The sequence below is a fragment of the Coregonus clupeaformis genome, unplaced genomic scaffold (assembly GCF_020615455.1).
Source record: "Coregonus clupeaformis isolate EN_2021a unplaced genomic scaffold, ASM2061545v1 scaf0027, whole genome shotgun sequence".
Classification (NCBI taxonomy): domain Eukaryota; kingdom Metazoa; phylum Chordata; class Actinopteri; order Salmoniformes; family Salmonidae; genus Coregonus; species Coregonus clupeaformis.
Genome location: NW_025533482.1, coordinates 544,404 through 616,492, shown reverse-complemented (window position 1 = coordinate 616,492; position 72,089 = coordinate 544,404). Strand labels below are relative to the sequence as shown.

At 43.0% G+C, this 72,089-nt stretch overlaps 4 protein-coding genes and 1 long non-coding RNA gene across 5 annotated transcripts; all 5 read left to right on the top strand.

Moving 5' to 3' along the window:
• The first annotated feature begins 20,811 nt into the window (after positions 1 to 20,811).
• LOC121570559 (deleted in malignant brain tumors 1 protein-like) lies at positions 20,812 to 31,517 on the top strand. Its single transcript, XM_041882034.1, has 8 exons — positions 20,812 to 20,910; positions 25,337 to 25,366; positions 27,062 to 27,382; positions 27,524 to 27,838; positions 29,655 to 29,951; positions 30,332 to 30,652; positions 30,854 to 30,991; positions 31,164 to 31,517. The coding sequence occupies exons 1-8, from the start codon at positions 20,877 to 20,879 to the stop codon at positions 31,460 to 31,462; spliced, it is 1,755 nt and encodes a 584-aa protein (XP_041737968.1). The 5' UTR covers positions 20,812 to 20,876; the 3' UTR covers positions 31,463 to 31,517.
• A 722-nt stretch (positions 31,518 to 32,239) lies between these two features.
• On the top strand, positions 32,240 to 38,440 carry LOC121569689. Its single transcript, XR_006001372.1, has 3 exons — positions 32,240 to 32,342; positions 38,164 to 38,190; positions 38,377 to 38,440. It is a non-coding gene; the product is annotated as an uncharacterized LOC121569689 (long non-coding RNA).
• Positions 38,441 to 38,838: 398 nt separating this feature from the next.
• Positions 38,839 to 42,324, top strand: LOC123483103. Its single transcript, XM_045212590.1, has 4 exons — positions 38,839 to 39,178; positions 39,451 to 39,756; positions 41,439 to 41,732; positions 41,930 to 42,324. Exons 1-4 carry the CDS (start codon positions 38,839 to 38,841, stop codon positions 42,322 to 42,324), a joined length of 1,335 nt encoding a protein of 444 aa, XP_045068525.1.
• A 161-nt stretch (positions 42,325 to 42,485) lies between these two features.
• Positions 42,486 to 47,970, top strand: LOC121570239. The gene is made up of 9 exons (XM_045212593.1): positions 42,486 to 42,604; positions 42,875 to 43,013; positions 43,150 to 43,208; positions 44,314 to 44,452; positions 44,584 to 44,642; positions 45,748 to 45,886; positions 46,018 to 46,076; positions 47,183 to 47,321; positions 47,453 to 47,970. The coding sequence occupies exons 1-9, from the start codon at positions 42,586 to 42,588 to the stop codon at positions 47,595 to 47,597; spliced, it is 897 nt and encodes a 298-aa protein (XP_045068528.1). The 5' UTR covers positions 42,486 to 42,585; the 3' UTR covers positions 47,598 to 47,970.
• A 13,702-nt stretch (positions 47,971 to 61,672) lies between these two features.
• LOC121570558 (leucine-rich repeat-containing protein 3B-like) lies at positions 61,673 to 68,074 on the top strand. The gene is made up of 2 exons (XM_041882033.2): positions 61,673 to 62,178; positions 66,316 to 68,074. The coding sequence occupies exon 2, from the start codon at positions 66,363 to 66,365 to the stop codon at positions 67,215 to 67,217; it is 855 nt and encodes a 284-aa protein (XP_041737967.1). The 5' UTR covers positions 61,673 to 62,178; positions 66,316 to 66,362; the 3' UTR covers positions 67,218 to 68,074.
• The last annotated feature ends 4,015 nt before the right edge of the window (positions 68,075 to 72,089 follow it).

Sequence of the window (72,089 nt, the reverse complement as noted above, 5' to 3'; positions counted from 1 at the left end):
AAGACGGAAGGGACATAGCCAGCGGTCAAGGATGAGTTGATCAGCGAGGTGAGGTAGGGGAGAAGGTCACCGGAGATGGTCTGGAGAAGAGAGGAGGGGATGGGGTCAAGCGGGCAGGTTGTTGGGCGGCCTGCAGTCACAAGTCGCAAGATTTTATCTGGAGAGAGAGGGGAGAAAGAAGTCAAAGCATAGGGTAGGGCAGTGTGAGCAGGACCAGCAGTGTCATTAGACTTAACAAACGAGGATCGGATGTCGTCCAATGAGGTGTGTGGCCAGCTGGGCTGTGGGAGGGCTGTGAGTGCCCAAGGTACTGCCCACGTAGGTCAGGGTAGTGGTGGCAGACCTACTTGGCTGGATGATGTTGGGTGTGACGGCAGTGAGAGCTCCCTGACAGAATGCTCACATGGAGGATTGAAACACCATGACTGTTTACAAGTTCAAGATGCCAGTGTTGTCTGCTCAGGTAAGAAAAGTCCCTCTGTGTTGCTATTGTGGTTGATAGAAATCGAAATACCTTGATTATACTTGTGTCAACTTGGCATTGATTTTGTTGAATATGATACTGAAAGGCTTCTATTTCCTCAATTTTCTTCTTTTATTCCTAGTCAAACCTAACATCAGACTGGTCAATGGGAGTGACCTCTGCTCTGGGAGGGTGGAGGTCTATCAAATTGGTCAGTGGCTAACCGTGTGTGATGACGTGTGGGACTTGAATGACGCTGCTGTGGTGTGTAGACAACTGGGCTGTGGGAGAGCTGATAGTGCCCCAGAGAAGGCCTACTTTGGTCAGGGCAGTGGGCCCATCTGGCAGGATGATGTTGGCTGCTCTGGCAGTGAGTGCTCCATCACACAGTGCCCACACACAGGAGGAGGAACACATGAATGTAATCATGGTAATGACACAGGTGTTATTTGTTCAGGTAAGGGAGTCTCTTTGCCTTGTCTAGACTAGAGTTTTATCAGGGTTTGGTTTGAATTGTGCAAAAAGGTCTCGTCATAGCCAGACAGTCTGCACTTTAACCTCATATTCATTGTATCATCTGAAATCCAAAGTGCTGGAGTACAGAGCCAAAACAACAACACAATTGTCACTGTCCCAATACTTTTGGAGCTCACTGTATTTTATGATTCAGAGCCTTGATAGAGATGGGAGGCTGACTACCTTGTCCATTGCACACACATTTCTCAGTTACAAGGTGTAAATATGGAATGACATTACTGTCAAATTGCTGTTTACTTTCTTTCCAGTGGTCCTGCTACAGCCCAACATCTCTCTCAGTCCTCCAAATGAAGGGATGTTTTGGGAACCTCAGGGGCCAGAGGTGATCAGGGGCCACAGCTTCTCCATCACCTGCTCCATTCAGCCACAGTATCCTAGAGGCCTCTTCTATCTGGACTTCTCTGGGTCCAACAGAACTGAGACTACGCCTGCAGTCAACCACTCTGCCTCTTTCCACTTCCCTGTTGCAGAGTATAAAGACCAGGGGAAATACAGCTGCAGCTATGGAGTCAACGTCTCCACCCGGTCATTCAGGTCGGCTAATAATGAACTAGCTGTCACCATTAGAAGTAAAATAACACATGCTTTAAAAAACAAACATATTTAGTATTGTAAAATGATTTATGTCACCGTTTTTTTTGTTTTTTGTATATCTTATGAATTTGCCATCTACAAGTCTTGATCTGTAGGTCTAAACCTTGAAATACCTACCTTTTCCTCAACGTCCATGTTCCCCATCATTGTTTCTGGAGGGACTGGTGGGGTAGCACTGCTGTTTCTGCTTCTGCTTGTCATCTGTCTAGTCAGCTGGAGGACAAGGAGGAACAGAAAGCCATCTACAGAGACTGACCAGAGAGAATGTAAGTGATATCACTATACTGTAAACTCAAAGGCTGAATCTGAACTTGATTTACACCTTGAGTTTGAAAAGTTAAGCTAAGCAGCATCTCAAATTCGGGCCAAAGACTTTTGTTGATATCATTTTGTTTGTAAGGCTTTTTTATTCCCAAGAGTTTGTTGCGAATATTCAAGAGCAAACTGTTATGCAATAGGTATTGACAACAGACACAACAGAGGGGAGGAAAACGAAGAGGAAGAGGAAGAGGAAGAAGAAGAGGACTATGTAAATGTTGAAAATGTATTTTATGAGAGAGGTCTAGAGAGAGTGACGGGTGAAAAGAAGAATGGGAAGGGAAAAGGGCACAGCTATGGGAAATCAGAGGATGTCTATGACAACGAGGAGGGAAACATTCAAAGAAAGGGTGTTTGTGGGGGGTCTCATGAGAAAATGAACAGTGAAGACGATGAAGAAGATTACGTTAATATCTCCGCTCAGGACAATGCTGTAACACAGGCAGGGGCGTCAGTTGGGTATAGCTCAAGACCAAAAATGTAAAAGGAGGCTACAAAAAAAGTAGACTAAAATCATGCCAATCCCGATTAAAATGTAACGTCTATTTAGCGTATTGATTTGCTGGCTTTAGGACCATGCAGAAATTCGGTCGTAGAGAAGCTGCCAGCCTGTGTGCCTTTCTCTCAGCATTGAGCAGAGACAGTGCCAGACAGTTTGCTTGAGGTCAGCTATTTAGTCAGTGCGCCGATTGCTTTGAATTTGATGTGGCATTTGAACTTGGTCTTGTAAGCCTCGCAGCCAGCTGTTTTATGTACCGGCAACTTATACATTGATGTCAGCATAGGCGGCGCGTCCAATAGGCTGGGGGAAGATAAGCTTCCCCTAAAGTCAATTGAATGAAATTAGCCAAAATTAGCTATATAATTACTTCTGCCTTATACAGAAATATATAACATCATTACAAATACTACACTACATAGTATGATTTGACCACAGAAGATCATTAGGTTATTTTAAAAAATTAGCTGTTGATTGTTTTAAGTGCGCAATTTTGGCAGTGCGCAATTTGGGCAGCGCGCGGCAAATAGCCTACCAAATAGATGATTGTTGCGTTGCAGCAGTCAGTGGAAAGCAGTTTAATAGGCCTATATCAATATTTCAAAATACAATCATAGAAAATACATAGTTTAGAAAGCAAATGGCTATTGCTGAACGAGAAGACAAAGAAAAGACTAATCTGTCTCTAGTTATCAAAATTCTCAACTCCCAATTGAGCAAACAGTAGCCTATCTTATTGGCACCAGCGGAGAACATCTGCCATATCACCAGTGAGTACACCATCTTCACTGTCTTTATCATTGGATCCCCCAAAATTTGGGGAGACAATAATTCCCTCCTCCAGGCTAGATGGACGTCATATTGTAGAATGTGTGTCTCCTTTTTTTGTAGGCCTAGAATAGATAGTTACATTCAAGACAAGGTCGTTTTTACTGATCTGTTTGTGAGTGTCAGCAGAGTAGGCTACTAATTTGTGTCGTATTAAAAAATATGTTGCTTATGCCTCCAGTAGTAGAATTGCATGAAATGTGTTCATAAAAAGCCATCATTTTTGCTGTGCAAAGAAAGGAGAAGAAACGTCTCTGATTAGGCCTACTCTGTCATTACTCGCTCAGAAATGCATTGTTCAGAACTGTCTGTTTTGCTTACAGTGATTGAGTTATGTGATTAGCATAAATTATGAATTTTATGTCACATTAGGAATAGTAGCCTATATTGCATTAGTCCGCAAATGCGATAATAGATTCATGAAATCCTTTATTACACTGAACAAAAATATAAACGCAACATTCATTTTTTATTTATTTTTTACAGTTACAGTTCATATTTAATTTTTTATTTAACCTTTGTTTAACTAGGCAAGTCAGTTAAGAACAAATTCTTATTTACATTGACGGCCTACACCGGCCAAACCCGGACGACGCTGGGCCAATTGTGCGCCGCCCTATGGGAGGGCCGGTTGTGATACAGCCTGGAATCGAACCAGGAGGTCTGTAGTGACGCCTCAAGCACTGAGATGCAGTGCCTTAGACTGATGTATATAAGGAAATCAGTCAATTGAAATAAATGAATTAGGCCCTAATCTATGTATTTCACATCACTGGGAATACAGATATGCATCTGTTGGTCACAGATACCTTTAAAAAAGTAGGGGCGTGGATCAGAAAACCATGGTGTGACCACCATTTGCCTCATGCAGCGCGGCACATATCATTCGCATAGAGTTGATCATGCTGTCGATTTTAGCCTGTGGAATATTGTCCCACTCCTCAACAATGGCTGAGCAAAGATGCTGGTACATGTCATACACGTCAATTCTGAGCATCCCAAACATGTTCAATGGGTCTCATGTCTGGTGAGTAGGCAGGCCATGGAAGAACTGGGACGTTTTCAGCTTCCAGGAATTGTGCGCAGATCCTTGCGACATGGGACCGTGCATTATCATGCTGAAACCCTGCTGTAGCACATAAAACTATTAGGAAAGAATATAGGGGACTGTATGCTACTTCTCTCTTTCATTGTTTAACAGAAAACCTTTATTGACCTTAAATGTGTATTTAATGCTGGTAAAACTCAGTATGTGTTGTTTTTTAGAGCATACAAAAATGAGTCGAATGATGGTGCCCCAATTGCTCGAGTCCCTGCATACAAATATATGGGCATCTTGATAGACGATAAGCTAGCTTTTGAAAAACATATTGATGAGTTAGTTAAGAAGCTGAGAATAAAAATGGGCTTCTTCTAAAGAAAGAGGTCCTGCCTCTCCCTTAATAGAAGAAAGCAGATAATTCAGTCGACATTCCTACCAGTCCTAGACTATGGCGACATCATCTATATGAATCCAGCTGCCACTTTATTAAAGTAATTAGTTGAAGTTTACCATAGCACACTTCGTTTTATTACGGGTGACAGGTTCAGTATACATCACTGCATTATTTTCCAGAAGGTAGGCTGGCCATCTTTTGAAGTCATGTAGGTCGAATCATTGCTCTCTTTTTATTTATAAATCTTGTTTTTACTAAAACTCCCGCCGTACCGAACGTCATTAATAACCTTTAGACATACAAGTTACCATACCCGGTCTCAGGGATGGCTAATTGGATGGAAATCCCTTCGGTCTCCTCAGTTAGCTAAATCAGCTTTTAGTTTCTTTGCACCACATGTATGGAACAATCTACAGAGTTCCCTAGAACTGGATGTACTGGTGCCTCTCCCACAGTTCAAAATGTTCATTAGAGCCCTCTTTGCTGAGGAATGTGATTGTTTTTCTTGAGTGTGTTTGTAATTTTCCATATTTGTATTCCATTGTATTTTGTCAATTGTGTGTTTGCAGGGCTCCCTTCCGAAATAGACTTTGGTCTCAATGGGATTCCCTGTTAAAATAAATGTAAGTTGATTTGGTCCTTTGTGACATGTAGAAATCAGTAAGTGAAGATGCACTAGTGACAACCACTGTTGCTATAGTTTTTGCATTTTGAAACACCCGAAATAGCTTTTTCCTGACATCTAGAGCCATTATCATTATTCTTAATTCTATGTCAGAAAATATGTATATTTTTCTGCATATCTAAGCATACATCTTGAGCTGTCTGTATCCTCCTGACTGGTGGTACATTTTGTTTCTCAGCAAAAATCAGGGTAAACGATTGAAAGGAATATGAATCTGATTCAGTAAATTTTTTCATGCCAACTAAGATAGTAAGACAAGCTAGCTACTCTAACTTGATTGATAGCCTGAAATGACTTATTGTTAGCTAGTTATGAGGTTGGCAGATTGGGAACCTATCTGGGCTAGCTAAAGCCAACTTCATAAAATTACTAGGTAGCTAGCAGTATTACAGAGAAACAACAACAACAATAAAAAATAAATAATTAATAATAATAATAATCTGAGGGGGCACGTGCCCCTTTGTCAGTTATGGGCATGACGCCTCTGGATTCACCAAATATGTAGAAGCTCAAATAACCAATCACACAGTCTGTCTCATCTTCTGTGTTGGGTGACTTTACCGAAAGGAACATTTAGGTTCAGGTAAGAATGAGCTTTTCCGCTTTTTCTTCCCGTTGTCTCCTGTGGTAGTGTCACACGGCTAGCTACTGAGGCTTGGCTAGCTTAGCTAACCTGGCTATCTCGCCGCAAGGCTAGCTATCCTACCGACTAGCTTTTCTACCTGGAAGGGTAGAATTACTAGCTTGCTCTCTCGTTAAGCTCAACCCACTACCGTGCTGCCTTGACGAGACCGACCGCCCTAACTTCACTGATTATCAGTCGAGAGCCATGCTTTTGTTGGTTGCAAGACAAACATAGCGCTAGCTTCCTTTGGCTAACATTGTGCTAACTAGCTAGGCTACTATCCCATGAGACGAATGCTAGCTATGTTCACATTATTGAAGGATTAGCTTCTCCGGCTAGCATGTGCTAACTAGCTAGGCTATTAGCCCAAGTGGCGAATGCTACCTATGTTTCACTTTGTTCTCGGATTAGCTGTTTTGTGGAGTCATGGAAATTTTATCCAAGATGGCGAAGTAGTGCAGTTCTGTTTTTGTCGTGTGTCTGTAAATAGCTTGTAAATACCCTTTTTCTTTTTTTTTTTTCGTACATATTTCCCTATCAGACTTTTCATCCTTCTACAAAATATACTTTCCTGCAACCCGCCTCACTCAATGTGGAACGGATTCTATTATTGACTTACCTTTTATCTAGAATCTCCAGTTGAAACTAGCTAGCCAGCTAACTAGCTACTTGCTATTAGCCACAGTTAGCGGTATTTCACCCAGAACATTGGATTTTTTTTCTGCGGGATTAATTCAATCACTGGATATTAATCACCGGATATTCGGCCAGTCTGCACAGCGCGTTATCAACCCAGAACATATCAGTTTTTCTGCCGGAATCACTGAATCACTGGACCTTTAACTCCGGATTCATCGCTACCAGCTAGCTTCAACTAAATGGACGCTGTGGTCTGGCTAATCATCCTGAGCTAGGCCCATCTCCCGGCTATCTACCTCTCTGTCAACCGGACGGGACCACCTAGTGTTGACACGGAGCCCCGCCGATCCTACACGACTGGTCTGCCGACGAAATCGTCTGATGTGGTTGCGGCGACGTCGACCACGAAGATTCCATCTGCTAGCTCCGGCCCGCTAGCACACGCTAGCCGTGGCCTCTTACCTGCTAGTGCTTAAGCAGCCTCCGAACTATCCTATTGCTGTTCACCGGACCTTATGATAACTCAGCTATACAGCTGATGTCTGCTGGACTGTTCCTTTTTACGGTACTACATCCTGTTTATGTTTAACCTCAGCCCAAACATGGTTAGCTTATTGTTGTTTCGGTTATTTCTAATTGTACTATTTCACTGTAGATCCCCCAGCCCAGCTAAACCTGCCTTAGATAGCTCATTTGTCCCACCCCCCATACACGCAGAGACCGACTCAATTGATGCCTCTAGTGATACTATCTCTTTCATTGTTACCCAACGCTTAGGTTTACCCCCACTTTACTCATATCCTTCCATATCCTTGTCTGTACATAATGCCCTGAATCTTTTCTACAACACCCGGTAAATCTTCCCCCTTTATTCTATGTACCCGACGCACTAGAAGACCAGTTCTTAAAGCCTTTAGCCGTATCCTTATTCTAGTCCTCCTCTGTTCCTCTGGTGATGTAGAGGCTAACCCAGGCCCTGCAGCCCTCAGTATCACTCCTACTCCCCAGGCGCTATCATTTGCTGACTTCTGTAATCGCAAAAGTCTTGGTTTCTTGCACGTAAACATCAGAAGTCTACTTCCTAAGTTTGAGTTATTCACTGCGTTAGCACACTCCGCCAACCCTGATGTTCTAGCAGTGTCTGAATCCTGGCTCAGGAAGGCCACCAAAAATTCTGAAATTTCCATCCCAACTATAACATTTTCTGTCTAGATAGAACTGCCAAAGGGGGTGGAGTTGCAATCTACTGTAGATATAGCCTGCAGAGCTCTATCATACTATCCAGGTCTGTGCCCAAACAGTTTGAGCTTCTACTTCTAAAAATCCACCTTTCCAGAAATAAGTCTCTCACTGTTGCCGCTTGCTACAGACCCCCTCAGCCCCCCAGATGTGCCCTGGACACCATATGTGAATTAATTGCCCCCATTTATCCTCAGAGTTCGTACTGCTTGGTGACCTAAATTGGGATATGCTTAATACCCCGGCCATCCTACAATCCAAACTAGATGCCCTCAACCTCACGCAAATTATCAACGAACCTACCAGGTACAACCCTAAATCCGTAAACATGGGTACCCTCATAGATATCATCCTGACTAACATACCCTCTAAATACACCTCAGCTGTCTTCAACCAGGATCTCAGCGATCACTGCCTTATTGCCTGCGTCCGTAACGGGTCCGCGGTCAAACGACCACCCCTCATCACTGTCAAACGCTCCCTAAAACACTTTAGCGAGCAGGCCTTCCTAATTGACCTGGCCCAGGTATCCTGGATGGATATAGATCTCATTCCGTCAGTAGAGGATGCCTGGTTGTTCCTTAAAAGTAATTTCCTCTCAATCTTAAATAAACATGCCCCATTCAAAAAATACAGAACTAAGAACCGATATAGCCCCTGGTTCTCCTCAGACTTGACTGCCCTTGACCAGCACAAAAACATCCTGTGGCGTACTGCATTAGCATCAAATAGCCCCCGCGATATGCAACTTTTCAGGGAAGTTAGGAACCAATATACACAAGCAGTCAGGAAAGCAAAGGCAAACTTTTTCAAACAGAAATTTGCATCCTGTAGCACTAACTCCAAAAAGTTTTGGGACACTGTAAAGTCCATGGAGAATAAGAGCACTTCCTCCCAGTTGCCCACTGCACTGAGGCTAGGAAACACTATCACCACCGATAAATCTACAATAATCGAGAATTTCAACAAGCATTTTGCTACAGCTGGCCATGCTTTCCATCTGGCTACCACTACCCCGGCCACCAACTCTGCACCCTCCGCTGAAACTTGCCCATGCCCCCCCGCTTCTTCACACAAATTCAGACAGCAGACGTTTTGAAAGAGCTGCAAAATCTGGACCCCTACAAATCAGCTGGGCTAGACAATCTGGACCCTTTCTTTCAAAAACTAGCCGCCGAAATTGTCGCAACCCCTATTACTAGTCTGTTCAACCTCTCTTTCATAACGTCTGAGATCCCCAGAGATTGGAAAGCTGCCGCGGTCATCCCCCTCTTCAAAGGGGGTGACACTCTAGATCCAAACTGCTACAGACCTATATCCATCCTGCCCTGCCTTTCGAAAGTATTTGAAAGCCAAGTTAACAAACAGATCACCGACCATTTCGAATACCACCGTACCTTCTCCGCTATGCAATCCGGTTTCCGAGCTGGTCATGGGTGCACTTCAGCCACGCTCAAGGTCCTAAACGATATTATAACCGCGATTGATAATAGACAGTACTGTGCAGTCGTCTTCATCGACCTGGCCAAGGCTTTCGACTCTGTCAACCACCGCATTCTGATTGGCAGACTAAATAGCCTTGGTTTCTCAAATGACTGCCTCGCCTGGTTCACCAACTACTTCTCAGATAGAGTTCAGTGTGTCAAATCGGAGGGCCTGTTGTCTGGACCTATGGCAGTCTCTATGGGGGTGCCACAGGGTTCAATTCTTGGGCCGACACTTTTCTCTGTGTATATCAATGATGTCGCTCTTGCTGCTGGTGACTCTCAGATCCACCTCTACGCAGACGACACCATTTTGTATACATCTGGCCCTTCATTGGACACTGTGTTAACAAACCTCCAAACGAGCTTCAATGCCATACAACACTCCTTCAGTAGCCTCCAACTGCTCTTAAACACTAGTAAAACTAAATGCATGCTTTTCAATCGAACGCTGCTGGCACCCGCCCACCCGACTAGAATCACCACTCTTGACGGGTCTGACCTAGAGTATGTGGACAACTACAAATACCTAGGTGTCTGGTTAGACTGTAAACTCTCCTTCCAGACTCACATAAAGAATCTCCAATCCAAAGTTAAATCTAGAATCGGCTTCCTATTTCGCAACAAAGCCTCCTTCACTCATGCTGCCAAACATGCCCTCGTAAAACTGACTATCCTACCGATCCTTGACTTCGCGATGTCATTTACAAAATAGCCTCCAACACTCTACTCAGCAAATTGGATGTAGTCTATCACAGTGCCATCCGTTTTGTCTCCAAAGCCCCATACGCTACACACCACTGTGACCTGTACGCTCTTGTTGGCTGGTCCTCACTACATGTTCGTCGTCAAACCCACTGGCTCCAGGCCATCTATAAATCACTGCTAGGCAAATCCCTGCCTTATCTTAGCTCATTGGTCACCATAGCAGCACCCACCCGTAGTCTGCGCTCCAGCAGGTATATCTCACTGGTCATTCCCAAAGCCAACACCTCCTTTGGCCGCCATTCCTTCCAGTTCTCTGCTGCCAATGACTGGAACGAATTGCAAAAATCTCTGAAGCTGGAGACTCTTATCTCCCTCACTAACTTTAAGCATCAGTTGTCAGAGCACCTTACCGATCACTGCACCTGTACACAGCCCATCTGAAATTAGCCCACCCAACTACCTCATCCCTATATTGTTATTTATTTTGCTCTTTTGCACCCCAGTATCTCTATTTGCACATAATCTCTTGCACATCTAGCATTCCAGTGTTAATACTATTGTAATTATTTTGCACTATAGCCTATTTATTGCCTTACCTCCATAACTTGCTACATTTGCACACACTGTATATATATTTTCTGTTGTATTTTTGACTTTATGTTTTTTTACCCCATATGTAACTCTGTGTTGTTTTTATCGCACTGCTTTGCTTTATCTTGGCCAGGTCGCAGTTGTAAATGAGAACTTGTTCTCAACTGGCTTACCTGGTTAAATAAAGGTGAAATTAAAAAATAATAATTTAAAAAAAAATAATTTTAAAATAAATTTAAAAAATGAAGCCTGCTAGCCTTGCCCAAGGGGAACCAAGCACAATGCTAGCTTTTAAAACCTTAGCTCATGTGCTGGTTGCTAGCTACCTAACGCCTTAAATAGACCACCACGGCTATAGCATTTATACAGAGTGCGTACTCCAGATAGCCATTAGACGTGAGGCACCTAATAAGATAGCATACGCCTGTCAAGGCTAATTCCAGCAGGCACCATTGGGTTAGCAGGCCTTTTCCAGAAATTAGGGACGTAGAAAGAGTAACAGTAGCTTGACCATGGCCAAACCTTGACTCGAATTATGGCCAATGCTAAGGCAGGCACTCGAACCCCCTCGATCTTTCTCTGGTTTTCCCACTAGCTGGCTAACACAAAGCCTCACGGCTAAGCTTCAACTAGCACACGCATCACCCGGTTAGAAATACTTTTCTCCCAGAGTTATAATGGGCCCCCATACCCCATGGGAAACAAACATAGCTCTTGACCAAGTCCAGCAAGTTTTGTATGGTTTTTACCAAGTACCGGCCAATGCTAGCTTAAGCTAAGCTACTAATCATCACGACAAACGCTAGCTAGCTAACCACAATCTAGCTATTGCTAGCTTGACTCTAATTTTTTTTGTTCGCATTGCATTAAGCTGGTTTGTGCATACTAACCGAACCGGTCCCTCCATGCGGTAATCTGGTCCACAAGACGACCTGTAACAGGCTAGCTAACGCAGCAAGGATGGCTGTACCACTGCTAACCTATGCTGGGCGAAACCATCACAGAGCCTACCTCTGTCGTTTTTGTACTTACCAACTTTACCGGCCCAACCTACTAGGTTCTCCGGTCCAAGAGACTAAAAAACCATGTCAGCTACTTCGTCAAGACTAGCCTTGCTAACACCTGCCAGGCAGACCCGTATATCATGGTAACCCGGTCTCCACTCTCCCCCTCTATGAGCCAAGGTTCTGCATTAGGAGAGTGTTAGTTCGCTAGCGCCAGTGCTAACTGAGAGACCAGTGATGCAGTAGGCTGCCAACTCATCCCTCACCCTGGGAGCCCCCCGATGGCCAGGCAAGCTCTGGATAGCGGAGATCATTCCACCCACCGCCTTTCCCTTCTACGGAAGAAGAGCGGCTCCACCGTTTGCGTCCAGTACATGCATTGGTCATATACAGTACTTGGATAGAACGAGAGCTTTGTGCAAGAGCGACCAACTCTTTGTGTCCTGGGCACCTCCCTGTAAGGGGACGCTACTCTCTCATCAATGGTTATTACATTGGATTGTGAAAAATATTATATTGGCCTATAATAGCAAGGGGCTACAGCCTCCAGAAGGCCTGAGGGCTCACTCCACCAGATGTATGGCTACTTATTGGGTGCTGTTTAAGGGCATCTCCTTGAAGGAGATTTGCAATGCGGCTTGCTGGGTATCCCCTCATAAAGTTATGAGGTTCTACCTGCTAGACGTTACTGAGCATTCTTTGGCGCATACTGTCCTCAGTGTCGGGGCCTCTGAGGGTTGATACATTGAGACTACCTGCTTGGGAGATTATGTGAGATACAGGAGTTGGCCATATCCATTTGTGAGATATCAAAACGAATAATTGAAAGATAACTTAAAGTTCCTTGGGTAACCCTGCTTCTCTGATATTATGAGTGAGCTATCTCACCACATTCCCCTACTCGCAAGAATGTGATGAAGTTTGACATGCTTGAGAATGACAAGAGGGCGGGCATGGCTCTTTAGCATGAAGGGAGGGGCTCACCTCATTCACCACTCAACCTGTCGGTCTCCGACAGGCGTGTGTGATTGGTTTTTCGAGCTTCTAGAGATTGTGTGAATCCCTACTGTGAGATATCTCACTCATCATATCAGAGAACCGGGGTTATGCAAGTAACCTTAAAATCCCATACTGTATATTAAATTATTTTATTGCTTAATGTTTTGTAGCCAATAAAAATGGTTACGTTTTGATGCACTGGATTGTCTTTCATCAGTTCCAGTGTTGTTGAGGAGCTAGCATTATGTGTCAAACTGTTGGGTGATTGCACTGAACTGAACTGCATCCTCATTGCATGTTTTGGAGTTCCGCTTTTATGTCTCTACTTCTTCTTAGGAGAGGAATAGGTGTTCAACCAACGTGAGACGATGTGCAACCCCCCAACAAAAAAAAAACGCTATTTTGAGCCTTTTCCTTCCTAATCCACTTATACAGTGGGGGGAAAAAGTATTTAGTCAGCCACCAATTGTGCAAGTTCTCCCACTTAAAAAGATGAGAGAGGCCTGTAATTTTCATCATAGGTACACGTCAACTATGACAGACAAATTGAGAGAAAAAAATCCAGAAAATCACATTGTAAGATTTTTTTATGAATTTATTGCAAATTATGGTGGAAAATAAGTATTTGGTCACCTACAAACAAGCAAGATTTCTGGCTCTCACAGACCTGTAACTTCTTCTTTAAGAGGCTCCTCTGTCCTCCGCTCGTTACCTGTATTAATGGCACCTGTTTGAACTTGTTATCAGTATAAAAGACACCTGTCCACAACCTCAAACAGTCACACTCCAAACTCCACTATGGCCAAGACCAAAGAGCTGTCAAAGGACACCAGAAACAAAATTGTAGACCTGCACCAGGCTGGGAAGACTGAATCTGCAATAGGTAAGCAGCTTGGTTTGAAGAAATCAACTGTGGGAGCAATTATTAGGAAATGGAAGACATACAAGACCACTGATAATCTCCCTCGATCTGGGGCTCCACGCAAGATCTCATCCCGTGGGGTCAAAATGATCACAAGAACGGTGAGCAAAAATCCCAGAACCACACGGGGGGACCTAGTGAATGACCTGCAGAGAGCTGGGACCAAAGTAACAAAGCCTACCATCAGTAACACACTACGCCGCCAGGGACTCAAATCCTGCAGTGCCAGACGTGTCCCCCTGCTTAAGCCAGTACATGTCCAGGCCCGTCTGAAGTTTGCTAGAGTGCATTTGGATGATCCAGAAGAGGATTGGAAGAATGTCATATGGTCAGATGAAACCAAAATATAATTTTTTGGTAAAAACTCAACTCGTCGTGTTTGGAGGACAAAGAATGTTGAGTTGCATCCAAAGAACACCATACCTACTGTGAAGCATGGGGGTGGAAACATCATGCTTTGGGGCTGTTTTTCTGCAAAGGGACCAGGATGACTGATCCGTGTAAAGGAAAGAATGAATGGGGCCATGTATCGTGAGATTTTGAGTGAAAACCTCCTTCCATCAGCAAGGGCATTGAAGATGAAACGTGGCTGGGTCTTTCAGCATGACAATGATCCCAAACACACCGCCCGGGCAACGAAGGAGTGGCTTCGTAAGAAGCATTTCAAGGTCCTGGAGTGGCCTAGCCAGTCTCCAGATCTCAACCCCATAGAAAATCTTTGGAGGGAGTTGAAAGTCCGTGTTGCCCAGCGACAGCCCCAAAACATCACTGCTCTAGAGGAGATCTGCATGGAGGAATGGGCCAAAATACCAGCAACAGTGTGTGAAAACCTTGTGAAGACTTACAGAAAACGTTTGACCTGTGTCATTGCCAACAAATAAACTTTTGTTATTGACCAAATACTTATTTTCCACCATAATTTGCAAATAAATTCATAAAAAATCCTACAATGTGATTTTCTGGATTTTTTTCTCTCATTTTGTCTGTCATAGTTGACGTGTACCTATGATGAAAATTACAGGCCTCTCTCATCTTTTTAATTGGGAGAACTTGCACAATTGGTGGCTGACTAAATACTTTTCCCCCCCACTGTATATACCCCACTGGGCACACACTGGATGAATCGTCATTTCAATGAAATTACCAACATGTGGTCATCACACTTTTCACCAGAATGCTCGTCCCAGTTCTACTAGAGAAAATTCAGAGATTAAGAATAGAATATGGAGAAGTATCCTCCTCTATCTGACCTTTGGTTACTTTCATTTTCAAAATATCCAAGCTACTTTAATATCTGTCAGAAAATGCACTGCTTTGCTTGAAAATAATGCTTTTAAGTGCTTTTGTATACAAGTACTCAGGGATTAATCCTATTTTAAATTGAACAATTTGTATGAAATCATAATTAATTGATTTTAATGGTAGAGTAAAGATTTGTAAAGATTTGGCTCTCTGTTAGTAATTGGGAAGAATTAATTGAGTGATTACTCCAAACAATACAGCACATCACCAGCCAATAGTCAAATAACATATCAATGTTTAATAAAGGGGTTGATTTTCTCAATAGTATCATTGACTGAGAAGGAAATACTGACTTATGCCAGATAATTGATATAGGCAATTGATAGTTGTATAGAATATTTATGAATACATTGAAATACAGTTTTAATTCTGAATCCAATATTCATTCAATTTAATTTCAAAAAATGAAATACAAATACCTGTACATGTAACAAAAAATGCAATAATAATTAAATGTGTAATTCAATTTGTGCAATACAAATTCAAATTGTAAATGTATAAAAAAAAATCGAAATGATTTAATTGAAATTCTATTTCTGTTAGCACTACTATCACTCCATACAGGGGTGTTAAAAAAACATGTTCTTAGAGAAGACTGGATGACAGGGTTAACGTGAAAGAGGAACATTGGATTTGTGAGATAGTGACAACATTTAAAAACAGACATTGCAGAATTTCTAGAATCTGAAAATGTATAGAGAAGTAGAGGTCACACCTCTGACTGAGTTCAGAACAAGATGACCTCTCAAACAACTTGCTTCTTGAAAGAAAAGTGAATTGATGCTTGTGACAAATCATGTGGTAGATTCATCTGGCTGCTGGCTCTTCTTCAGTTTTGTCTTACTGTGGGCATCAAGTTGTTTCAGCTGTACATTTATGGGCAGCTATAATATTTTGATTCATCAGCCTCGTTTATACCTGCTGACATGGTTCCTTTGTCTGTGAGCACTAAAGGGCAATTCCGCCACTTTCAACCTCATATTCATCATCTCCAGCATCTATCGCTAAAAAGATGAGAAGAAAGCTCTCTGTGACATCACAGGATAGGATAAAAAAAGATATTTTCAAAACCTGCAACAAGTTTCTAGCCCATGGGAGCGTATTTTCTTGCTGATGATGTCATCAGGTAGAATATTTTTACAAACTTAGAAATGCGCTGTTTTCACATATGTTGACCATGGTATTGTGCTGGAGATAATGACAATGAGGTTAAATAGTGGTGAAGTTGCCATTTATGTAGCTTTAGATGTACCTTTAATGTACGGGCATTTTCTGACATTGATTACCACAAATGTAATTACTTTGTTTTTCTTCATTAGTTTATCTACTGAATGTGCCTTTGTCTACTGGTAAGCGAATCTCCTATGGTTATAGTCATGGCAATTCCTTTTTTTCCCATTGAGTGAAAAAAGTCTATAGCATAGTTTTGACATAAAAGTATGATGAACTCACCAAGTTGTTAAAGGGCAACTCTGCCACCTTTCAACTCCATATTCATTATCTCCAGCATCAAACCAATGTCTACATTGCATTCAGAAAGTATTCAGACCCATTCATTTTTTCCACATTTTGTTACGTTAGTCTTATTCTAAAATTGATTAAATAAATAAAAATCCTCAGCAATCTACACACAATACCCCATAATGACTACTTTTTTTTTATTGTAGGAAATGTATAAAAAAACAAAAACAGAAATACCTTATTTACATAAGTATTCAGAACCTTTGCTATGAGACCAGAAATTGAGCTCAAGTGCATCCTGTTTCCATTTATCATCCTTGAGATGTTTCTACAACTTCACTGGAGTCCACTTGTGGTAAATTCAATTGATTGGACATGATTTGGAAAGGCACACACCTGTCTATATAAGGTTTCACAGTTGACAGTGCATGTTAGAGCAATAACCAAGCTATGAGGTCGAAGGAATTGCTGTAGAGCTCAGAGACAGGATTGTGTCGTGGCACAGATCTGGGGAAGGGTACCAAAATATGTCTGCAGTATTGAAGGTCCCCAAGAACACAGTGGCCTCCATCATTCTTAAATGGAAGAAGTTTGGAACCACCAACACTCTTCCTAGACCTAGCCGCCTGGCCAAACTGAGCAATCGGGGGAGAAGGGCCTTGGTCAGTGAGGTGACCAAGAACCCGATGACAGAGCTCTAGACTTCCTCTGTGGAGATGGGATAATCTTCCAGAAGGACAACCATCTCTGCAGCACTCCACCAATCAGGTCTTTATGGTAGAGTGGCCAGACGGTAGTCACTCCTCATTAAAAGGCACATGACAGCACGCTTGGAGTTTGCCAAAAGGCACGGAAAGGACTCTCAGACCATGAGAAAAAAGATTCTCTGGTCTGATGAAACCAAGATTGAACACTTTGGTCTGAATGCCAAGCATCACTTCTGGAGGAAGCCTGGCACCATCCCTACGGTGAAGCATGGTGGTTGCAGCATCATGCTGTGGGGATGTTTTTCAGCGGCAGGGACTGAGAGACTAGTCAGGATCGAGGGAAAGATGAACGGAGCAATGTACAGAAACATCCTTGATGAAAACCTGCTCCAGAGCCCTCAGGACCTCAGACTGGGGCGAATTTCACCTTCCAACAGGACAACGACCCTAAGCACACAGTCAAGACAACGCAGCAGTGGCTTCAGGACAAGTCTCTGAATGTCCTTGAGTGGCCCAGCCAGAGCCCGGACTTGAACCCGATTGAACATCTCTGGAGAGACCTGAAAATAGCTGTGCAGCGACACGCCCCATCCAACCTGACCGAGCTTGAGAGGATCTGCAGAGAAGAATGGGAGAAACTCCCCAAATACAGGTGTGCCAAGCTTGTAGTGTCATACCCAGGAAGACTCGAGGCTGTAATCGCTGCCAAAGATGCTTCAACAAAGTACTGAGTAAAGGGTCTGAATACTTATGTAAATGTGATATTTCTAAAAACATTGCTTTGTCATTATGGTGTATTTTGTGTAGATTGATGAGGGAAAAAATACAATTTAATCAATTTCAGAATAAGGCTGTAGCGTAACAACATGTGGAAATAGTCAAGGGGTCTGAATACTTTCCGAATGCACTGTATGTCTATATCATATGTCATGTATTTGAAGATAAATATTTAGGGTTTTACATATGACATTTTGCTGTAGTGGCAGAACCTTGTGGATCATAACACATGGCCCGTCTTGACCCTCTCTCTCTTCTTGTCCCTGCCTCCCTCTACTCCTCCAGGAGTGGATTGAGTGATCACTCTCTGAACATGGAGATCGCAGGCTTCATGCCCCCTCTCATCCAGGAAATGCGTAAGAACTCAGAGGGTCTGGAGGGCCAGGGGGCCGCTTCAGCAAAGGAGGTGCCCCACCAGGCAGCTGCTCAGCCTGCCCCAGCTCAGCCCGCAACAGTCCGCCTGCACCCTCCTCTTAGACGGGGGTCCACTGCCACCCCCCAGGCAGAGACAGCCAGAAGGCATGACTACAGACGGATCCAGCTAACTGACAGACTCCCACACTGTGACAAACAAGGACATAGTGGAGTGGGGTTAGGAAGATGGCCAAGCCTGGGCCCAACCAGGACGGACATTGACACTTTTAGGTCACACGCAGGCGTTAATGGACAGACAGCCGTCCCCTGTCCTCCCACTCCCCCTTTCTCAGCCCCGGACCGGGTGCCAAAAGGGGACGAACCCAACCCCATATCTGACTGAACAGTAGGGGGGCCTTAGATATTGGGCACGAGTCATCCCTAAATGTCGTCAGGGACAGCAAACGGGGGGCTCGGATAGGGGGCCTGTCTCTCCTTCTTCTTTACAACTTTGAGAGATCAAGTTTTTTTCTTACAAAAGATATATGGAAATACAAATATATATTTTGAAAAATTAATGATTGCAATTTGAATTGTCCTAAGTGGAATTATGCATAAAAGAAGAGTTGCTATCTTTTTTCCTGTTTTTTTCTCTCACTGTTCTTCGAACTTCGAAGCAATTCACTTTATGCACTAGACCTCTTGCACTGTCACGTTCACAGGTTGGATCAAATTGATACACAAAACACAAATTGGACCAGGTTGGGATGGCATCTCTGTTTTGTTCCGTTTACAGTATTTTATTTTTCATGGGAGAAAAAGTTAATAAAACGTAGTGGTTCTATGATCTAGAGTCATATCGTTGTAGAGTTATGAAGATGATTTGTAAGGAAATACCAGCCATTACATAATGTACATAAGATGTATTCCTTATTTTTAAAGTACATGAAGTCTAGCCCTTTTGACATTGTCAAAGCCTTTTATGTTTTCCTTTTTGTTCTCGTTTTGGTATCTGAAGTGAAGGCATTGATCACTGATCAACTGTTTAGACCACTAAAGGAAGGGACTGACTTCTAGGACCACAACAGCCGTTGACAACCAGTGAAGAGAATTTCTACAGTCACAAACTGTACCACGTTACCAGTATGCTCACAACACCACTCCCTATGTAGCACATTGTCAGTAGGATGTATCTATCTATGTCCATGTAAACTCTGTGACACGATATCAGTATGCTCACAACACCTCTGCCTCTGTATGTATACATGTTCCCCATCTATCTACTCCTCCCCACAACACAACACAACAGCACTGCCTCTGTAAGTCTATTTCACAGTATCACACCTCTATCTCTTTATCTATCACAACAACGCAACTGCCTCTGTTTACACACTATCAGTATTTATCGGTCTGTCATCCCGGACTCTTGTGACACATGCGAGTACCTAGCTATTCTCTAGCCTGGCCTTAGATCCGTTTTTGCTGTCTTGCCTATGCATGACAATGAGAAAGGAGTTGTCAAGACAGCACAAACTGATCTGGGATCAGGCTAGCTATTCCCCCACCTCTAACCACTCTTTACACAGACAAGTGTAACCTACCTACCACAGTAGGTTGGTGGCACTTTGATTGGGGAGAATGGGCTTGTGGTATTGACTGGTGCGGAATGAGTGGGATGGTATCAAATACATCAAACAGATGGTTTCCATGTGTTTGATGCCATTCCATTTGCTCCGTTCCAGACATTATTATGAGCCGTTCTCCCCTCAGCAGCCTCTTGTGCTACCTACCTCCGTTCCAATGCCTCTACTGTTCAGTAGGAGTGGATCTGTCCTTCACAATGGATCGAACGCTGCTCGTGGCCAACCTCACTGCAGCCAGTATCACAACGCACAACTGTTTTTTCCCTGCACTCTCACTTGTAATGCAATCAGATGCACAACAAGCATTTGAGGATAAAATACATAAATAACTGTTTTGATTATGTCAGATCATTGAACGAAGAGAATAACATTGAATAAAGAACCCTGTCTGTGTGTGTTTTTAAATGTTTCTTAACTGGGGGTGGGTCCACCATTAGGCTGAAAATAAGATTGTGGTGGGACTTTAAGAGCAGTATTTCAGTGGGCCTGGGACTATAGCAGGTCACGTTACAAGAACAAATACAAGGTTCAGAGACCCTTTAAGGGTTATACTACAATTTCTGTTTGGGGGGGGAATAATTTTTTAGGTTCTGTTCATTTATTATTGGCCCCTCAGTCTAGTTTAGAGCATATATGTTGCTCAATCGTTGTGTTTTATGGGTCTCATATTCTTGTTTAAAAAAATAAAACCAATGGTGTTTGTGGCATTGAGCTCTGCGTTTTGTGCAGGCGCAGTTTAGTGGAATTGGTGGCCAGACCAGAGACTAACCCCATTAGTGGGCCAGGATTTCCTGTTTTGTGACAGTGTACCGCTCTTCTCTGTCATTGTAACTCTAATACCGGAAAGTGTGTAGAAGATCACACATTGATTTATTGTACATGGAGGTAGCATTGCCAGAACATGGTAATTTAACTCTCAATTTTGCATAATCAGAATTTTAGTTTTGCTCATCCATTGTATTGTAACTTTACCCCAGTTAAATCTGTGGTAAATATTGCAATAATTTACTGCCAAGTGTTGGCAATAATCATACCTGATATTGAAGGGCATTACAAGGATCATGATGGGGAGAATTCTACTCTTTATGGCATTAGGTGAGTCTTTGTGTATTACAGTAACTAAGTTTTCATAATGGAAGGTCTTTCAAGTGCCTTACATGAACAACAATAGACTCTATATAGATTGGTATCGGTTGTCTCTGTGATTTCTGCTTTATCCAAGTACAGTATGATATTGTCTCTGTCTAGTGTAGCCTTGTTTCAGTTGGCTATGATTTATATATTGGATATACGAATGTCTGCAATGCAATTTTAACAGGCTAATTTGTGGATTCTGGTATCCATGAACGTTGCTAACGAATGACTTGTTACAGAGAGTCACAAAATCGACCTAACCTAGAACAAAGTACTCATTCCCATTTCCAGTTCTCATTACCTCTTTCTAGTCTCACACAGTGGTGGAAAAAGTACCCAATTGTCATACTTTAGTATAAGTAAAGAGACCTTAACAGAAAATGACTCAAGTAAAAGTGAAAGTCACCCAGTAAAATACTACTTGAGTAAAAATCTAAAAGTATTTGATTTTAAATATACTTAAGTATCAAAAGTAAATGTCATTTTTTTAAAATACTTAAGTATCAAAAGTAAAAGTAAAAGTAGAAATCATTTCAAATTCCTTATACAGTGCCTTCGGAAAGTATTCAGACCCATTTTGTTACATTACAGCCTTATTCTAAAATTGATTAAATTATTTTTTTCCCTCATCACTCATCACTCTACACACTATACCCCATAATGACAAAGCAAAAACATGTTTGCAAATGTGTCAAAAATACATAAATAAAATATCACATTTACATAAGTATTCAGACCCTTTACTCAGTACTTTGTTGAAGCACCTTTTGCAGCGATTACAGCCTCAAGTCTTCTTGGGTATGACGCTACGAGCTTGGCACACCTGTATTTGGGGAGTTTCTCCCATTCTTCTCTGCAGATTCTCTCAAGCTCTGTCAGGTTGGATGGGGAGCGTTGCTGCATAGCTATTTTCAGGTCTCTCCACAGATGTTTGATCGGGTTCAAGTCCGGGCTCTGGCTGGGCCACTCAAGGACATTCAGAGACCTGTCCTGAAGCCACTCTTGCGTTGTCTTGGCTGTGTGCTTAGGGTTGTTGTACTGTTGGAAGGTGAACCTTCGTCCCAGTCTGAGGTCCTGAGGGCTCTGGAGCAGGTTTTCATCAAGGATCTCTCTGTACTTTGCTCCGTTTATCTTTTCCCCGATCCTGACTAGTCTCCCTGTGTCACGATCGTCGTAAGAAGCAGACCAAGGCGCAGCGTGATATGCGTACATCTTTTAATGAGTACTTAAACACGAACAACAAAACAACAAACGATACGTGAAGTCTACAGGTTCACCAACACAAACCTATACAGAAACAAGATCCCACAAATGACAAGTGCAAAACAGGCTGCCTAAGTATGGTACCCAATCAGAGACAACAAGCCACAGCTGCCTCTGATTGGGAACCACCCCAGCCAACATAGAAACACATGAACTAGAACATGAACATAGAACACTAAACATAGAAACTAACACCCTGGCTCAACATATAAGAGTCCCCAGAGCCAGGGCGTGACAGTACCCCCCAAAGGCGCGGACTGCGACCGCGCCAACTAAACCCAACAGGGGAGGGGCCGGGTGGGCATTCCGCCTCGGAGGCGGATCCGGCTCCGGGCGTGACCACCACTCTCTAGCTACCCCCCCGTAGCGCCCCTGGTCTGGTCCCGCTGGCTGGAGCTGGACTGGACATCGGTGGAGCGGATTGCTTAGGCTCCGGTGTGGAGCAGCTGACCGGTACCTGACCAGGCACCGGTGGAACAGGCACGGGCTGTGCCGGACTGACGACGCGCACCACTGGCTTGGTGCGGGGAGCAGGAACCGGCCGGACCGGGCTGGCGACGCGCACCACTGCCTTGGTGCGGGGAGCAGGGACGGGCCGGACCGGGCTGATGACGCGCACCACTGGCTTGGTGCGGGGAGCAGGAACGGGCCGGACCAGGCTGACGACGCGCACCACTGGCTTGGTGCGGGGAGCAGGAACGGGCCGGACCGGGCTGACGACGCGCACCACTGGCATGGTGCGGGGAGCAGGAACGGGCCGGACCGGGCTGACGACGCGCACCACTGGCTTGGTGCGGGGAGCAGGAACAGGCCGGACCGGGCTGGCGACGCGCACCACAGGCTTGGTGCGGGGAGCAGGAACAGGCCGGGCCGGGCCGGGCTGGCGACGCGCACCACAGGCTTGGTGCGGGGAGCAGGAACAGGCCGGGCCAGGCTGGCGACGCGCACCACAGGCTTGGTGCGAGGGGCAGGAACAGGCTGGGCCGGGCTGGCGACGCGCACCACAGGCTAGGTGCGAGGGGCAGGAACGGGTTGGGCCGTACTGGGAACACGCACCACTAACTTAGTGCGGGTAGCAGGAACGGGTCGGGCCGGACTGGGAACACGCACCACTAACTTAGTGCGGGGAGCAGGAACGGGTTGGGCCGTACTGGGAACACGCACCACTAACTTAGTGCGGGGAGCAGGAACGGGTTGGGGCGTACTGGGAACACGCACCACTAACTTAGTGCGGGGAGCAGGAACGGGTTGGGCCGTAATGGGAACACGCACCACTAACTTAGTGCGGGGAGCAGGGACGGGCCTGACCGTACTGGGAACACACACCACTGGCCTTGTGCGGGAATCAGGAACGGGCCGGACCGGACTGGTGACACACACCACTTGCTTAGTGCGAGGAGCGGGACTGGGTTTCCTCATAAACCTCCGCTCCCTCTGCTGCCTACTCAGTTCCTCTCGCCGTGCCTCTACTCTCTCCTACTCCCTTATCGCCTCCAGTAGCTCCTCCCTCTGACCAACTAACTCCTGCTCCCTCATGACCAATAGCCCCCGTAACCTGGTGGCCTCCTCTCCTATTCTGCAGATTCGCCCTGTAGCTGCCTCCTGCTGCCCCGTCGTCCATGCCGTGTGCCCCCCCCAAAAAATGTATTGGGGTTGCCTCTCGCCTGTCCGACGACGGCCCGGTTGGCGCCGCTTCTCCTCTCCTGCCTGGGCATCCTCCCTCATCGCCCTCCGGTAGCGGACGGCCTCCTCCTCCGTGATCTTCCCCCAACCGAGGAGGACATCCACTAGAGTAACCTTCTGTTCCTTACCCGGCGTTTGTTCTTGAACACGCTGCTTGGTCCTGTTTTGGTGGGATCTTCTGTCACGATCGTCGTAAAAAGCAGACCAAGGCGCAGCGTGATATGCGTACATCTTTTAATGAGTACTTAAACACGAACAACAAAACAACAAACGATACGTGAAGTCTACAGGTTCACCAACACAAACCTATACAGAAACAAGATCCCACAAATGACAAGTGCAAAACAGGCTGCCTAAGTATGGTTCCCAATCAGAGACAACAAGCCACAGCTGCCTCTGATTGGGAACCACCCCAGCCAACATAGAAACACATGAACTAGAACATGAACATAGAACACTAAACATAGAAACTAACACCCTGGCTCAACATATAAGAGTCCCCAGAGCCAGGGCGTGACACCCTGTCCCTGCAGCTGAAAAACATCCCCACAGAAAGATGCTGCCACCACCATGCTTCACCGTAGGGATGGTGCCAGGTTTCCTCCAGACGTGACGCTTGGCATTCAGGCCAAAGAGTTCAATCTTGGTTTCATCAGACCAGAGAATCTTGTTTCTCATGGTCTGAGAGTCTTTAGGTGCCTTTTGACAAACTCCAAGCGGGCTGTCATGTGCCTTTTACTGAGGTGTGGCTTCCGTCTGGACACCATAAAGGCCTGATTGGTGGAGTGCTGCAGAGATGGTTGTCCTTCTAGAAAGTTCTCCCATCTCCACAGAGTAACTCTAGAGCTCTGTCAGAGTGACCATCTTGTTCTTGGTCAGTTTGGCCAGGTGGCCATTTCTAGGAAGAATCTTGGTGGTTCCAAACTTCTTTCATTTAAGAATGATGGAGGCTACTGTGTTTTTGGGGACCTTCAATGCCTCAGAAATTTTTTGGTACCCTTCCTCAGATCTGTGCCTCGACACAAAAACCTGTTTTCACTTTGTCATAATGGGGTATTGTGTGTAGATTGATGAGGAAGGCAATTTATTTAATCAATTTTAGAATAAGGCTGTAATGTAACAAAATGTGGAAAAAGTTAAGGGGTGTGAATATTTTCCGAATGCACTGTATACATAACCATCCGGCTTGACAAATGGTGTAAATACCACAACAGCATACATTTAAAGTTGTTTATAAATGTGTCAATAACTATCTCTGTATAGCTTACTAACATTTACAAATGTAGCAATAACAATTCATAGATGGTGAGCAAACATATAAAAAAATAAAAAATAAATTTTACTGGACATTATTATAAGGCGTTATCCATTTAGAAATGGGGACTTCAGTAAATATGTGTTTAATTGTAACGTTTTGGTTGTCTGTGTTTATCCTCAACAGCTCATCAAATGGTGTTGTATTCATTGGCAGGTAAGTGTTCATTTACACTGAATGAAAATATAAACGCAACATGCAACAATTTCAAAGATTTTATTGAGTTACAGTTCATATAAGGAAATCAGTTAATTGAAATACATTAATTAGGCCCTAGTCTATGAATTTCACATGACTGGAAATACAAATATGCATCTGTTGGCCACAGATACCCTAAAAATAAAAGGTAGGGGCGTGGATCAGAAAACCAGTCAGTATCTGATGTGACCACCACTTGCCTCATGCAGCGCGACACATCTCCTTCACATAGAATTGATCAGGCTGTTGATTGTGGCCTGTGGAATGTGGTCCCACTCCTCTTCAGTGGCTGTGCGAAGTTGCTGGATATTGGCAGGAAATGGAACACGCTACCGTACACGTCGATTCAGAGCATCCCAAACATGCTCAATGGGTGACATGTCTGGTGAGTATGCAGGCCATGGAAGAACTGGGAAATGTTCAGCTTCCAGGAATTGTGTACAGAGCCTTGCGACATGGGCCGTGCATTATCGTGCTGAAAGATGAGGTGATGGCGGCGGATGAATGGCACGACAATGGGCCTGACGATCTCGTTACGGTATCTCTGTGCATTCAAATTGCCATCGATAAAATGCTATTGTGTTCGTTGTCCGTAGCTTATGCCTGCCCATACCATAACCCCACCGCCACCATGGGGCACTCTGTTCACAACGTTGACATCAGGAAACCGCTCGCCCACCCGACGCCATAAACGCTGTCTGCCATCTTCCTGGTACAGTTGAAACCGGGATTCATCTGTGAAGAGCACACTTCTCCCATGTGCCAGTGGCCATGGAAGGTGAGCATTTGCCCACTGAAGTCGGTTACGACGCCGATCTGCAGTCAGGTCAAGAACCTGGTGAGGACGACGAGCACTCAGATAAGCTTCCCTGTGACGGATTCTGACAGTTTGTGCAGAAATTATTTGGTTGTGCAAACCCAGTTTCATCAGCTGTCTGGGTGGCTGGTCTCAGACGATCCCGCTGGTGAAGAAGCCGGATGTGGCGGTTCTGGGCTGGCGTGTTTACACGTGGTCTGCGGTTGTGATGCCGGTTGGCCGTACTGCCAAATTCTCTAAAACTAAGTATGGTGAACATTCCTGCAGTCAGCATGCCAATTGCACACTCCCTCAAAACTTGAGGCATCTGTGGCGTTGTGTTGTGTGACAAAACTGCACATTTTAGAGTGGCCTTTTATTGTCTCCAGCACAAGGTACATCTGTGTAATGATCATGCTGTGTAATCAGCTTCTTGATCTGCCACACTTGTCATGTGGATGGATTATCTTGGTAAAGGAGAAATGCTCACTAACAGGGATGTAAACAAATGTGTGCAAAACATTTGAGAGAAATAAGCTTTTTGTGTACATGGAACATTTCTGGGATCTTTTAGTTCAGCTCAAGAAACATGGGACCAACATATTACATTTTGCTTTTATATTTTTGTTCAGTGTACATGTGAACACAAGTCCCAAAAAGGTTTAAAGTAGCATATTTGAATATCATTTAAATACATTTAAAAGTATACATAAAGCAAGTCCAAAAAGGTTAATTAACACGTTTGTAACAAAACTTTGAATACAACAGCTTTGACCACAATTACAGTGTTAAATTGCTTATTTGATTATTGATTATTATTAATAGATTTTCTTATCATCTCTTTTCCTCTTTGTTAGCTGGTGAAGACATCAGGCTGGTCAATGGCACTAGTCGCTGCTCGGGGACAGTAGAGATTCTTTATAAGGGCCAGTGGGGAAGAGTGTGTGGTCAGAAGTGGGACGTAAACGATGCCAATGTGGTGTGTGGCCAGCTGGGCTGTGGGAGGGCTGTGAGTGCCCAAGGTACTGCCCACGTAGGTCAGGGTAGTGGTGGCAGACCTACTTGGCTGGATGATGTTGGGTGTGACGGCAGTGAGAGCTCCCTGACAGAATGCTCACATGGAGGATTGAAACACCATGACTGTTTACAAGTTCAAGATGCCAGTGTTATCTGCTCAGGTAAGAAAAGTCCCTCTGTGTTGCTATTGTGGTTGATAGAAGTCGAAATACCTTGATTATACTTGTGTCAACTTGGCATTGATTTTGTTGAATATGATACTGAAAGGCTTCTATTTCCTCAATTTTTTCTTTCATTCCTAGTCAAACCTAACATCAGACTGGTCAATGGGAGTGACCTCTGCTCTGGGAGGGTGGAGGTCTATCAAATTGGTCAGTGGCTAACCGTGTGTGATGACGTGTGGGACTTGAATGACGCTGCTGTGGTGTGTAGACAACTGGGCTGTGGGAGAGCTGATAGTGCCCCAGAGAAGGCCTACTTTGGTCAGGGCAGTGGGCCCATCTGGCAGGATGATGTTGGCTGCTCTGGCAGTGAGTGCTCCATCACACAGTGCCCACACACAGGAGGAGGAACACATGAATGTAATCATGGTAACGACGCAGGTGTTATTTGTTCAGGTAAGGGAGTCTCTTTGCCTTGTCTAGACTAGAGTTTTATCAGGATTAGGTTTGAATGGTTTGAATTGTGCAAAAAGGTCTTATCATAGAGAAAATCCTAAAAAGCATATTACTGCAGTATTATAGCCTGCTCTGCCACCTAGTGGAGAGTTGACCGTTGCAGAAAGAATCTTAACCCAGGCCAGATTTGGTGCTATGTGACCAGATGGGGGCAGCCTAGAACAGAGCATGTGGCCAATACAGTATGAATACCATCAGATGCAGTCCCTTCAGAAAGTTTTCATACCCCCTGGACTTATTCCACATTGTTGTGTTACAGCCTGAATTAAAAATGGATTAAATAGATTTTTTCTCTCACCCATCTACAATACCCCATAATGACAAAGGGAAAACATGTTTTTAGAAATGTTTACAAAATATAATAAATGTAATACAGAAATATCTCATTTACATAAGTAAGTTCCTGAGTTAATACATGTTAGAATAACCCTTGGCAGCGATTACAACTGTGAGTCTTTCTGCGTAAGTCTCGAGGAGCTTTGCATACCTGGATTGTACAATTCAAGCTCTGTCAAATTGGTTGTTGATCATTGCTAGACAGGCATTTTCTAGTCTTGGCATAGATTTTCAAACCGATATAAGTCAAAACTGTAACTAGGCCACTCAGAAACATTCAATGGTGTCTTGGTAAGCAACTCCAGTATAGATTTGTCATTGTGTTTTATGTTGTTGTCCTGCTGAAAGGTGAATTAATCTCCCAGTGTCTGGTGGAAAGCAGAGTGAACCAGGTTTCCTAAAAAAAAAACTCCCTAGTCCTTGCTGATGACAAGCATACCCATAACACACAGGAGGTTGGTGGCACCTGAATTGGGGAGGACTTGCTTGTTGTAATGGGAGGATGGACCCATGTGTTGGATGCCATTCCATTCGCTTGGTTCCAGACATTATTATGAGCTGTCCTCCCCTCAGCAGCCTCCACTACCATAACTTGATGAAGCCAGTGATACTCAGTGATGTGTTGTGTTGGATTTGCCCCAAACATAACGCTTTGTATTCAGGACATAAAGTTAATTTATTTGCCAATTTTTTTGCTGTTTTACTTTAGTGCCGTATTGCAAACAGGATGCATGTTTTGGAATATTTGTATTCTGTACATGCTTCCTTCTTTTCACTCTGTCATTTAGGTTAGTATTGTGGAGTAACTACAATGTTGTTGATCCATTATCAGCTTTCTCCTATCACAGCCATAAACAATGTAACTGTTATAAAGTCACCATTGGCCTCATGGTGAAATCCTTGAGCGGTTCCCTTCCACCTCGCCCATCTACCAATAGGTGCCCTTCTTTGCGAGGCATTGGAAAACCTCCCTGGTCTTTGTGGTTGAATCTGTGTTTGAAATTCACTGGGGGACCTTACAGATAATTGTATGTGTGGGGTACAGAGATTAAGTAGTCATTCAAAAATCATGTTAAACACTATTATTGTACACAGAGCCCATGCAACTTATTATGTGACTTTGTTAAGCACATTTTTACTACTGAACTTATTTAGGCTTGCCAAAACAAAGGGGTTGAATACTTATTCACTCAAGACATTTCAGCTTTTCATTTTTTATTAATTAGTAAAAAATTCTAAAAGCATAATTACGCGGTATTGTTTCTAGGTCAATGGCACAAAATGTCAATTTTAATCCATTTTAAAATCAGGCTGTAACACAATTAAATGTGGAAAAAGTCAAGGAGTGTGAATACTTTCTCAAGGCACCCCAGGTTGTGATTTCTGTTGCCTGACTAAACTACATGTCTTTGACCAACAGGTGTTGTCTTGCAGAAGCCTTCACTCTCCACAGACCCATCCAATTCTGCCTTCTTGCATGGAGAGGAGATCCAACTCACCTGCACTCTTCCATCCCGTATCCTCTGTAATGCTGTTGAATTCCGCTTCTATCTGAATGGAGACTCCATCATGAATGTGACTGTTGGATCCTCACAGCCCAGGGCTACTTTAACAAAGTTTAAGATGGATGCTTCACACCAGGGCAGTTACCGCTGTCTCTACAGAACCCTCTCCAACGGCCAAGCCATCAACTCCCCTTACAGCAACGTTACTAAAGGTGAGGTGGTAGTTCGGAAACAAGTGTTGCCTAATCTATATCGATCAGTGGAGGCTGGTGGGAGGAGCTATAGAAGGACGGGCTCATTATCATAGCTGGAATGGAATACATGGAATGGTATCAAACACATCAAACATATGGAAACAACGTTTGATTACGTTCCATTGATTCCATTCCAGCTATTATAATGAGCCCGTCCTCCTATAGCTCCTGCCACCAGCTCCTCCCACCAGCCTCCACTGATATCTATATATTTAAGATTCATAGCCTTGATAGAGACGGGAGACTGACTACCTTGTCCATCACACACACATTTCTCAGTTACAAGGTGTGAATATGGAATGACATTACTGTCAAATTGCTGTTTACTTTCTTTCCAGTGGTCCTGCTACAGCCCAACATCTCTCTCAGTCCTCCAAATGAAGGGATGTTTTGGGAACCTCAGGGGCCAGAGGTGATCAGGGGCCACAGCTTCTCCATCACCTGCTCCATTCAGCCACAGTATCCTGGAGGCCTCTTCTATCTGGACTTCTCTGGGTCCAACAGAACTGAGACTACGCCTGCAGTCAACCACTCTGCCTCCTTCCACTTCCCTGTTGCAGAGCATAAAGACCAGGGGAAATACAGCTGCAGCTATGGAGTCAACGTCTCCACCCGGTCATTCAGGTCGGCTAATAATGAACTAGCTGTCACCATTAGAGGTAAAATAACACATGCTTTAAAAAAAGTTATTAAAAATTGCTTTTACGTGATATTCACCCAAAGAGAGAACAATCTTAGTATTGTAACATGACTTATCATCCTTCATATCACATTTTTGTTTGTTTTTATATTATATGAATTTGCCATCTACAAGTCTTGATCTGTAGGTCTCAGCCTTGAAATACCTACCTTTTCCTCAGCGTCCATGGTCCCCATCATTGTTTCTGGAGGGACTGGTGGGGTAGCACTGCTGTTTCTGCTTCTGCTTGTCATCTGTCTAGTCAGCTGGAGGACAAGGAGGAACAGAAAGCCATCTACAGAGACTGACCAGAGAGAATGTAAGTGATATCACTATACTGTAAACTCAAATCCTGAATCTGAACTTGATTTACACCTTGAGCTTGAAAAGTTAAGCTAAGCAGCATCTCAAAATCGGCCTAAAGTATTTTGTTGATACATAATTTAGAGTTTGCTGTTGCGAATATTCAAGAGCAAACTGTTATGCAACAGGTATTGACAACAGACACAACAGAGGGGAGGAAAACGAAGAGGAAGAGGACTATGTAAATGTTGAAAGTCTGGAGAGAGTCACGGGTGAAAAGAAGAATGGGAAGGAAAAATTGCACAGCTATGGGAAATCAGAGGATGTCTATGACAACGAGGAGGGAAACGTTCAAAGAAAGGATGTTTGTGGGGGGTCTCATGAGAAAATGAATAGTGAAGACGAGGAAGAAGATTACGTTAAAGTCTCTGCCTATGATAATGCTGTAGCACGTGACGTGAATGAAGACATTTATCAAAACCTTTAGGAAAAGTAACAGTGGACTGTATGCAACCTGTCAATAAAGTGTATGCAACCATCAACACATTGATTTGGTCCTTCATGACATGTAAATGTATTTAAATAATACTAATTCAGATGCAATAGTGACAACTACAGTTGCTGTAGTTTACACTTAAACTCAAACATATACAAGTAGACATATGAAATAATGGTATTGCTTTATTTTATTTTGCCTTTTGTAACCAATCAAAATGTTCAGCATATTTGATGCATTGGGTCAAAGTCCAAACTGTAGTTTTTGTATGCATTGGTGGGGTGTCTCTTTCTGTGTCTTTGATCAGTTCCTGTGTTGTTGAGGAGCTAGCATTATGTGTCAAACTGTTGGGTGATTGCACTGAACTGAACTGAATCCTCATTGCATGTTTTTGAGTTTAACTTTTATGTCTCCACTTCTTCTTAGAAGAGGAGTAGAAGGTGTTCAACCAAGTGAGACGAGGTCCAACCATTAAAATAATATGAGCATTGGGAAGAAAAAGGTGTGACTCTCGACTCACTACTTTGGGCCTTTGCCTTCCTAATCCACTTCCTTAGGTCAAGACCATCAAGCTATGCTCTCGCTTTTGATTCTCCCTGGTTTGTCTATCAATCATACAGGGTACATGGGCTTCACTGGCAACAAAACTGTCTACCCTAGATATAACAGCACAAATGAGGAAGTGACAGAGGAGCTGTGCACAGGAAATGCGTCCTCATATACAGTAACATCTTACATTCACTAGACAGTCCGCGACAGAGACTGGTCATCACTCTTTCACCAGAAAGCTTGTTCAGTTCTACAAGAGAAAATACCTTTATTTCTGATATGAAGATACAAATATTGAGAAGTCTCCTCTATCTGACAATGGGTGAGTTTAACTTCCAAAACGTCCAATTTAATTTCATATCTGTCAGCAAAGGGAGAACACTGCTTTGCTTGAAATTAATATGTTTTTAACGGCTGCATATTGGATACAAGTACTCAGGGATGAATCCTACATTCAGTTGAGAGAAATGTGTATCAAATGTTCATGTCAATCTAAATCAATGTCAACGGGAGATTTGCTTGAACCTTTAAAGTTTCAAAACTTTGAATCTCAAGTAAAGATTTGAGTCTCTGTCAGTAATGGGGAAGAATGAATAGAGTAATCTGTCCAGACTATCATAAATCGCCAGCCAGTAGTCAAATAACCTATCAATGTTTAGTAAAGGGGTTGATTTTCTCAAGCATATCATTGACTAAGAAGGAAAGACTGACTTCTGTTAGATATATTTATATTATATTTATATTTATATATTTATTTATAGATAATTGATACAGGCAGTTAATTTAATATTGATTTTATATACAAACACATTTTAGAATATGTTTTAATACGTTTAAATTCCGAATCCAATATCCATCCAATTCAATTTTAAATAATGACATCTAATGTGGTCAGTAATTAGCGGTCAAATAAATGAAGCATAGATTGGTAATTTTTTAGAAATACATTTGCACACAGAAACTAGAGGCCATGAGTTACTTGATCAAAATGAATGGCATCGATGGCACCGATTGCCCTATGGGGGCGCTGTTATAAGCAGTCTCACTTAAACCCTAATTCCATCACCCCGTTTGACCTAGAGACTTGAAACTGTATGTAGGTGTCTGTCCTCATGCTGAACAAATTTGCCTCAAGGACCCATAAGGTCCATCAGGATAGATTTTCCTCCACCTTGAAAATGTTGGAAAACCTTTGAAAAACGTATTCTCATGAACCATAAATCCAAATAACACAAATAGTACCATGGTACATCACTTAACTTAGTTTTAGAAAAGCTAAGGAATGAGATGACTGAGTTACTGATCAATCACAAAATCCATTTAAATCCTTGGTAAATCCACTCCACAATGGCATATCAACTTCCCCAGAGTCAGATGAACTCGTGGACACCATTTATGTCCAGTATGAAGGAAGTTGGAGGTAGTTTTGTGAGCCAATGCTAACTAGCGTTAGCGCAATGACTGGAAGTGTATTGGTATCTGCTAGCATGCTAGCAGCAATGACTGGAAGTCTATGGGTATTTGCTAGCTTTTTTACCCTTTAGTGTGTTTACTTGACTGTATTTATACTTGGGATATTGCTTTTCAACAGTAAAAGTTTTAAAAAACACTGGAGGACGTCTTTAAGAATGATTACCTGGGGCCTCCCGAGTGGCGCAGCGGTCTAAGGCACTGCTACGTAGTGCTAGAGGCACTGTGTTGTAGCCGGCCGCGACCGGGAGACCCATGAGACAGCGCACATTTGGCCCAGCGTCGTCCAGGTTATAAAAAATTCTAAAATAAAAGAATGATTACCTGCTGCATTCAAAGATAACCAACCTACAGCACTAGACTAAACATAACTTGCGTCATCCTTATAGTACTGAAAGATGGTTAAGCCTTCACTGATTGCACATAAGGGAAGTGTTTGCTTTGTTATCCAACTGATGTTGTGTCCTTTCTGTCATCCTGTGAACCCCGTTCATTGCTGCTCGCAGCTATATTTACATTTGTGCAATACAAATTCAAAACGATTGATTTCAAGAATTGGTCTGAGAATGTTCTACAGTGCATTCGGAAAGTATTCAGACCCCTTGACTTTTTCCACATTTTGCTACGTTACAGCCTTATTCTAAAATCTCATCAATAAAAATCTGCACACAATACCCTATAATGACAAAGCAAAACCAGGTAAAAAAAAAAACTGAAATATCACATTTACATAAGTATTTAGACCCTTTACTCAGTACTTTGTTGAAGCACCGTTGGCAGCGATTACAGCCTGGAGTCTTCTTGGGTACAACGCTACAAGCTTGGCACACCTGAATTTGGGGAGTTTCTCCCATTCTTCTCTGCAGATCCTCTCAAGTTCTGTCAGGTTGGATGGGGAGCTTCTCTGCACAGCTATTTTCAGGTCTCTCCAGAAATGTTGAATTGGGTTCAAGTCCGGGCTCTGGCTGGGCCACTCAAAGACATTCAGAGACTTGTCCCGAAGCCCCTCCTGCGTTGTCTTGGCTGTGTGCTTAGGGTCGTTGGAAGGTGAACCTTCATCCCTATCTGAGGTCCTGAGCGCTCTGGAGCAGGTTTTCATCAAGGATCTCTCTGCACTTTGTTCCGTTCATCTATCCCTCAATCCTGACTTGTCTCCCAGTCCCTGCCACTGAAAAACATCCCCACAGCATGATGCTGCCACCACCATACTTCACGGTAGGGATGGTGCCAGGTTTCCTCCAGACGTGACGCTTGGCATTCAGGATCAAAGAGTTCAATCATGGTTTCATCAGACCAGAGAATCTTGTTTCTCATGGTCTGAGAGTCCTTTAGGTGTCTTTTGGCAAACTCCTAGTGGACTGTCATGTGCCTTTTACTGAGGACTGGCTTCCGTCTGGCCACTCTACCATAAAGGCCTGATTGGTGGAGATCTGCAGAGATGGCTGTCCTTCTGGAAGATTCTCCCATCTCAACAGAGGAACTCTGGAGCTCTGTCAGAGTGATGTCGGGTTTTTGGTCACCTCCCTGACCAAGGCCCTTCTTCCCCAATTGCTCAGTTTGGCCGGGCAACTAGCTCTAGGAAGAGTCTTGGTGGTTCCAAACTTCTTCACTTTAAGAATAATGGAGGCCACTGTGTTATAGGGGACCTTCAATGCTGCAGACATTTTTTGATACCCTTCCCCAGATCTGTGCCTCGACACAATCCTGTCTCGGAGATCTACTGACAATTCCTTCAACGTCATGGCTTGTTTTTTGCTCTGACATGCACTGTCAACTCTGGGACCTTATATAGACAGGTGTGTGCCTTTCCAAATCCTGTCCAATCAATTGAATTTACCACAGGTGGACTCCAATCAAGTTGTAGAAACATCACAAGGATGATCAATGGAAACAGGATGCACCTGAGTTCAATTTCGAGACTCATAGCAAAGGGTCTGAATACTTATGTAAATAAGGTGTTTCTGTTTTTATTTTTTAATAAATGTGAAAACATTTCTTTAAACCTGTTTTCGCCTTGTCATTATGGGGTATTGTGTAGATTGATGAGGATTTTTATTTATTTAATCAGTTTTAGAATAAGGCTGTAACGTAGCAAAATGTCAAGGGGTCTGAATATTTACGTCATTTAGCAGACGCTCTTATCCAGAGTGACTTACAGTTAGTGAATACATATATATTTTTTATTTTTTTTATACTGGCCCCCCGTGGGAAACGAACCCACAACCCTGGCGTTGCAAACGCCATGCTCTATCAACTGAGCTACATCCCTGCCGGCCATTCCCTCCCCTACCCTGGGCCAATTGTGCGCCGCCCATGAGTCTCCCGGTCGCGGCCGAGACAGAGCCTGGATTCGAACCAGGATCTCTAGTGGCACAGTTAGCACTGCGATGCAGTGCCTTAGAACACTGCGCCACTCAGGAGTACTTTCCGAATGCACTGTATATCAAAGGCAGATATTTAATTAACATTGTACAATGAATGGATTCACATACTAGCCATAAACCTTAAGTTGCAATCATTAACAAGCATTGCAAAGCATACTTCTAGACAAAGCATGGACAAAGAGATGCCTAGTAGGCCAGAAGCCTAGAAACCTAGGAAATGAGAATTGATCATACAACATTCCTCCATGGACTGGATACAGGATAAGAGAGAGAACAAAGGCACCTTCTCAACCCAAAACCAACCACCATTGACCAATCAAACGATACCAAGTTGACAGTAACCTAAACACTCCCAGGCCCAATCTCCACAGGGTGTCACAGCATTTAAAGGCGTGTGTGGGGGGTGAGACCAATGTAAATAAGACAGAATTCCTGAGAAGACAATACATTTTACATTTATATTTGAGTCATTTAGCAGACGCTCTTATCCAGAGCGACTTACAGTTAGCGAGTGCATACATTTTTCATACTGGCCCCCCGTGGAAAACAAACCCACAACCCTGGCGTTGCAAGCGCCATGCTCTACCAACTGAGCTACAGTGGAATAAAACATAATAATTCAGAGTTCACACTGTACAGATACAAGTTACCACAGAGATCATACATCCATATAGATAGCGTCAGAGTTATCCTCAGTGAACAAGTTTCAGATAGATACCAGACATGGATAACATAGTATTATTCTATCACCCCATTCAATAGTCAGTCCTCTGAATAATGCCCGAACTAAAGACTAAAAAACAAATGAAAAGCCTCATGGCCAATGTTCCCTGAATTTTTTTTTGCCACTGAATAAATGTTAGGTTTCTGCTGAGCGCAAACTTGAACGTTGTGAAAATTCTGTGCAACTTCTGGTGCATGTTTACTGTGAACACTGAGGCTGTACCCGCTTTAAGTTAGCTTTAACAGTGGCCAAGTACGCTACTGTGGCTATTTGTTCATAATGTATGCCACCAAAGTGGTCTACCATCAAAAACAATGGAGAAAATGAATCCCATTACATTTGAACATGGAAATAATTATTGAAATAGCTGTTCTATGATACAGCCTACAGCAGCAGCCAATGTGTGGTGTTCAATGTAGGCCTTCAACGAGACTTTTGAAAACATGCAGGGCTTGACATTAATCTGTTTAGCCACTTGTCCTTCAGACAAGGACGTGACTGAAAATGTTGTTGTATTGTGTTGTTTGATGTTTGATGCAAAATAAAATGCATTATTATTCCCATACCATTATTATTATTACAGCAAATCAGACAAACGTGTATGCTACCCTCTGCCTATTGGCTACTTAGCTTATTCAAGCCTATCTCAAAATACAACACTGCCCCTTTAAGACATAAAAAAAGCTATTTACCTGACTCGCTTTTCAAAGATGGCTAGAAATATAAACGTTTTGTGCTCTTGTGGGAAGCAATCACTCCCACATTGCTAACCAGAAATTAGCTATAACTGGGCTAATAACTCACTAATTAGCAAAGAATAGGCCTATGAAAAAAAATTCAAATGCGGCTACATGTGGTTCTTCGCTTTGATCTCAACACAAGCGTATCTACTCGTGATCGCTCTTGCCTGTCAATGGAGTCTTGCATAGTTTGTTTTGTTTCGGTATGTTGCATTGAAGGGGGCTAATATTGTGTTGATTTGATCACAATTCCCACAGTAGAGGGAAACGTTGATAGTGTAAACTAACTCTAGTAAAGTTCCATCTCGTGTGTCTCTGCGCGGGATGATATTTATTCTGTGCAGCAGTCCTCTGGGAGCTGCGTGCCCGCGCGAAGCTTAAAGAGAACATTGCTCATGGCCACCAAACAAAACCAGCCACCTCACGACTTGCAAGCTGGGACACTCACTGATGATCACCTTAACTGGCAGTAACTGATGTGCTTATCAACCAGGATCAGCACTTGGAGAAGGTTGCTGCTGCCCCCTGGGGGAATGGTGTATGGAAGTGGTAGTGAGCTGTAGTGTGCTGTCTAAACTACCTGACAAGAGGTCACACCTCTGACTGAGGTCAGAACAACATGATCTCTCACACAACATGCTTCTTGAGCATGTGGATTGATGCTTGTGACAGTTCATGTGATGAACCACAGAAAACTGCCTGCTGGCTCGTCTTCAGTTTGATTTTGCGGACAGTATCAAGTGGTTTCAGTTGTACATTTACTGCAATCATATATTTTGAGACACTGCCTACCACTAATTTCATCACTTTGTTTTTCTCTATTAGTTTATCTTCTAAATGTGTTACCTGCTGGTAAGTGAATCTCCTTGAGATAGTCATGGCAATTACTTTTTTCCCATTGAGTGAAAAATAAATCGTAGTATGATGCACAAATCAGATACATTTGCTGAGATGTTAAATACATTCATAAAAAAGATGGTAAATTAACCAAAGCTGTGAATTTTGATGAATGACTTCCCATATATTTTTACCTGACAGTCACTTCCCAGATCAGGCTGGTCAATGGTAATGGTCGCTGCTCAGGAAGAGTGGAAATCTATTACAGTGGTCAGTGGGGAACAGTTTGTGATGATTCCTGGGATATAAAAGATGCTGAGGTGGTGTGTAGACAGCTGGGCTGTGAGAGTGCAAGCCAAGTCCTAAGTAAAGCACACTATGGTCCAGGCAGTGGAACGATCTGGCTGGATGATGTTGCATGCACTGGTAGTGAAGGCTATCTCACAGAGTGCCTGCACAGAGGATTTGGAATACATGACTGTAGTCATGTTGAGGATGCTGGTGTTGTCTGCTCAGGTAAGGGAGTCACATAGTCTTGCCATTCCAAGTTCTTTCATGACACATCTGTTGATAGTTGATATCCTGAAATGCATGATGTCCTGAGATTAATTTCATCATCTAAAAACCACCCAGTTCTGTGCCTTGTAAATGACCTTGACTTTAATGTTTGTCTTTTTCCGCTACCAAGCTGCCCAGATCAGGCTGGTCAATGGTTTTGGTCGCTGCTCTGGGAGAGTGGAGATCTATTACAGTGGCCAGTGGGGAACAGTGTGTGATGACGACTGGGATATGAATGATGCTGCGGTGGTGTGTGGACAGCTGGGTTGTGGGAGTACTGTAGGTGCCCCACTTGCTGCCCATTTTGGTCAGGGTAGTGAACCAACCTGGCTGGATAATGTGAAGTGCTCTGGAAGTGAAAGCCACCTCTCAGAGTGCTCACACAGAAGATTTGGAGTTGAAGACTGTAATCATGGTGAAGATGCTGGTGTTTTCTGCCTCTCAGGTAGGGAGTGGTTTTATCATGTTGTAGACATCTTGTGACATGAGTGTACAAACAGTTCAGAGCGATAAAAGCAAAAACATGAAAAACAAAGCCTGGGGTCGACAGTTACGACAACATTTATTTGAAATAATGCTGCTTGTGATTTTAATGTATGTATGGTCAGTTAAGTGCAATGTTTACTTTAGATTAAAATAACGTGAACAGGACAGAAAGTGGAATGGAGTACTACATGTGTCTGTGTCTTATAACTAATACACACAACTTTTGTACAGGTTTAACCCTGAAGAGACCTACCCTCTCTAAAACGCCTTCCCATTCAGCTTTTTCACCTGGTGAAACGGTTCAGTTCATCTGCTCTGTCTCACAGCGAATTGCCATCACTGCAAACTTTGACTTATATAGGGGTGGATCTCCAATACTGACCCAGGCAGTTGAATCCACTCAGACCAGTGAGACTTTCACATTGTCCAGTCTGCAATCTTCACACCAGGGAAGGTACAGTTGTCTACAACAGATAACCAAGAATGGTCAGAAAATGATCAGCTCTTCTTCCAGCAACTCCATGGACATTACTATTGGTGAGTGAGACTGCGAACACACAGTTGAGGGCACTAAAACATTTTCTAAAAATGTGATTTGCAGTACAGGTTTTTGTAACAAACTATCACTAGTAGATGCTAGAGCAACTTGTTGCACATGCACTGCAGAAATTATTCTGCCAAAAACTGTTCAATGCCCACTTCTGTAAGGTTATATTTACAGTGCCTTCAGAAAGTAATCACACCCCTTGACTTTTTCCACATTTTGTTGTGTTACAAAGTGGGATTAAAATGGATTTAATTGTCATTTTTTCGTCAATGATCTACACAAAATACTCTAATGTCAAAGTGGAAGAAAAATTACATCCTTTTTTATTTATTTTTTATCATTAAAAATAAACACTAATATATCTTGATTAGATATGTATTCAACCCCCCTGAGTCAATACATGTTAGAATCACATTTTTTGCTGAGGAGATCTTAGTTGAGCAATTTTACATCTAACTAAGATGTTTGGTGCAGTATTTCTCAAGTGAAAAAATTTGCATGAAAACAATTAGTCTCTTGTTGAACGACAACAAACACTTCAGCGCAGGTAGCTTAGTGGGTAAGAGCGTTGTGCCAATAACCGAAAGGTCGCTGGTTCTAATCCCCGAGCCGACTAGGTGAAAAATCTGTCGATGTGCCCTTAAGCAAGGCACTTAACCCTAATTGCTGATGTAAGTCGCTCTGGATAAGAGCGTCTGCTAAATGACTTAAATGTAATTGAAGAATCCCTACTGTTGACCAATCACTGACGAAGGGGTGTAGACTTCGGCCACTGACATTCGGCTTGCCTCAAGATAAAGTGACTAGGCAACAGGATAGATAATAAACAGTAACAGCAGCGTAAGTGATGAGTCAAAAGAGAGGCTGCTGTGACAGAGAGGCATAGCAGCCATGTCTCAATATCTACTGGAGATAAAACAGTTTCAAGTCTGGTATTCGCTCTCTATCGCAGCACTTTTCTCATTACACTAATTATGTAATGAGACCATTTTGTTGGTGCAAAAAGGGTCAATGCAGATAGTCATGGTAGTTTATGGTTAACTATTTAACTATTTAGCAGTCATATGGCTTGGGGGTAGAAGCTGTTCAGGGTCCTGTGGTTCCAGATATGGTGCATCAGTACCGACTTGCCGTGCGGTAGCACAGAGAACAGTCTATGACTTGGGTGGCTGGAGTCTTTGACATTATGCCAGTAACACAAAATCTCAATTTAATTCTAAACGCAGGCTGTATCACAACAAAATGTGGAAAAAGTCAAGCGGCGTGAATACTTTCTGCAGGCTCTGTAGGTTAATAGTTCACCACATACACAACTGCCATCTCTTGTTTAGAGTTAAGAGGACTTTTTGAAAAATTTAAAATCTCAATTTCAGTTTAGATTTTTTTGGGGGTTCTATGCAGTTGTAAATCAAACATATACATTGTAAACGTTTTTTCAATTTGAACTTATTTTAGAAAAATAGTGAATCGTGAAAGAGTGCCAATACATTTGACCACGTCTGTACATTCACAACCCGTGCTGTTGTTTTCGCCTACCCCCACCCCAGCCCCTAACTGCTTGTTGTTCTACTTTTTTATATAAGGGGGAGGTGTGAGATATTCTGCTCTGGTCCACAGCAAAACAATTATTTAACTGGCTTTATTATGACTATATTACACCTTAATTTCTCAGTGACCCTCCCAAAGCCCCAAATCTATCTGAGATCTGCCACAGAGGTTGCTTGGGGTAAAGGAGTTGACATCATCTGCTCCATCACAACACAGCACTTGCATGGAACATTCAGTTTGCAGAAGACTTCAGGCTCATTCAGAATGGACAAAACCACAAGTAGCAACTCTGTCACCTTCAACATTCCTAAAGTGGACTTTAGCCACGAGGGGTCATACCGATGTCAGTATCAGACAAGGGTATCCAGTCGAGACTTCAGCTCCACTCAAAGTTACTCTGTTGAATTTTCGGTTATAGGTGAGCAACTAAACATTAATGGGTGAACGCCATCAGCAAGAGGAACACTGGGTTCCCGAGATTATACATTATTTAATGCAAGAGTTTGGATATCTCTTCATAATGTATTCTAGCATAGTGTTTTCTTGGCTATAAAAAGTATTGTTATGCTGCAGTCACAGTGCACACGTTAACAACCTGCTCTTGTCTTTTCCTAGTCGTTTTGCTACAGCCCAACATCTCTCTCAGTGCTCCAAATGGATGGATGGTCTGGGGACTTCAGGGGCCAGAGGTGACCAGGGGCCACAGCTTCTCTATCACCTGCTCCATTCAGCCACAGTATCCTGGAGGCCTCTTCTATCTGGACTTCTCTGGGTCCAACAGAACTGAGACTACGCCTGCAGTCAACCACTCTGCCTCCTTCCACTTCCCTGTTGCAGAGTATAAAGACCAGGGGAACTACAGCTGTGTTTATGAAGTTAATGTCTCCACCCTGTCATTCCGTTCTACCAAGACAGAGTTGCTGACAGTCAGCATTCGAGGTAAAATAAGTTTTAGTTTCATGTTCCTCAAGTGCATTACCATGAAGGCCATATTTAAGGATTGTGAGTAGAAAAAATATATAGATATTATCAGTCCTATCAGTCATACAATATTTTTTAAAGACCAATGTTTAAACATTGTAGAAGAATTTGATAGCTATACAAATTCTGAAATGTAGGTCTTCTGAAAGATGCTGAATATGTTGTTTCTCTCCATAGCATCTATAGTCCCAATTATTGCCTCTGGCGCAATAGGTGGGCTCCTCCTCCTCTTGCTGCTGCTAATTCCTTGTCTAGTCTGGAGGAAGAGAAACAGCAGAGAGCAGTCTATTATGATAAACCCAAGAGAAAGTAAGTTCTAGTTCCTCTAATTAGGATTTTGATTAGGGTTGCACAATTCTCAGGTTTTCAAGAACTCCCAGTTGGAAGATTCCTGAAATCCGGGAAGGATGAATCATGAAATTTGGAATCCTCCAACCAGGATCTCTTGAAAACTTGGACATTTTGATTACCAGAAATTTTCAACCCTAATTTTGTTATGGTTTTGTACTGTTTATGATATCTATTCCTGCTTACATTCACTGATGTCATTTATATGAATTGAACTGATTAATCCCTCAGCTGCCATTCACATGAACACATATGGAAACACTGTAGGTGCAGCGAGTGAAGAGGATTATGAAGAGGATTACATCAACGCAGAAACCTTTGTCAACAAGAGCAAAGATGAAGACTTGAAAAAAGGATGCCATGCAGGAATGTATGTGAAAAGGGATTTGCTTACCACTAAAAATAATGATTTAAAAAATGTCTGCAGTTATGAAGGGATAACGTGTGCCAAGATCCTGACTTGAAGTCCAGGCATGTAACTCAAATGTAAATGTATTCATCCTCAGGAATGCTCCAGGATCCATGAATAAGTGTGGAAACAACCAAGGTGAAGGACCAGAGGCAGGTGAGGAAGATGAGGAAGTCTATGAAAATCCAGATACATTCACAGAGACAGATTTAGCTGAAGATATGTATGATGAAGACAATTAGTCTTTAGACTTGGAGCAGCTCGCTTCATGTAAAGCTGGAGGGGAGAATGACTATGAAGAAGATGACAACATATACGCAAACTATGAGTGGAGGACTTGTAATAGGCATGTTGATGCAGAACAAAAATATAAATGCAACACGTAACAATTTCATAGATTTGAATCAGTTACAGTTCATATCAGGAAATCAGTCAATTGAAATAAATTCATTAGGTCGTAATCTATGGATTTCACATGACTGAGAATACAGATATCCTTAAAAGAAAATTGCCTCACAATGGGCCTCAGGATCTCGTCACGGTATTTTTGTGCATTCAAATTACCATCGATAAAATGCAATTGTGTTCAATGTCCATAGCTTATGCCTGCCCGTACCATAACCCCACCGCCATCATGGGGCACTCTGTACACAATGTTGACATCAGCAAACTGCTCGCCCACATGACGCCATACACAGGGTCTGCAGTTGTGAGGCTGGTTGGATGTACTGCCAAACTCTCTAAAACGACGTTGGAGGCAGCTTATGGTAGCGAAATGAACATTCAATTATCTGGCAACAGCTCTGGTGGACATTCCTGCAGTCAGCATACCAATTGCATGCCCCCTCAAAACTTGAGACATCTGTGGCATTGTGTTGTGTGACAAAACTGCACATTTTAGAGTGGCCTTTTATTGTCCCCAGTACAAGGTGCACCTGTGTAATGATCATGCTGTTTAATCAGCTTCTTGATATGCCACACCTGTCAGGTGGATGGATTATCTTGGCCAAGGAGAAATGCTCACTAACAGGGATGTAAACACATTTGTGCACAAAATCTGAGAGAAATACGCTTTTTGTTCATATGGAACATTTCTGGGATCTTTTATTTCAGCTCATGAAACATGGGACAAACTCTTTACATGTTGCGTTTATATTTTTGTTCAGTGTATGATTTCTATTTGGGGTACTGTTTATGATAGCTATTCCTGCTTACATTCACTGATGTAATTTATATGAATTAAAATAAATTAATCCCTCAGCTGCCATGAGCATCAACAAGTACGGAAACACTGTGGGTGCAGCGAGTGAGGAAGATGATGAAGAGGAATATGTCAACGCAGAAATCTTCGTCAATAAGAGCAAAGATGAAGACATGAAAAAAGGATGCCATGCAAGCATGTATGTGAAAAGGGAGAAACTTACCATAAACAGTTATTTTGAAAATGTCAGCAGTTATGAATGGATACCCTGTGCCAAGATCCTGACTTGACATCCAGGCAAGTAACTCAAATGTTTGTATTCATCCTCAGGAATGCTCCAGGAGCCATGAACAAGTGTGGAAACAACCAAGGTGAAGGACCAGAGGCAGGTGAGGAAGATGAGGAAGTCTATGAAAATCCAGATACATTCACAGAGACAGATTTAGCTGAAGATATGTATGATGAAGACAATTAGTCTTTAGACTTGGAGCAGCTCGCTTCATGTAAAGCTGGAGGGGAGAATGACTATGAAGAAGATGACAACATATACGCAAACTATGAGTGGAGGACTTGTAATAGGCATGTTGATGCAGAACAAAAATATAAATGCAACACGTAACAATTTCATAGATTTGAATCAGTTACAGTTCATATCAGGAAATCAGTCAATTGAAATAAATTCATTAGGTCGTAATCTATGGATTTCACATGACTGAGAATACAGATATCCTTAAAAGAAAATTGCCTCACAATGGGCCTCAGGATCTCGTCACGGTATTTTTGTGCATTCAAATTACCATCGATAAAATGCAATTGTGTTCAATGTCCATAGCTTATGCCTGCCCGTACCATAACCCCACCGCCATCATGGGGCACTCTGTACACAATGTTGACATCAGCAAACTGCTCGCCCACATGACGCCATACACAGGGTCTGCAGTTGTGAGGCTGGTTGGATGTACTGCCAAACTCTCTAAAACGACGTTGGAGGCAGCTTATGGTAGCGAAATGAACATTCAATTATCTGGCAACAGCTCTGGTGGACATTCCTGCAGTCAGCATACCAATTGCATGCCCCCTCAAAACTTGAGACATCTGTGGCATTGTGTTGTGTGACAAAACTGCACATTTTAGAGTGGCCTTTTATTGTCCCCAGTACAAGGTGCACCTGTGTAATGATCATGCTGTTTAATCAGCTTCTTGATATGCCACACCTGTCAGGTGGATGGATTATCTTGGCCAATGAGAAATGCTCACTAACAGGGATGTAAACACATTTGTGCGCAAAATCTGAGAGAAATACGCTTTTTGTTCATATGGAACATTTCTGGGATCTTTTATTTCAGCTCATGAAACATGGGACAAACTCTTTACATGTTGCGTTTATATTTTTGTTCAGTGTATGATTTCTATTTGGGGTACTGTTTATGATAGCTATTCCTGCTTACATTCACTGATGTAATTTATATGAATTAAAATAAATTAATCCCTCAGCTGCCATGAGCATCAACAAGTACGGAAACACTGTGGGTGCAGCGAGTGAGGAAGATGATGAAGAGGAATATGTCAACGCAGAAATCTTCGTCAATAAGAGCAAAGATGAAGACATGAAAAAAGGATGCCATGCAAGCATGTATGTGAAAAGGGAGAAACTTACCATAAACAGTTATTTTGAAAATGTCAGCAGTTATGAATGGATACCCTGTGCCAAGATCCTGACTTGACATCCAGGCAAGTAACTCAAATGTTTGTATTCATCCTCAGGAATGCTCCAGGAGCCATGAACAAGTGTGGAAACAACCAAGGTGAAGGACCAGAGGCAGGTGAGGAAGATGAGGAAGTCTATGAAAATCCAGATACATTCACAGAGACAGATTTAGCTGAAGATATGTATGATGAAGACAATTAGTCTTTAGACTTGGAGCAGCCTGCTTCATGTAAAGCTGGAGGGGAGAATGACTATGAAGAAGATGACAACATATACGCAAACTATGAGTGGAGGACTTGTAATAGGCATGTTGATGCAGAACAAAAATATAAATGCAACACGTAACAATTTCATAGATTTGAATCAGTTACAGTTCATATCAGGAAATCAGTCAATTGAAATAAATTCATTAGGTCGTAATCTATGGATTTCACATGACTGAGAATACAGATATCCTTAAAAGAAAATGGCCTCACAATGGGCCTCAGGATCTCGATCACGGTATTTTTGTGCATTCAAATTACCATCGATAAAATGCAATTGTGTTCAATGTCCATAGCTTATGCCTGCCCGTACCATAACCCCACCGCCATCATGGGGCACTCTGTACACAATGTTGACATCAGCAAACTGCTCGCCCACATGACGCCATACACAGGGTCTGCAGTTGTGAGGCTGGTTGGATGTACTGCCAAACTCTCTAAAACGACGTTGGAGGCAGCTTATGGTAGCGAAATGAACATTCAATTATCTGGCAACAGCTCTGGTGGACATTCCTGCAGTCAGCATACCAATTGCATGCCCCCTCAAAACTTGAGACATCTGTGGCATTGTGTTGTGTGACAAAACTGCACATTTTAGAGTGGCCTTTTATTATCCCCAGTACAAGGTGCACCTGTTTAATGATCATGCTGTTTAATCAGCTTCTTGATATGCCACACCTGTCAGGTGGATGGATTATCTTGGCCAAGGAGAAATGCTCACTAACAGGGATGTAAACACATTTGTGCGCAAAATCTGAGAGAAATACGCTTTTTGTTCATATGGAACATTTCTGGGATCTTTTATTTCAGCTCATGAAACATGGGACAAACTCTTTACATGTTGCGTTTATATTTTTGTTCAGTGTATGATTTCTATTTGGGGTACTGTTTATGATAGCTATTCCTGCTTACATTCACTGATGTAATTTATATGAATTAAAATAAATTAATCCCTCAGCTGCCATGAGCATCAACAAGTACGGAAACACTGTGGGTGCAGCGAGTGAGGAAGATGATGAAGAGGAATATGTCAACGCAGAAATCTTCGTCAATAAGAGCAAAGATGAAGACATGAAAAAAGGATGCCATGCAAGCATGTATGTGAAAAGGGAGAAACTTACCACAAAAAGTTATTTTGAAAATGTCAGCAGTTATGAATGGATACCCTGTGCCAAGATCCTGACTTGACATCCAGGCAAGTAACTCAAATGTTTGTATTCATCCTCAGGAATGCTCCAGGAGCCATGAACAAGTGTGGAAACAACCAAGGTGAAGGACCAGAGGCAGGTGAGGAAGATGAGGACATCTATGAAAATCCAGATACCTTCACAGGGATGGATGATGCTGAAGATATGTATGATGAAGACAATTAGTCTTTAGACCTGGAGCAGCTAGCTTCATGTAAAGCTGGAGGGGAGAATGAAGAAGATGACAAGATATACGCTAACTATGAGTGGAGGACTTGTAATAGGCATGTTGATGCAGAGATATTGATGCCAGGAGAGGCTTGAAATGTTAGCTTGGTGAGTTGAATTATAACATTTTTCATCAAAATGCTCAGTTAGTAGATAAGAGTACAGGCTTTGTTTGAATATGAATTTCAATGTACTGTACATTATTTGGGTGTATGATTTCTAGGTGTATTCTTGCCGGGTAATTGTATGAGTTTTCTGACTTGACTAACACATGTAGCTCTATTTATCTTTTTTATTATTCATTAAATAAAAATATACAGTGGGGAGAACAAGTATTTGATACACTGCCGATTTTGGAGGTTTTCCTACTTACAAAGCATGTAGAGGTCTGTAATTTTTATCATAGGTACACTTCAACTGTGAGAGACGGAATCTAAAACAAAAATCCAGAAAATCACATTGTATGATTTTTAAGTAATTAATTTGCATTTTATTGCATGACATAAGTATTTGATCACCTACCAACCAGTAAGAATTCCGGCTCTCACAGACTGTCACGCCCTGGCTCTGGGGACACTGTTATGTTGAGCCAGGGTGTGTAGATCTATGTATTTCATTTCTATGTTGGCCAGTGTGGTTCTCAATCAGAGGCAACGAGTGTCAGCTGTGGCTGGTTGTCTCTGATTGGGAACCACATTTAAACAGGCTGTTTGCCCACAGTGGTTGTGGGATCCTGTTCGTGTTGGTTTGTGTTTGACCATTGACTGTCACGTTATCGTTTTGTTGTTTTTGATCGTGTGATCATTATATAAATAAATATGTTCTCATTCAACGCTGCGCCTTGGTCCTCCTCTCTTCCCGACGAACGTGACAGAAGATCCCACCAAGACTGGACCAAGCAGCGTGTCCAGGAGCCATCGCCAGGGAGATCTCTAGCAGATCTCCTTCGCCTCCTCGACTGGGTCAAGCCGGGTGAGGAAGAGAAGGGCTGGACTTGGAAGCAGAAGGGCGAAAGTCTGGCGAGGGACATGGAGATCTGGTCCACGGGTAGGAGAGACGCCCAGAAATTTTTTAGGTGGGGGCTAACGACGTGGACGACGGGCCAGCAGGAGACCGCGACAGAGCGGCCCAGCTTGTTGGCAGAGGAGGCCGCCAGGTTACGGGGGCCACTGATCGAAGAGGGGATGGAAGGTGTAGAGGCACGGCGAGAGGTACTGGGGTGTGTTACCAGTCCGGTCCGGCCCATTCCAGATCCCTGCGTAGGGCCAGTGGTGTGTGTCCCCAGTACGGTCCGGCCTGTTCCTGCTCCCCGCACCAGGCCAATGGTGCGAGTCTCCAGCCCGGTCCAGCCTGTTCCTGCTCCACGCACCAAGCCAGGGGTGCGTATCGTCAGCCCGGTCCGGCCTGTTCCTGCTCCCCGCACCAAGCCTATGGTGCGCGTCGCCAGCCCGGTTCGGCCTGTTCCTGCCACTCGCACCAAGCCAGGGGTGCGAGTCGTCAGCCCGGTCCAGCCTGTTCCTGCTCCACGCACCAAGCCAGGGGTGCGTATCGTCAGCCCGGTCCGGTCCGTTCCTGCTCCACGCACCAAGCCAGGGGTGCGCATCGTCAGTCCGGCACGGCCCGTGCCTGTTCCACTGGTGCCTGGTCCGGCACCGGTCAGATGCGTTACGCCGGAGCTAGAGCAATCCGCTCCATCAGTGTGCTGTCCAGCTCCGGCCAGCGGGGCCAGACCGGACCAGGGGTACTTTGGGGGGTTGGAGAGGGAGTGGGGATCAGGCCCGGAGCCGGATCCGCCGCCAAGGCGGAGTGCCCACCCGGTCCCTCCCCTGTGGTATTTGGTTGACGCGGTAACGGAGTCCGCGCCTTTAGGGGGGGGTACTGTCACGCCCTGGCTCTGGGGACACTGTTATGTTGAGCCAGGGTGTGTAGATCTATGTATTTCATTTCTATGTTGGCCAGTGTGGTTCTCAATCAGAGGCAACGAGTGTCAGCTGTGGCTGGTTGTCTCTGATTGGGAACCACATTTAAACAGGCGGTTTGCCCACAGTGGTTGTGGGATCCTGTTCGTGTTGGTTTGTGTTTGACCATTGACTGTCACGTTATCGTTTTGTTGTTTTTGATCGTGTGATCATTATATAAATAAATATGTTCTCATTCAACGCAACGCCTTGGTCCTCCTCTCTTCCCGACGAACGTGACACAGACCTGTTAGTTTTTCTTTAAGAAGCCCTCCTGTTCTCCACTCATTACCTGTATTAACTGCACCTGTTTGAACTAGTTACCTGTGTAAAAGACACCTGTCCACACACTCAATCAAACAGACTCCAACCTCTCCACAATGGCCAAGACCAGAGAGCTGTGTAAGGACATCAGGGATACAATTGTAGACCTGCACAAGGCTGGGATGGGCTACAGGACAATAGGCAAGCAGCTTGGTGAGAAGGCAACAACTGTTGGCGCAATTATTAGAAAATGGAAGAAATTCAAGATGACGGTCAATCACCTTCGGTCTGGGGCTCCATGCAAGATCTCACCTCGTGGGGCATCAATGATCATGAGGAAGGTGAGGGATCAGCCCAGAACAACACAGCAGGACCTGGTCAATGACCTGAAGAGAGCTGGGACCACAGTCTCAAAGAAAACCATTAGTAACACACTACGCCGTCATGGATTAAAATCCTGCAGCGCACGCAAGGTCCCCCTGCTCAAGCCAGCGCATGTCCAGGCCCGTCTGAAGTTTGCCAATGACCATCTGGATGATCCAGAGGAGGAATGGGAGAAGGTCATGTGGTCTGATGAGACAAAAATATAGCTTTTTGGTCTAAACTCCACTCACCGTGTTTGGAGGAAGAAGAAGGATGAGTACAACCCCAAGAACACCATCCCAACCGTGAAGCATGGATGTGGAAACATCATTCTTTGGGGATGCTTTTCTGCAAAGGGGACAGGACGACTGCACCGTATTGAGGGGAGGATGGATGGGGCCATGTATCGCGAGATCTTGGCCAACAACCTCCTTCCCTCAGTAAGAGCATTGAAGATGGGTCGTGGCTGGGTCTTCCAGCATGACAACGACACGAAACACACAGCCAGGGCAACTAAGGAGTGGCTCCGTAAGAAGCATTTCAAGGTCCTGGAGTGACCTAGCCAGTCTCCAGACCTGAACCCAATAGAAAACCTTTGGAGGGAGCTGAAATTCCGTATTGCACAGCGACAGCCCCGAAACCTGAAGGATCTGGAGAAGGTCTGTATGGAGGAGTGGGCCAAAATCCCTGCTGCAGTGTGTGCAAACCTGGTCAAGACCTACAGGAAACATATGATCTCTGTAATTGCAAACAAAGGTTTCTGTACCAAATATTAAGTTCTGCTTTTCTGATGTATCAAATACTTATGTCATGCAATAAAATGCTAATTAATTACTTATAAATCATACAATGTGATTTTCTGGATTTTTTTGTTTTAGATTCCGTCTCTCACAGTTGAAGTGTGCCTATGATAAAAATTACAGACCTCTACATGCTTTGTAAATAGGAAAACCTGCAAAATCGGCAGTGTATCAAATACTTGTTCTCCCCACTGTATATACACTACCGGCCGGTCAAAGGTTTTAGAACACCTACTCATTCAAGGGTTTTTCTTTATTTTACTATTTTCTACATTGTAGAATAATAGTGAAGACATCAAAACTATGAAATAACACACATGGAATCATGTAGTAACCAAAAAAGTGTTAAAGAAATGAAAATATATTTTATATTTGAGATTCTTCAAATCTTGGCATTTTCTCAACCAGCTCCACCTGGAATGCTTTTCCAACAGTCTTGAAGGAGTTCCCACATATGCTGAGCACTTGTTGGCTGCTTTTCCTTCACTCTGTGGTTCGACTCATCCCAAACCATCTCAATTTGGTTAAGGTCGGGGGATTGTGGAGGCTAGGTCATCTGATGCAGCACTCCATCACTCTCTTTCTTGGTAAAATAGCCCTTACACAGCCTGGAGGTGTGTTGGGTCATTGTCCTGTTGAAAAACAAATGATAGTTCCACTAAGTCCAAACCAGATGGGATGGCGTATCGCTGCAGAATGCTGTGGTAGCCATGCTGGTTAAGTGTGCCTAGAATTCTAAATAAATCACAGACAGTGTCACCAGCAAAGCACCCCGACACCATAACACCTCCTCCTCCATGCTTTACGGTGGGAAATACACATGCGGAGATCATCCGTTCACCCACACCGCGTCTCACAAAGACATGATAGCCAGTTTCATCACAGCGCTTGATGGATTTTGCAACTGCACTTGAAGAAACTTTAAAAGTTCTTGACATTTTCCCGATTGACTGACATTAATGTCTGAAAGCAATGATGGACTGTAGTTTTGTCTTCCCCCCCCTCCCCTCACCTTGTCACAACACAACTGATTGGCTGAAACACATTAAGAAGGAAAGAAATTCCACAAATTAACTTTTAAGAAGGCACACCTGTTAATTGAATGCATTACAGGTGACTACCTCATGAAGCTGGTTGAGAGAATGTCAAGAGTGTGCAAAGCTGTCATCAAGGCAAAGGGTGGCTTTTTGAAGAATCTCAAATATAAAATATATTTTGATTTGTTTAACACTTTTTGGATTACTACATGATTCCATATGTGTTATTTCCTAGTTTTTATGTCGTCACTATTATTCTACAATGTAGAAAATAGTAAAAATTAAGAAAAACTCTTGAATGAGTAGTTGTTCTAAAGCTTTTGACCGTTAGTGTATATTATTTACTTGAGATTCAAAAGAGTGATTGTCTTGATGCATTGGCTGAACCCATTGAACATAATGTTATTTTTTTAAATGTTCCACATAAAAAATGTATTAATATTTTAGACTAATTCTCTTCTATAATATTTAGTGTGCTGTCAAACAGTTCTGCTGTCGAAGAATGATCCGTAGCAATGACTGGTTGTGATATGCTAAACTTCAGATCTTCACTCTTAGAAAAAGGGTTCCAAAAGTTTTTTTCTGCTGTCCCCATAGGAGAACCCTTTTTGGTTCCAGGTAAAACCGTTTTTGGGTTCCATGTAGAACCGTCTGTGTAAAGGGTTCTACCTGGAACCAAAAAGGGTTCTTCAAAGGGTTCTCCTATGAGGACAGCCAAATAACTCTTTTAGGTTCTAGATAGCACCTTTTTTTAAAGTGTACAGTATGGCAAAAGGCTAATACATTTGTACTGCATGTATAAAATCTAACAATAATTTGATTTCAGTGTACATTTTCAATTATTGTGGGTGTGGCTTTAAAGAACATGAAATCCATGAACCCTGATTATTTTTTACAAAAGCTTAAAAGTTAAATTATTGTTGCTGATGTGAGACAGAAATGGTCTTGAAAATATGTGGGGATTTAAATACTGTACAACTATATGGTCAACATTTAGAAATAGATCTCTGGACGCAGGAGGCCAAAATCGACCCTGACCAACAACTTTCATTTTGAAGAAACCTGTAAAGCAGAGGACGTGATAATGCAGGTCTTATTATATCCACTAGGGAGAAATTGTGTCACATCGTTCATTATGTCAAACACACTACATACTGTACACACTGTGCACTATCTCTCTCTCTCTCTCTCTCTCTCTCTCTCTCTCTCTCTCTCTCTCTCTCTCTCTCTCTCTCTCTCTCTCTCTCTCTCTCTCTCTCTCTCTCTCTCTCTCTCTCTCTCTCTCTCTCTCTCTCTCTCTCTCTCTCTCACACACACACACATACACACACACACAGGGGTCCCCCAAATTAGCACCCAAGTCATCAGTGCAGCGGCTAGACAGCCTCCGAGGGAAACCCACTCTTGACTGGTGTTCACATTTATTCATTTATTGAGGCTTTTCTTCTCCAGCCTGGCTGACACACACTGTCTGGAGCACAAGCTGCATTACTAGGTCGAGAGACAACAGCAGACATGAAGAAAAGAAGGCTGCCTAAAGACAAGGAGGGCGGATCCCAACTGGAGCCACTACAGAGAGACAACTATATTGCTCTTCCATACTGTTTGCCAGGGACAAAAATTCAGCCTTGGCATTTTATCCACACCAGCCCCGACGACTACTCGTGCCGCCAACTCACCCCGGAGTGGTGCCCAAACACTATCAGCCACAAGCCCATCAGCCACTGCCCAGACCCTATCAGCCGCTGCCCATACCCTATAATAGACCTACATCTACACCAGGCTTGAGCTTTCTGTCTGACATTCAGCATCCACTCTAGATGTAGATACAGGCAGTAGTGCTGACACATAACATTGGCAGCACAGTACAGCGTTTCTCAACCATTTCTGTACCAGTGACTGATGAGACAGTCCTCTTTTTTTAACCAGCTCATATTTAAAACAAATACAATATGTTAAAGCACCACTGGAGAATCAACTCACCACTATAACTGTGCCTCTGCGCTAGCTATTTTGTTTGCCTCCCTGTTGTGCTGTCTGTCTGTCTCAGCATCTTCTCTGCTGTCACTCTATGCTTTTTCTTGTTCTCTGTCAGTCTGTCTGCCTGTCTGTTGTTATACGTTATAAAAGCCAAGCTAATGATTTAGAGCTCTATTCAATCAGATCCGCTTTAGCCAACATCCGCATAGCTGTTGTTTTGGCGGTGTTGGGGGTGGAACAGTGTTAGAGCTGTCAAATCCTCAAGCGGCTCTTGGCATTATACCTAAAGCGGACATTGCCATTGGTTGCACGGAGTAGCATTAAGAGAAATCCCATGCAGCCTTGTTTACAATTTCGAACACTGGAATCTGAAATGTTAATCTACACCTCGATTAGGCTGATACATTATTTTGTTTATAGATTTTTTATTTGAGCGTCATTATTTCTACACTTTCTCGTTCTGAACTTCAAACGTGAGTGGGAGGGGTGCGGCTTTGTGACAATAATCAAGAGCAGCTGCTCCCCGATTTGACAGCTACAACGTAGTTACACCTCCGACACCGCCAAAACATCAGCTATGCGGCCATCACCGGTTAACACTTGATCTGATTGAATCTAGGCCTTAGGCTATATTGCAAATGGGTGCCTTTCATATGTGTTCCCCTGAATCAACACCTATCCTATGTGTTAATCACTATAACAGGCCTCCAGACTATCATTTTCCAATGGTGTCAGTGGTGCCACTTACTTTACAGTTGGTCGGACCCAAATCACGAGTAATTATCTTATAAAGTAATTCATAGTGCTTTATTAAGAAGTATAATAAATAGACTACTGAGGTATTCAATAAATAAATTGTTTCATCTAACACCTATAGTTGCTATATTTTACTGTGAGAATAGGACTCCAGAATTTCCTGATTTATTTTTGTTCAGTAGAGATGAATTACTTACATCTTTATGTATGTAATTTAGCAGCATACCACCGTGCATCCCATTGCTGGCTTACCTCTGAAGCTAAGGAGGGTTGGTCCTGGTCAGTCCTTGAATGGGAGACCAGATGCTGCTGGAAGTGGTGTTGGAGGGCCATTAAGAGGCTCTCTTCTAAAATAAAAATATCCCAATACCCCAGGGGAGTAATTGGGACATTGGCCTGTGTAGGCTGCCGTCTTACGGATGGGACGTTAAACAGATGTCCTGACTCTCTGTGTTCATTAAAAATCTCATGGCACTTATTGTAGGAGTAGGGGTGTTAACCACAGTGTCCTGGCTAAATTCCCAATCGGGCCCTCATACTGTCATGGCCACCTAATCATCCCCAGCTTCCAATTGGCTCATTCATCCCCTGTCCTCTCCCCTGTAACTCTTCCCTAGGTTGATGTTGTAAATGAGAATGTATTTTCAGTCAACTTACCTGGTTAAATAAAAAAAGATTATGTGCACTAAATAATATCATAGGCTAATTCATTTGGGTTTCAACACCTGAAGAGCTGGAAACTAAAAACACATGAACTTCATTGCTATCTCTGAATATAATACCCACTCCTAGTAACCAACAGCAAATGTATTGTCCCCCAAAAAAAAGTTGGAGTTGTAGGCTACTACCCATGATCTCCATACAGTGGGGAAAAAAAAGTATTTAGTCAGCCACCAATTGTGCAAGTTCTCCCACTTAAAAAGATGAGAGAGGCCTGTAATTTTCATCATAGGTACACGTCAACTATGACAGACAAATTGAGAAAAGAAATTCCAGAAAATCACATTGTAGGATTTTTAATGAATTTATTTGCAAATTATGGTGGAAAATAAGTATTTGGTCACCTACAAACAAGCAAGATTTCTGGCTCTCACAGACCTGTAACTTCTTCTTTAAGAGGCTCCTCTGTCCTCCACTCGTTACCTGTATTAATGGCACCTGTTTGAACTTGTTATCCGTATAAAAGACACCTGTCCACAACCTCAAACAGTCACACTCCAAACTTCACTATGGCCAAGACCAAAGAGCTGTCAAAGGACACCAGAAACAAAATTGTAGACCTGCACCAGGCTGGGAAGACTGAATCTGCAATAGGTAAGCAGCTTGGTTTGAAGAAATCAACTGTGGGAGCAATTATTAGGAAATGGAAGACATACAAGACCACTGATAATCTCCCTCGATCTGGGGCTCCACGCAAGAGCTCACCCCGTGGGGGTCAAAATGATCACAAGAACGGTGAGCAAAAATCCCAGAACCACATGGGGGGACCTAGTGAATGACCTGCAGAGAGCTGGGACCAAAGTAACAAAGCCTACCATCAGTAACACACTACGCCGCCAGGGACTCAAATCCTGCAGTCCCCCTGCTTAAGCCAGTACATGTCCAGGCCCGTCTGAAGTTTGCTAGAGTGCCTTTGGATGATCCAGAAGAGGATTGGGAGAATGTCATATGGTCAGATGAAACCAAAATAGAACCTTTTGGTAAAAACTCAACTCGTCGTGTTTGGAGGACAAAGAATGCTGAGTTGCATCCAAAGAACACCATACCTACTGTGAAGCATGGGGGTGGAAACATCATGCTTTGGGGCTGTTTTTCTGCAAAGGGACCAGGACGACTGATCCGTGTAAAGGAAAGAATGAATGGGGCCATGTATCGTGAGATTTTGAGTGAAAACCTCCTTCCATCAGCAAGGGCATTGAAGATGAAACGTGGCTGGGTCTTTCAGCATGACAATGATCCCAAACACACCGCCCGGGCAACGAAGGAGTGGCTTCGTAAGAATCATTTCAAGGTCCTGGAGTGGCCTAGCCAGTCTCCAGATCTCAACCCCATAGAAAATCTTTGGAGGGAGTTGAAAGTCTGTGTTGCCCAGCGACAGCCCCAAAACATCACTGCTCTAGAGGAGATCTGCATGGAGGAATGGGCCAAAATACCAGCAACAGTGTGTGAAAACCTTGTGAAGACTTACAGAAAACGTTTGACCTGTGTCATTGCCAACAAAGGGTATATAACAAAGTATTGAGAAACTTTTGTTATTGACCAAATACTTATTTTCCACCATAATTTGCAAATAAATTCATTAAAAATCCTACAATGTAATTTTCTGGATTTTTTTTCCTCATTTTGTCTGTCATAGTTGACGTGTACCTATGATGAAAATTACAGGCCTCTCTCATCTTTTTAAGTGGGAGAACTTGCACAATTGGTGGCTGACTAAATACTTTTTTTCCCCACTGTATGTCAAAGCCATATCAAATATCTTTGTTGTAAAATAGTTGCTATTGAGGTGAATATTGAGAGTTGAGAAATACATAACTATACCTACAGAAAGCTGAGACCCTCCTCTCTTCGACAAGGAAACGAAGCTTGTTGTACATTTAGAATGCATTTTTTCTCTCGAGCGCATGGGGGAGAGGAGAGTGGCTCGCTAAATGCAGCAGCAGGCCACAATGAGGGCACAGGCACATGGGGAAGGCAGACACTTTCATTACAGGAATCATGAGGATACTGCACTTTACTGTTTGACCAAATCATGGTTTTGAGTGAGGAAGTTTTGAGTGAGGTGACAATGTAGAATGTGCTCTTTCTACATTTACAGGCACCCTTTCCATTTTTTCAACACATGATCTTGGCCGTCTAACTGATGACAGAGTCGGAGCAGGTGTCTTTGCTGATGTAGCATTTGACTTTGAATGTGAGTTTGCGTGACCTCAGCCTATCAGAAACCCGGCTTGCCCATCTTGGTAGGGGGGGCCGGCCATTGCCTACTGATCATCCAAAGGATCATTATATATTAGTATAACAGAGAAATTGCGCAAAAATCTTTACAAAATAAATATTCACAGGCCCATGGGCCGCCGGCCATGTCACCCTTTTCATTGTTTTATTTTTATATGAAAAAAAACATACAGAACGGCAGGCAGGCTCAGGGCCAGGGCAGGCAGAATGGTCAAAAACTGGAAAAACTGGAAAATAGGGACTAGAGCAAAACAGGAGTATGGGAAAAAACTCGGGTAAGCTTGACGAGACAAGACGAACTGACAACAGACAAACAGAAAACACTGGTATAAATACACAGGGGATAATGGGGACAAATGGGAGACACCTGGTGGGAGGTGGAGACAAGCACAAGACAGGTGAAACCGATCAGGGTGTGACAATGAGCATGACACACTAAAGCAATTACACCACACTTGCTGAATAACCTATTGGCTCACTCGTGCAATAATCACTTTCCGTTCATCCAACCAATGGGCATAAATCTAGGGGAGTATTTATATGTCAACTCACCCCTTGTGTCTCTCACTTGCTGTTTTGCAGCAGCAGTCTTCCAATGACCTTCCACATCCCCACCACCACCAACTGAAGGCCCCGTCTTCGGAACCCCGTTCTCCCAGCCAGGGGGTTTTGATGCCAGTTGTTCATCATAGGGCAACCTGTCAACCGCTCCTCAGAGACAAGGCCTACCTCAAACAATTCAATAAAATGCAATATTGCATTTTGTCTCTGTTGTCATTCAGTTAAGCCTGTACTCGACAGAACTGGAGTTAGTGTCAAGAGTCAGAAGAAGCGCTCAGCACATATAGAGACATAGGCCTAAACTCATAGAAAAAAGGGTTCTGAAATGGTTTTTCGGCTGTCCCCATAGGAGAACCCTTTTTGGTTCCAGGTAGAACTATTTTGGGTTTCAGGTAGAACTATTTTGGGTTCCATGTAGAACCCTCTGTGGAAAGGGTTCTACCTGGAACTATGTGACAGCCGAATAACCCTTTTAGGTTCTAGATAGCACCTTTTTTCCTAAGGGTCTACTTGGAAGCACTCAGAGATTATATATAATTTGGATAGTCAGCATTTTGTAGATTCTTGTTATCTCTGAGATGGACAGCTAGCAATCCCCCCATTAGCAATTACTAATTAGTCATTAGTAGCCTACTTCCCATGTGACCATTGGCTATTGCAGTGGCGATTTTAGCACGTAAATCTTGGTGGGACAAAATATAAAACATAAGTGGGATGCATGCCAGCAAAACCACAAACAACACTAAACAATACATTAATTGCACTATAAGGTGACAAACGGTGCCCACAAACTGTTAGGGCCTACATAAAGCTGTCCCAACAGCAGAGTCCCAACAGCAGTTCCAACACCTTACCACTGCTACATCTGGCTATCAGCGGAGCCTTGTCTGGCAGTGAAACAGTTCATTCAGCCTCATTTACTGCCTTTAAAAAAGAACATAGCTGATACGGCTGACTTGCTTAAACAAATTTAGTTTCTACTGACAATTGAGATGTACAAACTATGGCATAAGGGGACGACAAGCGGATAAGAGGCCATCCGTAATTTCGATTAAGACATTAATGAGCGAACTAGGACGGACCTAGTCAATATAACTATTTGTTCAGCACTTTTGAAATGTACAGCGACATAATTCAGAACATTGGCCATTCTTACAGTGTTCTCCCTGTACACCAAGTCAGAACCGTAGGATAAATAAAGGGGGCATATAAGCAGATAATGAAAGCTCTTACAATATTCAATGATTACAATTCTCTAAAACAGGCTATAGGCTACATGTGCGCCTCCAAGTCAGAACAGTAGGCAAAATTAAGAAGGGGAAAATATACCAAATTATTAGGGTGAGGCACATGGGCTACTATCAGCTTACTACACAACATACACTTAGTATTACTTTCTTAGCTACAGTATACATATCTCCCTGGCATATTACATCATTTCTGCAGCAGCATACAAGTCACTTTTATATTCACCTTGTTGTGCTGTGCTCACTTGAACAGGAAGGTGGCGCGGCAGTCCTTCGTGGGCAAATTTTGTCATCAAAGTCTGGCATTCTCTAGATTTTTGGTGCTTTCAAGACAACTGGGAACTCTGAAAAAAACTAGGTTGAATCATGTTGACGTCAGTGATCTTCAGGTCGCAGCTCTAGAAAGAGGCCTGAGTTCCGGATTTACAATTCCGAGGTGGAAGACCGCTCAAAACATATTTTCCCAGTCGGAGCTGCAAAACATATTTTTCCTCGGTTCCCAGTTGTCTTGAAATCACTGAAGTCAGATTTCGCAGTTCAGAGTTAAGAGTTGTTTTGAGTGCAGCACAAATCATGCTTCATTGACAGCATGGCCAATGTTGAATGTTTATCATTTTAAGCTTGGAAAAGAGACCCTTACTCCCAGACTTAGGACCACACAGCTACTCCACTGAATAGCAGGCTAGTGATTGCTTTGCAATGCTTGCAGTTAGCCACTGATTCCTTCCAAACCACTCATTGTTGAATTTGCGATTTCCAACTTGTTGTGTAATGTTTATGTCCAATGGCCAATGAGCACCAATACGTTTTATCTATAATTTATCTTCATTATTTCTCTTCATATGACAAGGATTAAAAAGTATTTGCCAGTAGATTGTCAACTTGATTCATGATGATGACTGCTAGCTAAGATTTTGAAAGTATGATGTTGACATGATCAGTCTGTTAGAAATTGCGTAATTCAAATCTGGTATTGGCATTAAAGAGAAAACATAATCAAGAGATATTCAATCCAAGCTAAATTTATTATATGCAAAATGTATGTATGATAAGTATGAAGGTTCGTATACGGGCTCACTGAAATACCACACAGGGCAGACAGAGAACTAATCCATTGTTCTGAGTTCTTCTTCAAATACTCTGACAGAGATAGTTCCCACTCTCTGCTGGCCAATCAGAGTAGAGACTGAGCATGGTTTAGACTTACTCAGCCAATCCGTTGGCGCACCGGCTGGTCCCAGCCCCTTGGCGCTCCACTGTTGCACACTGTTGCCAGGCATACGTTTTTATCATAACAACCTGTGGAGTCAGCACCCAAAAGACACCGTTCCACTGTACTCTAAGTACCTACGTTCAAGGACGGTTCACAGACAACGGTTCACAGACAACAAAGAGGCAGTGTTCGTATCTGTGAGAAATACAAGTCTTATCATCCTACCCCTAATGTTCCTCACATGAATCACAGCTTGTTATGTGAAACAATTCATATCAGTACAGTACAAACCTTTTATGCTTTAATCATTAATGCATTCCTTCTAAGCTATTCATCCCTCCAGTAATGAGAAAATAGATCCCCACAAGTCCAATCAAAGCTACTGTAGATATAACATGATTTGATGTCATTTTATCTGTGGCAAATGACCTTGAGCCTTCTTGGATGTGCACTTCTAATGTAACACTATGGCAGCACCCAAGGGGCTTCAATTTTCGAGCTCTACCCTTAGACTTGGCAGTGACTACTGTCCTCATGAGTGACAGAAGACTGAGCCAATCACGGTTCAACTAGAGAACATTACTAACGCCTATGCTCCCTATTTTCTGTTGGCTGCCCCACCACCACAGAAAGCACTGAGCTAGGCTGAAACACCTGCATTTTGGAGCTGCCTTACTCAATAAAGCAAAAAAGAGACCATGTTTGTATGCGGCTTTATTAACTCAATGAATGTTTTTTATTTTATTTATTTTTTACATTGTTTACAAACTGATATGTGACACATATTAATGCCAAAATAACATTAAAAACAGGCATTTTTAGCTAAAAATGTGGGGCTCAAAACAGGTGGGGCTCGGATAATTGTTAGGAAAACGTACTTCTGCGCAGGATATTTTAGCTTTCTCAGCCTTCACACACAGCAATTATCTTGTAGCTACGCATTCCATTAATCATGGAAAGGTTTCCCGCCTCGAAGAAGTCACGATGTGGGTTCACGCGCACAGCAGAGCGCACAGCGCAGCAGTAACAAATAGCTAACTACTGTAGCAGATGGTGTGTGTGTGTGGTGAGGACATTATATGCTTCGACGCTCATGTGCTTGACGGCTCATATTACAATTTTAAGCCGACAAGAATAGGTTACGGTTTGGTAAGGGACCAATTCTCCTGTTTGCCTCTATATATTTACAGTCGTGTTAATTTCTTCAACAACTAGATAGCGCGGAGCAGAGAGGCAACAACCATCGGTATTGAATGCTGGTAAACAGACTCCGCTGTAACGCGGATTCTCGGGCGGCGCTGCACTGCACGCGGGTACTGTAATCGCAGCTGAGTATGGACGCTGTTCTGTGAGCATGCTGTACTGACACATGTTCTCCTCCCAGACAACAAAAGCTGAAGTGGTAAGAAAGCTCTTATGTTTGCCAGCCTTACATTTACATCTGACTATGAATGAATACATACAGTATGTCCTTTATAAATAAGAAGCAAAAGTTTCATGGAGGAGTAACATTATATTGCATTGAGAAATATTGAATATTGTTGAATGAAACATTGTATTGCATTATTGTGGGGGACCTTTTCATTTTAATTGTCATGATGGAATATTGATGTGTAGCTTACAAAAGCGTATCTCGGGGGATATGATATGCTTTTGTAAACTACACCTCAATATTCCATCATTAATCAGATATGTAGGGTATCTCTAAAACACCTCCAATTTAGATCAGTAGCCAAATTAATTCATAATAGCCTACTACTTACTGTATGTGCCAAATGTTCATTCCTTGCAGAGTATTGTTGACATCCTGCACTTTGCAGAATACATCAATTTAGCCTGAATGTTGTGCAGTTGGAGAGTAATGGCATATTAATGTAGGCCTACCTTTGTGTACATTCATATTTGATTATGTACATTCATATTTATAACAACACCTCTAGGCTGTGTCCACGGTGGAAAAGGGTTTTCTGTCTGTGTAAGCCCTGCTCGCAGGCAAGCCTCATGAGACAGGCTCTTCTATTGCATGAAAGCTCAGTTGCACAAAGGTTAACGATGTGAACGTCAAACAAATGACTAGAGAATATCCATTAATGCAATGAGGAAGAGGAGGGAGGAATCAATAAAGGATAACAGCATGAGGCCTTCCTTCACTCGATAATTGGAAGTTCCCCCATATCACTTACTGGGAGGATAGTCTAATCTAATGTATTCAAATGTTATTCTTGTAGTCAGACAGTGAGTGCACACTGTACACCACGCCCTATGGTTCGGCTGTGTTTTTACTATACTTTATACAGTGGTACATCAGTAGCTTATTGCAGGACTCATAAGTAGTGAGTGAGTCAGTTGGGACCAGCACATTGGTGGAATGGCAGAGCTGCAACATTTATATTCAATACTATCTTGGCCTATATAATACTAAGTCGTTAGAAAAAAACGGATGTAAATGAAATACTGAGCTTACTCTCGCTCACACACATACACACAGTCGCACACTGTAGCACACACACTATAGTAAAGTCACACACTATATCAATCCATTCCACTTAGATAATGGGATTCTGTATCATTTGGAATTAGTGGTTGTCAAGTTAATAATGCTATGTTGCCTCTCGTCAATTCCTTACGCATTCAGCAGAACCCCAATAAACCAGACTTCTTCTGATCAACTCAGACAGGGACACTTTCTGTATCACGATGACATGCTGTGACAGATACCACTAATGCGGTTGCAATATGGTCTACTCAGGCCTCTCAGACACTCGGCCATCCCTCACCCTGGATATGAGGAGAGGGTGTGCGAGACGCAATCCTTCTTATTGAGCCGTGCTGCTTTCGTAATGTGACTTTAAGAGACACTCTGAGATTATGTCATTTGTAAACCAGCGTTTGAGCTCATTTTCCCAGAAGCTGAACGAACAGCCAGATAGAGGACAGTTGCAGTACATTATGCCTGTATGCAACAGGCAGATCTTACTGTTTTCTTTCTTTTCAGTTATCATTATTTTCTTTGACTCAGCTGGTTTTATAGATTGGTGAATACTTTAGGAAGAATATATGTTTACATTTTTATGTGCACGATTTACAATTATGAAGAAGCATGAATCCATAAAACCAACCTAGCCTACAACCAAAAAAGCTCTCCTAAGGTTCTTAGACCTATAGGCCAGGGTTTTCCAAACCGGCATCTTTATATCCAACATGACTCCCATCCCATCAGATCTGCCTGTTGCATACAGGGCATAATGTACTGTAACTGTACTCATCAAGCGTAGATTTTTTGAATCAGCTGTGTAGTGCTAGCTCAAAAAACAAAATGTGCACCCAGGGGGTCCTCAGGACCGAGTTTGGGAAACCCTGCTCCAGGCTACAGTTATGTTGCGGTGAAACTGTGTGTCCCGTCCAACCCATACACATTCTCTGGGGTTTTGTGTCAGTGGAGAAGCAGATTCTATGTGGCCTTTAGACAGTGGTGTAAAGTACATAAGTAAAAATACTTTAAAGTACTACTTAAGTCTTTTTTTGGGGTATCTGTACTTTACTTTACTATTTATATTTTTGACAACTTTTACTTCACTACATTCTTAAAGAAAATTATGTACTTTTTACTCCATAAATTTTTCCTGACACTGAAAAGTACTCATTACATGTTTAATGCTTATCAGGACAGGAAAATGGTCCAATTCACGCACTAATCAAGAGAACATCCCTGGTAATCCCTACTGCCTCTGATCTGGCGGACTCACGGACTCACGAAACACCAATTATTTGTTTGTAAATTATGTCTCAGTGTTGGAGTGTGCCCCTGGCTATCCGTAAATTAAAAAGATTTGCTTAATATAAAGAATTTGAAACGATTTATACTTTTACTTTTACTTTTGATACTTAAGTATATTTTAACAATTACATTTACTTTTGATACTTAAGTATATTTAAAACTAAATACTTTTAGACTTTTACTCAAGTAGTATTTTACTGGGTGACTTTTTTTTATACTGGGTCACTTTTACTTGAGTAATTTTGTATCAAGGTATCTTTACTTTTACTCAAGTATGACAATTGGGTACTTTCTCCACCACTGCCTTTAGAGAGGATTAGTAAGAGGATATTGGACTGTGGCATTTACTGCGCCTCAGCCTGCCTTAGACAGCGCTGCTCAAGAGTCTGTTACCTGAGTCAGGTCTCAGTGAAAAGGGATGTTACAGTACTGATGGGCCCGGAAACATTACTTTGATTGACCCAAAATGTACTTAAACTAAATGGCCCAAAGATGACCTACTTACCACTGCAGGCATATCCTACATCCAAATAGCCTTAAGCCTAGATTCAATTAGTTCCAGCATTAGGGCTCTATTAGAGCATGATTGAAATGTCCCCATGTTAGCGGAGACTGCATTCATGGTAAATGTGCATATGACGGCTCAATCGGAAATGACCATTACTTTTCTATCGCACAATCGCTAACGGTTCAACGATACAGATTGAATAGAGCCCTTAACCCGCAATAACCGACAACTGCATAGCTGTATTATTGCTTTTATTTAGGTGATGTTGGAGGTGTAACTGCGTTGACGCTGTCAAATCAGTGAGCGAATGCTCGTCGTCATTGTCACGAAACCACACCCGTCCTTAAATCCCACCCGTGTTAGAAGTTCAGAACGAGAAACGGTAGGCTATATAGAAATAATGACACTCAAGTTTAAAATCATTAAATGAAATAATAACGATTGATATTAGCCTAATCGAGTTGTAGATCACAACACACATTCCAGTGATCGAACTTGTAGCAAGGCTGCATAGGATTTATACTAATGCGACTCAGTATATCCAATGGCAATGTCCGCTATAACGCCTGGAGCAGGCTTGCTGATTTGGCAGCTCCAGTGTAGTTACACCTCTGACATCGCCTAAATAAAACAATAATACTGCAATGCAGTTGTCGGTTATCGCGGGTTAAGGCAGATCTGATTGAATCTAGCCCATAGCCTACATCCTACATCCAAACAGGGTTGATGCTGTACTGTAGGTGCTAAGACTGGGTTTCAGAGATATTCACTCTGCATCCATTAGAGGCTGACAGTACTTTACCATCTGAAATACCCATGCCCAAATATATTTTGAGCATCAATATCACTAGTTCCACTGAATCAGAGCAGGATTATAGTAATACCAAGAAACATGCCAATCAATGAGAGGTCCATCTTCCATCACAGCACTGGCAGGAAGCACCTTATCTGTAATCTGTACGCACGGATGACGCCGTCGCTGATCTCTATCCCACTCCTCCTCTACACTACAGCTGTGTTTTGTCATTTTCTGTTCGTCAAGACACAAGTGCCAATTCATTACAATTAGCCCATTCAGGATCAAAGTGGGCTAAAAATAACACCTGGCACTTGTATGACTGTTAGGATTACTCACAGAGATGGTTCTGTGTTGCTTCTGCCACACTGATATTAGTGTCTTTTGCAATCACTTGTTGTCCTCGTTCCTTTTCGCCATTATTTTCTCTCTGATGTTTTTCCTCATTGTCTCTCAGGCCAGCTGGTTGGTGAAGCTGTGACCTATGCAGGGTTGTCTTGGCTGATGGTCCAGGGGCTGTGTCCTTCCAGGAGGGTATGCCTGTATCCCACCATGCCGCTGCTGGCAGAATGGCTGCTGTGCCTCTCCTTGGTGGCATGCCTGCTGCTGCACAGCCTGGCGCTCAGCTCAACCACCGCGGGCCTCCACGGGGCGACCACCGGCTGCTCCGAGAGCTGCTACTGCTCCGAGACGGCCAATGGCGGGAGGGTGGTGCGCTGCAGCAACATGCGCCTGGCGGGGGTGCCGCATGACCTGCCTAACGACACCCGCCGACTTTACCTGGACGGTAACCTCCTCACCACCATCCCCGCCGACGCCTTTGCGGGGCTTCCTTTACTCAATGAGCTGGACCTCTCCCACAATGAGCTAACTCAGATGGAGCCAGGGGCCTTCCGGGGTCTGGTCCCCTCTCTCAGGAGCCTGGACCTGTCCTCTAACAGACTGACCACCCTGGAGCCAGAGGTCCTGGGGGGACTGAGGGCTCAGGCCAACCTCACCCACAACCCCTGGCACTGTGACTGCCGCCTCCAGGTGGCTATGCCCCGGCTGGACCTGGACCCGGCCTCACTGGCCGGTGTGGTGTGCCACACTTCGGAGCCCAAGGACGTCGGCGTAGATACAGGAGTGCCCTTCGTCATGGTGGCGGCCGACCTGGACCTGTGCGCAGGGCTCAAGAGGACCACGGATGTGGCCATGCTGGTGACCATGTTCGGCTGGTTCGCCATGGTCATTTCCTACCTGGTGTATTACGTCAGGCACAACCAGGAGGACGCACGGAGACACCTGGAGTACCTCAAGTCCCTTCCCAGCAAACTGGACAGGCCAGAGGAGCCCTCTACACTCAGCACAGTGGTGTGAGAAGTAAAATACCAGCCCTAGGTCAAATGCATTTTGTCAAGTACTTTCAAATACTTGAGGTGTGCTTGATTTAGCTTGATTGGTGTGCAAGGAGGTAGAGTTGACATGTTTTGTAGTAGGTAAGCTAAACAAGCGCACCTGTAGTATTTGACATATATTTACCTAGGTCAGGTAGAGACACAGGAAATAAAAGCCAAACACCTCAAAAGGATAAAAAAAAGGAAGTGCCCAAACTTGGAAATAGACCGGGATACTACTGTACTGTACAAGTTTTCAAACTGTTCATTACCAGTATTCCATTGGAAACACAACACCTCACGGTAACGTTTCATCCAAATAAATTCACACTTTTTGATTAATTAATGTCATTAAATTAGTCCATTTTTTCACATAGCTGTTTGTTATATGAATTAAGGAATTATTTTACACAGACATTTGTGAATATTCTAAATGTATTTGCAAATCAGTCCCAGTCTTTATGTAAGATACTCTGTATTTGAAAATGTTTTAATTCCAACAAGGTATTGTAAGATTGTCAAATGCATAACTATTTCACCATGGACTGCCCAAGGGCACCGTTTTATTATTATTCAGGAATGCATGATGTCATAAAATGTCCCCATATTAGTCATAATACTGTACTTGGCAGTATAACAGAGACTGCATTGTTTTTCCAGAAGCTCCACTCGTTGAATGTTGGATCTTTATTTTATGAATGAGAACCCCATGTAACCATCAAACATTTTACCAGAAAGAATAAAATCATGAAATGCTCCTTCATTTTTATTTCAGCTACAATACCATATTTATTCACAGTTGTATTGCATGTAATATTTCATTTCACACAAAGTCAGCCTGAATATATCACCTTTTTATTTATTTTAAATGAACAAGGTGTTCATTATATTGAGTTCTGATATTTGACAGACCGTAGTGCACGATGGCAAAACTAGTTTAGAAATATGAATTGCGCAGCTTCAATGAGTGGGTCCAACAAGTAATTCTTTGCCAAAAAAAGAAGAGTTTAAAAGAGTTCACTGTCTGAAGTCTTATTTCAATTTTCACCAAGCCTCATGAATTCCTTTGATCTCACTAACAGGTATGTATTTTAGAATTATGAATCTGTTTCAGGAACAGACTGCACTGAATTTGGCTTCTGTCACACACGCACACACATACATACACACACACACACACGACTAACAGCCATAATGCACACATTAAAACTCCACACCCTCAGGCTGAAATAAAAATTATAGATTTTACCCTTGCTCAACGTTTGGAAACTGGGCCTGCCAATGGGATCACTCCTGGCCTCCCCGATCATGACGTAGGATGGGAATAAATACAGAATGGTGTTTTCCTGTCCTACAGGAACTATGAAAACCCTGCCCCTTGACCGTGGTACAGTATCCAGCCACAGTCTGTCTGTCTTTCTGTCTGTCTTAAGCGCTCATTCGTGGAAGATGGGAATAACCTCTCTCTCTCTCTCATTTATCTATCATCGTGGAAATTACAGCGGAGCTCTAATGGCCATGGCGACATACACACCACCAATCAGATGCTGAACCCTGAAGGTCACTCACGCACACACACACGCACATGCATACACACACAAATAAATATAGTTTACATACTAATTATACAGTATAGCCTGTTCAATCTTTAAAATGTCAGTCATGAGCCGTACCAGACACGGATACATTACCCTCATTAGCATGTGTTTATTTGCATGGACAATTGCACTCACTCACATTACCATACACACTGTAATAGGAGAATGTCTGTACAAGGGTGCTACAAGAGTGTATAGCCTACAGCTGAACACTATCATATTGGTAGTCTGACCTCTCCTCTTAGCTGAACATTTTTACACACACCCACTCTCTCTCACTCTCCTGGATGTAAGGCAGGTTTCACAGGTGACATTCAAACCGTGTCCAGGTATCCGAGAACAGCCCTGTCACCACTGTCACTCTGAAACCAGACTCATTGCGTTGCTCCTCAGTTACACCCTGTAGTAAATGTGAGGGCCTTCTCGCAGGAGAAGGAAACGCAAATCTCTCCCCTTCATTTTTAAATGCTGTGTCCTCTGGGAAATTAAGACATTCCTGACTGGTTTTGATTGTATGTGGCTTAGTGTCTTGTGTATAGACCTACTGTAGTCAAATTGAAAGTATTGTTGTTTAATATGAATTGAGGACTAATTTGCATTGTGTAAGGCGAATAGCTCATATTCCTGAAAAGGAGAACATGGGTATAGGAACACACACACACACACACACTGCTTCTGAGCTCATATCCAACCCTTTCAGAGTGACTAACCTTTCTCCTCCCCATGTGTCAGCTGGTAAATTGCAGGTAGAGAGAGAAAGTCCTCTCAGTCCGTCTCCCTGAATGAGCTTTGGAGTTTCACTGATTACTTCTGCAATGCAACATTCACTCCATTGTTAACAAAATGAAGGGAATACGCAGCAGAGAGAATGAAGCTTTGATTTGCAGCTCCTGATTAGATCTCAGAACTTTTGTTCTCTATCTCCCTCATTTGCTCAATTGCTTTGTGTTCTGTTTGCTTGATTTCACCTCTGTAATCAAGTCTGCTAATTGCTTCCAATTTCAATCTCCAGCTGTGTATGATATTATAGTGCATCGAAGATTTTAAAAATACATTAAAAAATCTTAATTTCTCTGAAATGAACCGTCTCTGTGGGAGTTGTAAAGGGGCTCCATACTTGATGCAGCATTATTTATTTCTTCAGATGCATTCCTAAAGCCCCTTGTTATCCCACTGGCTAGCTAGCAGCATAAACATCTGCGTCTAGTCAGTGTGGTGCAGTCAGTGGGGCTGCTAGCCACTGTGTGTGTGTGTGTGTTTACGCTCTATCTCTCTCCATTGCTATTCTGAGTGTTACTGATTATGTATGTGCTGTTGTCACTGATGAACTGTTTGTGTGTATTATCTCAGAGTCTGTACACGCATCATGGGCTTTCATGGTTGTCTGTGTATTTGTGTTAATGTCTTTGATGGAACTTTGGTGTTTGTATTGGGAGATTTCATGTCAAAATACAGTTTGTTCTTTATCTATGATGTGAGCTTAAAGGAATGAGTGTGTGTGGTTTAAAATGAAAGTGTGTGTGTGTGTGTCTGCGTGAGTACGTACCCACCCTCTAAATGGGTAACCTTGCCTGGGGCAGGGTCACCACTGGGAGCTTGGCTGACCGCAGGAGCCAAATCATATCCTGCCACAGCCTGCTGCAGAGCAAAACCCACTCCAGATGGTAAGAGAGACCACTTTGTCCCCACATCCCTAATGCCATGCCCAGATTAATGACAGACGGTTTCTGCATTCAGCCAATGCTATACTTAAATTGTTGCCTAGCCAACGAAGAAGGAAGGAGTCTGTGAAAACTGAATCAAGTGTAACACCCAGCCTTGGCTTAGGCCTCCCATAATCTATTCTGTCCACCAACACTTACTGAATGGATGAGCATTTTGACCTCTCTCTCTCTCAGCCTTGCATTTAGACTGAACGTTGTAGTTGCTGCATGGTAGAACTGCAGACTCAAGGCAATGGCTCCTTGGTTTTGTGTGTGCTGGTATAATGACAGGTCTGTGTAACAATGAGCTTTGTCTACATCTCCCACACATTGTGGTAGCTGCTGTTCTAGTCTGTGGCGTTCTGTCCTCTTTGATAGATATAGGTAATGAATCAGAATGGCCAGTGTAGTGTAGGGCTAGCCAGCCACTTAGCAATTCAATTCTAATGTATCATGAGGCAGCTGAATATCATCAAATTGGTAGGGGATTTAATTTTGGTTCCACAGACTTTTAAAATAATAATTTGTGTACTTGCAGTATTTTGCTCTTTGTGAAAGTGGCAGGATTAGTAATAGTAATGGAAGGATTGCCTTTCTTGTACAGGTATGGGAAGGGGGATTGAATGAAGGCTGTCACACACACACAAAGATGTTTGTGGAGGAGCTGACTAACCATGAGTAAACTGTAAAAAAAAAAAAAAAAAGAAGAAAAGAAGATATATAGAAAGAAAGTTGCACAGTCTATATGCTCCCAACAATTGAATGGGTAAACCTAACCTACCTACCTCATTGCAATGTCAAAAAGAAAACCAGTGGTAATGTATTAAGAATTGGCAGTGGCTGCCTACCACAATATTAAAACCTTGTTCCATTAATGCTGCATGTATCGTACTTGTTATCCTTGCCAAAATCATCTTAAATGTCAAATGTGCACGTGTTGACTGAAGATGCATTCATGCATTGCTATTGTTCTCTTCATAGAGTTACAGTGGATCCAAATGTCACGTTTGTAGAGGGGGGAACATTACCCAATCAGGTAATGAGACACAGGCCATTCCGTATAGGGTGTCACACATCCATCCAATCTAATGGAGCATGCTCTGTCTCCACCAACTCTCTGCTTCTCTGGCCTGCACTGGATCAGGTGAATAGCAGGTGTCAGGATGGGCTGCTGCAAGGTGGTCCTGCCTGTATAGAATGACGACTCGAATGATAACTGTATGTGCACGTGTTTGTACTGTATTATACAATGGGTGGGTCTAATCCTGAATGCTGATTGGTTAAAACCGCATTCCAGCCGGTGTCTATTCCACAAGTTACAACCAGCTAAATCTATGACATTAAAATGCCTATTTACTCTGACTGCGTAATCCACTGTCTAATCAGCCCAGCCAGGCAATTTATAAACTTGATCTCCATTATAAAAAGCATCTAGACATTATCTCACATTTCTTTTAGACTAACATTTAGTTTTCAACAGTGGAGATGTTTGTCTCTTCGACATTTGCAACATTGTTTCAATATTCAAATTCGATCTCCAGCTATCACATAGGA

Coding starts and splice junctions, on each gene's coding strand:
- LOC121570559 (XM_041882034.1), top strand. CDS start 20,877: ATGATGGGGAGAATTCTACTCTTTATGGCATTAG. Junction 25,367..27,061: donor GGTGTTGTATTCATTGGCAG/GTAAGTGTTCAT, acceptor CCTCTTTGTTAG/CTGGTGAAGACATCAGGCTG. Junction 29,952..30,331: donor TTACAGCAACGTTACTAAAG/GTGAGGTGGTAG, acceptor CTTTCTTTCCAG/TGGTCCTGCTACAGCCCAAC.
- LOC123483103 (XM_045212590.1), top strand. CDS start 38,839: ATGTTTGTCTTTTTCCGCTACCAAGCTGCCCAGATCAGGCTGGTCAAT. Junction 39,757..41,438: donor CTCCATGGACATTACTATTG/GTGAGTGAGACT, acceptor TTAATTTCTCAG/TGACCCTCCCAAAGCCCCAA. Junction 41,733..41,929: donor TGTTGAATTTTCGGTTATAG/GTGAGCAACTAA, acceptor GTCTTTTCCTAG/TCGTTTTGCTACAGCCCAAC.
- LOC121570239 (XM_045212593.1), top strand. Junction 44,643..45,747: donor AGGTGAAGGACCAGAGGCAG/GTGAGGAAGATG, acceptor TTAATCCCTCAG/CTGCCATGAGCATCAACAAG. Junction 45,887..46,017: donor AAAGGATGCCATGCAAGCAT/GTATGTGAAAAG, acceptor ATTCATCCTCAG/GAATGCTCCAGGAGCCATGA.
- LOC121570558 (XM_041882033.2), top strand. CDS start 66,363: ATGGTCCAGGGGCTGTGTCCTTCCAGGAGGGTATGCCTGTATCCCACC.